Below are 72,089 nucleotides of genomic sequence, written 5' to 3' on the forward strand. Positions count from 1 at the left end.
CTCATGACAGGGTTTGGTAACAACAAGAAGCCATTTGTCATGTGTGACGGACGGCCGGGTCATGCCCCTTCGATGTGTATTCAGGGGAAGCAGCCCTGGACGGTACAGTACCTCCCCCTGGATGCTAGATGGCCACCCCCCTGGGTTGGAGCGGTGCCTCAGTCTCTCGCAGGGCTTCATGGGAAATGGAGTTCTTCACAGTCCTACTGGGGTCTGGGGTGGCTGCCAGGGGGCGCGACATGGTCCATGAGCCCAGCTGGACTAATCTTTAGCCCCACCCAGTAGTGCAACTGGAAACAGGTGATCAAGCACCTGGAGCACTTCCGGGTGGGCCAGAAAAGGAACCAGCAGCCACCACTCAATGGCCAGAGTCAGGTTGAAGGAGGACAAAGCTGTGGAGGAGTGGTGGTGAAAGTGAGAGGAGTGTTTTGACTTCAGTGTTGGAGTGCTTGGGACTGTGTTGTGACTGAAGGGATTACGGGGAAGACGTCCCCTCCAGCTGAAGAAAAATGAAACTCTTTTTATTTTATATGCGCCTCCAGTGTGAATCTGTGTCGGGTCGGGCACAATATAGCACCTTTCTTACACATGATTTGAGTTCCTTTTATATTTTTTTTAGTTTTGTTATGTACCTTTTCTGGTGGTTTGCTTTTTGCTGTAAGGGTTTTAACATGTGCTGAATCTGATTCGGCTCCTTAAAATTTGTTTGAAATGTGTTTAAAGCCATTGTGGACTTTGCTTGTGTATAGTTGCTAGCTACATTACCATGTAGGGCAACCAGAGGTTACAATCCCTGAAATCACAGAACTAATGGTTTAAAGATCAGGGGCTGTGCACTTAATGATTATCCATGATTGGATACACTTTTCATGTGGTGTGCTTTGCTTTATGTTAATTTTAATCAAATACAGACTTCTCACTTTAGTATTCTTGACTACACTTTTTGGTTTCTTTGGTAAAAGTCATTACTGATTTTTAATTATGAACTTTTGCTCCTTGCTTAAAAATGTTTCTACCTTTTCAGCTAAAGGCATAACACTAGCCAAGTTTCCATCCAGTTTTTTGCAACGTTTTGTTATCGAAAAACAGAATATATGTAAAAAAAAATGTGCGAAATTTGCTGTCTCCAGCCTGTTTCCATCCAACTGGCTTTTTATCGATAAAATGGTGTGCGTGATGACGTCACCCCCCCAAAACGAACTGTCGCATAAATTTTGTTGTATCGCTAAAAAAAATCTGCCCTTGAGCCGCTTCCATACATAATTTTGTGTATGTCGCAAATTATCTACCTTTCGTTTTCCACGTTACATCCCTCCACTAAACAAAGAAATGGAGAGATTATTCAGAGAGTTTTTTGAAATTTGCCAGCTTACTGTTATTTCAATTTCACAAATAATTGGAATTATACATAATATCTGAAGACGACGGCAGAATGAAGCAGTTGCTTGTCTGATAGCCCTAGAGCTCGAAGAAAGTACCCTAGTGCGACGAAACCCACGATATGGGAGAGACGACGGAATAAGACCTTCTGGGAGGAGGTGGTGGAGAGACACTTCACAGAAAATCTCTGGCTGCAACATTTTAGAATGACACGGACAACATTTGAGATATTGTGTGGATTCATCAGTCCTGATGTTGCGCCCATCACAGGTTGCCACCGACCACCAGTTCCAACCCAAAAGCAGATTGCCATCGCCCTAAACAAGCTGGCAACCTGCGCCGAGTATAGAGTAGTTGGAGAAACTTTCAGGGTTAGTAAAACAACCGTCCATCGATGTGTTTATGCTGTGTGCACCGCTATTAAAGAAAATTAATGCGGCGTTATATCAGACTTCCGACTGTAGCGGAGGCCAATGAAATTGCATACCGCAATTCCTTGGTGCATCTTGTGCCACAGATTTACAGTGCGCTGGATGGCACGAATGTGCCTATTCTTTCCCCGACGGAAGGCTACCTCGATTACATTAATCGCAAAGGGTGGCCATCTATTGTTCTCCAGGCCCTTGTTAATGCCAGGTGCATAATACGAGACATTTGCGTTGGCACTCCTGGAAGTGCCCATGATGCAGCTATGTTTGCAGCATCGGATCTGTACAGGTGAGCCTACGTTTCAACATCCCTTCTCTGTGCAATAACAACTGAATTAGTACTGTAACCTGCTTCCCTTAAGGTTTTTAAATAAAACTGAAATTTGAATTTATACAAAATAACGACATTTAATAAAAAAAAACTAAAGTTAATATTAATGAGAGAATTTCTCATATATGCTAAAACTTCTGCCATTTAATAATAAGAAAAAAATGTTTAGATAATGAAACACACGGTTTATTAAATATTTTGAATGGCACAGTAAATTACTTTGCGGTTTTTGTATTATTTAGACATCCTGAGAGACACCCCCAGGCTACAGTTGATGTGGAGGGAGTTCAGGTACCCCTTTTAGTAGCAGGAGACCCAGCCTATCTGCTACTGTATTGGCTCATCAAAGGTTATCCTGGTCCCAATTTGTCTCAAGAACAAGAAGCATTCAACTCTCACTTGAATGGATCCAGAGTTAAGGTGGAGCACACTTTCGGACGTCTGAAAGGAAGATGGCGCATCCTAGCCAAACGATTTGACATTCACCACTCTTTCTACTGTTGTGGCAGCGTGTTGTGTACTCCACAACATCTGTGAGATGGAGAAGCCACCTAGTGAAGACTAACGTAATGAAGGCGAGAGACAACCAAGCCGCTTGCAATGCGATGAAACTTGGAAAGGCAGTAGGCTGTCATGGGAAAAGTTTAAAAGGCATTTGGACCATAAAACCAAATTGTTACTTTTATTTCAAATCACAAACTACAACATGCTGTTACTGATTTTATTTGTAACAAAATTTGTACATCTGCTTTATAAAGATTTAACACATTGAAGCTTAATTTACATCTTGTAGAATGTACCAGACTATTTGTTGTAAACCTTTGTTTTAAAGTAGAAAAGAATAGATTAATTTGAAAATAGAAAACATTTGTTTTGGGATATTAAACAACATAAAACAGTTGCAATGTCACATGTGTCATTAATAACATTTTACTTTTACTGAATACAAGAAAAAAAAGCAGCCTCTATATATATATATATATATATATACATATATATATATATATATAGTGTCGCAGTAGGGGGCAGTAGTGCTCCCTTGAACCCTCAGGTACCACGCCAAACACCTGGTAAAATTGCCACAATGATTATATTTATTATAATAATGTGCACTAAGCACCCTCCACTCCACACTATTCATAAACCACAATAACAATAATAAATCAATAATAATCACAATCCTCCACTCCCAGACGCGTTGCCCTCCTACCACCCAGCTCAGCTCGCCGTCTGGGTGCTCCCTCAGTCCTTTTATATTCCCTGACCCGGAAGTGTTCCCAGTCCCAGTCCATGTGATCTTGTATCACTTCGGGTCAGGTAAAAGTACTTTCTTCATCCCGAAGTCCGTCGCTCTTCCTATGATGAACTTCCGGGTCATAGTGTACAAATAAGTCTTTGGTCCTCCCTGCAGCTCCCTCTTGCGGCCCCTGTGGTATCCAGCAGGGCTGTGGATAAAAACTACATAGTCCATGACTCCCTGCTAGTCTTAGGGGCACCTCCATACTGCAGGGAGGGCTCCATCTGGTGGCTTGGGGGACTTGGCTGGGATAAACTGCCGGGCACAGTCCACAATACTTCCCCCCCAGCGAAAAATTATAATTTTGAGCGTCCTGCTCCGCGAGGGATGTCTTCCTCCAGGAGGATCCGAAGGTCGGGTCCTGGCAATGTTGTCTAGCCTCCCTGGAGAACCTTGGGGAGCGTTATAGCGGGCATCCCTCTGATCCCTTGTCCTCCAAGGACAGCATCGCCACACATGACCCCTCCGACGACAGTTATAGCAGATCCGCTGTCCTCCTGGTCGCCCTCCTCCGTGATACTGGAAGCACCTTGGTACTCCTGGCTCACTCCATCTCTCCGCTGGGACGGGATTATCAGCCGCTCTTACATTTTCCAACTTGTCAGGAGAGCCCCGTTTTATTTTAGGGATCTCCTTTTTATTCTTGGGCTTATCTGCAGTTTGAGTCTCTCTATGGGAAAGAGAGACCCCTTTCACTGCTTTCTCGCCCTTTAATTTATTTATCGCTGGAGGTGGCGTCTTTAGCACCGCAGCGTCGCGAGAGACAGCACTTTTCAGCTGCTCCGTTCCGATCGGTGCTTCCTCCCCTCCTTCTGTCACTGACATTACACCGCACATAAGACCGGCTGGGAGCTGGAGACTTATGCGGCCGGGCGCCACGTCATACGCATGCCCCGGACCGTTTACTCCTTTCTCCAACCCTTCGGTCATAGTGGCACAATCTTTTGTCGGGCACACAGTGCTTTGACACGCGCTACTTTTATTTGCGGTGCCGGTTCGCACTGTGTCCCTTTATGCTCTACGATACGGGAGGGACTTACCTGAGCTCCCGCATCGATCATCTCTGGAGCTTCTCGCGCAGCCTGCACGAATCCCATCAGAGCCTCCAGCGGTGCTGCTGCCGTCGCTCCCAATTCCTCCACTTGTTTCTTAACATCTGCCAATGTCTGTAAGAAAACATATACGGGCTCGAGCAATTTCTCGAGATCCCGCAGTCCCACAATGTCATTTATTTCGGCCAAAGGCAAGTTACTCTCATTATTCCTCTTACCTTTCGGCCGGGAGCCAATCGGCACGTCCGCTCCTGGCACGTGCTCGGCTGGGTCTTGCAAAGGCTCTTGGGAATTGGAGTTTCTTTTAGAGGGCCGGGGTGCCACTACTGGCCGACTGCGATCGGCCTTTTCTATTTTATCGGCGGATTGTTCAGTCACATCCCGTCCCTCTTTACTTTCCTGAATAGCTGGCGCTGCTTCGCCTGCCTCCCCTTCCCCTTCAGGGAGCTCGATTCCATCGCGAAATGCTGACCTCACCTCTGGACTGTTGCCGACCTTCTCCTTCCCATAATCCGTTTGGGGAAATCACGTGCCCCTTTTCGGCAAATGAAAGGTGATCCTCCTGGTCATATGATTGACTGTAGTCCTTTAGTTGCTCCCAGCCAGCTCCGGGATAGATCACATGACTTTTTTCGTCAAATAGGATCCCTTGTTGTCGACTCCTAGATGGGCTAGCCGCTTCGTAATCGCGGCCATCTTGCCTAGGTGGGAAGTATTTCTCCGACTCATCGTCAGAAACGAAAAGACAGGCCTCTGAAAAATAGGAATAAATCCCGGCGCAGCGGCGTTTCTTCGCACCTACCTCTGAACCTTGACTACGGTTTTTCAGTTCATATAGGTAGTCCTTTGTGTCTGATGTCCAGCAGCCATCCGCTGCCGTAACGCACGTACCCTTTCGGCTTCAATCATTGCCCGGTCTTCCTCGCTTCCCATCAGGTAGGTCCACGTACTCGCGGCATCATCTAGGAGCTGTTCTTTTGGGCGATCCTCATTCTTCCTCCCAGATTTTTTCCCCATGGCGTACGAGGTCTAGACAGGCTTTCTAATGCAGCGCTCTTTGTAGAGGGTAGCGTTTCTACCGTCGGACGTTCGAGCGGGACCTTCTTAGGGTCGTCTGCGTACACAAAATTTGTTTTTAATGCAGGTCCTCTGCCAACAAACGGCCAGAGTATCCTGCCGACTACGCCAGTGTCGCAGTAGGGGGCAGTAGTGCTCCCTTGAACCCTCAGGTACCACGCCAAACACCTGGTAAAATTGCCACAATGATTATATTTATTATAATAATGTGCACTAAGCACCCTCCACTCCACACTATTCATAAACCACAATAACAATAATAAATCAATAATAATCAGAATCCTCCACTCCCAGACGCGTTACCCTCCTACCACCCAGCTCAGCTCGCCGTCTGGGTGCTCCCTCAGTCCTTTTATATTCCCTGACCCGGAAGTGTTCCCAGTCCCCAGTCCATGTGATCTTGTATCACTTCCGGGTCAGGTAAAAAGTACTTTTCTTCATCCCGGAAGTCCGTCGCTCTTCCTATGATGAACTTCCGGGTCATAGTGTACAAATAAGTCTTTGGTCCTCCCTGCAGCTCCCTCTTGCGGCCCCTGTGGTATCCAGCAGGGCTGTGGATAAAAACTACATAGTCCATGACTCCCTGCTGGTCTTAGGGGCACCTCCATACTGCAGGGAGGGCTCCATCTGGCGGCTTGGGGGACTTGGCCGGGATAAACTGCGGGCACAGTCCACAATATATATATATATATATATATATATATATATATATACTGAAGATACTGGAGGAGCACAAACTAAAAACATTCTCTGCATGCTTTACTTAAATGAACAAGCCATGACCTTCACCTACAATATTGTGTTATTTTTAAATATGACATGAATATCCTACTCCAAGTTTAGGTATGTGGTGAATGACATATCAGGATATGTATTCAAAGAAGAATGTGTTGAAGTGCCTGCTTGACTGTAGGGCAGATGAGACGCTTGATGATTGGAGCACCTGGGTTGATTGTGCAAACTCTCGGGTTGCCTCAAACCAGCCATCACCTCAGATGCATGAGCATGCCTTTCTGCAGCATCAAAACAATGTACAGCTTGAGTGATGACAGTGGTAATTGACTGAATGACTTGTTGATCTCGCTCTGCTTGCTGCCGCTGCAGATTAAGGAAATCCTGAAAAATAGCTTTCACCTCAGTTAACTGCTTTTTTTTTGGACCATGTTGTTGACTTCGCCTCCACATTCTTGAGACATTTTGTGGTAGGTCAGAATCTTCTGCCGTTTCCTCAGACTGGTCCAGGGAGGGTGACTCTGTATTTGAATCATTTGTTGGTCCACCATCATCGGGGATAAGTGAATCATTTGGTGGATGATCTATAAAATCCAGAAACTTCAGTTAGTTTTCACAATTTAAAAACACTATAAACAACCTAATTTATTTTACTTTATTTTTTTTTTTTTTTACTTAAACGTCCATAGCTCCATAAAACATGTAATTCACATTCAGCACAATGTAAATACAACATATCAAATTGAATCATCAATGCTTTTTCCCCCAAACATTACCATAACTCAAATAGACAAAAATGACTGGAAAAGGGAAAAATTTGCTAATTAGGACTTACCTGTGGACATACTGGAGTCATCTTCATTTTCCTGCCCTTCAAAGAGATCACAGGACTCTGTTTAACACAAGTGAAAAGTAGCCCAGTTGATTTGTGAGTCTTTGAGTGAACTTTTTATTGTTAGATAGTGCTCGTACACATCTCAAAGTGTTTTTTAAAAAGAATGTTAAAAGGCAGTTATATATATATACATTAATCTCAATCTCAAACGTTTTAGAGCTCAAATATTTACATATCAGTCACATCAAATACAATAACATTAAATAGGACTCTCCGCGAATCTACATGAAACAAATTACAGAACTTACTAGAGGTGTTGATATTTATAGAAAACGAAGACACCATGGGTCTCTGGCCCAGTATGCGGTCCATTTCATTGAAAAATTTAAACTTCGTCTTCAATTTTCCCCGAAAACCACTACGTGAAAGGTCATGCTTCTCTGCCAGGTAACGCTGTTTCAGGACCTTCCATTTGCTGCGAAGAATATGCCATGGTTCGTGTAGCCATTTGTAGCCATTTTTATTTCCAGGGGCCTCATGTATAAATGGTGCGTACGCACAGAAATGTTGCGTAAGAACTTTTCCACGTTCAAATCGCGATGTATAAAACCTACACTTGGCGTAAAGCCACGCACTTTTCCACGGTACCTCATGCCTTGTCGCACGCAAGTTCTCCGCTCGGTTTTGCAAACTGGCGGCACCCAGCGTCAAAGCAATGGTACTGTTCTTGTGTGATTACTCATTATTTTCATGACGCGGCTTTATAAATACACAGAAACTAACCGCATATTGTTTATTAGTGTAATGCATCTGATTGTAATTAACTCGTAACAATATAATGGTCCAGGGAACAGCCATAGTATTCCAAATACCATAACTGCTTTAGCGTTGTTACTCTCACTTCTCCTTCTTCTTCTTCTTCTTTCAGCTCCTCCCTTTAGGAGTTGCCACAGCGGATCATCTTTTTCCTTATTACTCTCACTGCACGACTCGGAGTATTGATATCACTGTATCTGAGTGTGAATCACAGCAGCAGCTAATCGGAAAGAGAATTATCGGTATACAGCTTTAAGGACACGCTGTCTCAGCCACTGCAAAACGTTTTAAAGCCTTTCCTGTACAGACCTCGCGGTTCAGAAACAGTTTAATCCCAAGAACTTTAAATGCACTCAATCAATTGCTCCTTGTAGAACGGTTTGTACTTATAAGTACAATCACCCCACTGTAAACTTGCACTACAGTTATATCTCACAACCTGGGCCACTTTATAAAGCGCGTATTTACATATGATGACGATATCATTTTTAAGGTAAAATGCAGCAAAATATGTTTGTTTAATTATACACATAAAACTTTAACTTCATTTAAATAATCTATATTCTTCACTGGGGGTGTCGTGAAGAATAGAATAATTAAACATGTACTACGAAGATATTTCAATGTTCTTTAAACGTTTTGAAGAATCGGTAGCTAAGCTTACAGATGGCTTAACGTCTATTACAGAGCTGATTGTATGGCAATCGGTTACTTGGGGAAAGAAAAGCAAGGACTCTTGGGCGGCACCAATATATATTGAATATAAAACAGAAAGAGAAAATAACAACACAGCTAAAAACGCAGCGACAAATTTCGACAAAAGATAAATGCTTGTCATGAGCACGAGGCTCATGAAACACATGTTTAATAATGTGCTTTAGCTCCTATCATCATGAAAATGACATCACGTATACATCTCAGTATTTTAGTTATTCAGAGAGCTGTAATATCACAAATGTAATGTGTCCAGTTGGAGGAAGAGAGCCAGTTTAAGAAGCAAGTAGTGATTCACACACATAGATCACATACGAGTAGAAGATCAAATACAAAACAAAGCATTTAACGTGCTACTTTAATTACGATGTGATTTGAGAAACTGGTTGATTAAACGATTTTAAGATGAAGTTTATAATGTTCTACTAAATGACAAAATAAACTACGTGATTAAAGTGGAAATGTCGAGATTGAAGTTGACATTTCGTGCTTTTCCCCACCGTGTGCCTTTTTTCTCTGTACCCTAATAAACTTTCATATGACACTCAGACAGTGGGCTTACAACTCTTCTTTTCACGGCAACTTTGATATGTGACTTCTTTTTTATTTCTGGCACTGTGCGATTTTGTGAATGTGAGCTTTCAAGTTTCTCCAACACGCTATGTCACTCGATCAACTTCCTTTTGTTGATTATGCCACGGTTTATTTGAACAAATAGTATGTTTTTCCTTTGCCTCCACTTGGTATTTGCTGAAATTCTTATATTTTCCCAGTGCTTTTCCCATTGTCTTTTCACAGAAGGCTGCGCTTAAGGGCGATTTATATTGATTTGCATATTCAAATAGGCGTAATTCTGGGAGGATTGGGGCGTTACATAATGCGCGTGCACGAGTGTTAGTTTTCACGCTGATTGGGATTTATGTAACGGAAGAACGTGGAAGTTGGAGTACGCACAGATTCCTGCATCTGGATATTTCTGTGCGTAAACACATTTCGGCTTTTGTGCTTACGCCATGTTATAGTGCGAGTTCTACGCACGGCGTTATACATGAGGCCCCAGATCTTTAAATGTTGTAGCATTCCTTTGTCGTTTTCCATCAAAAATAATGGTGATGTCGTTTTCCTCAATTAAATTGAGGAAATAACGAGTCTCTTCATCAGACCAAGCAAACCGCTCCGCCATTCTTGTTTTGATTGCATTGTGATGAAAATGTATCATGTGACACATTTATTTGCGTTAAAGCCCTTTTTTCCGATAAAAAGTGTTTCCAGTGAAGTTTTTGCAACATCTGAAGTATCGATATGGAATTTATGTGCTAAAGTTAAACGGAAAAATATTATGTCGACATGAACAACATTTTATCGATAATTAGCATTTCCATCAGCTAAAATTTGAAGCGCTAAATATTTTTTCACAAAAACTCCTTGGATGGAAAACTGGTTACTGTTAATAACAACAGTAAGGGCATCACTGCTAAAAACTATTTCAAAATGACTGGACCTATGATCAGACAACATGCTGGAATGACATCCATAGCATAAAAATAATTTATGAAGTTACTTAAAATGTACAGAAAAATCAAAATTAAACCACAACTGAATGTTCTAAAACTCTTAAATTGAATTGCAACAATACACTACTTGTATTGAATATATTTTGTTTTCAAAAATTGTTAAGGCTAATACTATAATAGAATATATTTTAAGGTTTTATAAAACTGAATTAGCATTTTTATAACTGATTTTCCTTTAAATCATTGTCAACATGGACCCTGTCAACATTACAGGACGGTGTGATTAAAATGTAATTTCATGAAACTTTGTGAAATTACTCCTTTTAAAATTGTAAGAGGCTGCTTAAAGCACATCGGCTCATACATCTTTGTATTAAACATCATATGAACAGGTGATCTTAGTAAGAATTAAGAAACCAATTGTAACATTCTAGTAAATTTTGCAAATCTATAGAATCTGCCCAAAAATATTTTGATTACAACTCTTGAACTAATCACTGCTTTAGACAGAAGTACCATACTGCTGGATTATGTGAATTTTCCCTTGGGATTAATAAAGTATCTATCTATCTATCTATCTATCTATCTATCTATCTATCTATCTATCTATCTATCTATCTATCTATCTACTCACACACAAATGCACTTACAGTGGCCACCGTCCTCATGGCCACAATGTTTTGACTGTTGCTACAGAAAGATGTTTAATTTTAATTAAGTGTCTGACTTATTAGACTAGAGTTGTTAAATGCAGATAAGGACAAAACATGCTAAGATGAGAAATTAGTCATTAAGTTTGAAAAGTATTGCTAGATTCAGAATCAAAACTAGTGTCGAAGCTAGAACTTCCAAACAAGAGGAATACTTTTGTTTAATCCTTTTCTTGCTATTACAACAAATTTAGAATGGCATTTAATGCATGTGTGCTAGTGATGGGTCGTTCTTGAACGATTCGTTCATTTTGAACGACTCTTTAATGTGACTCGGGAAGAACGAGTCGTCTCGTGGGAGTGATTCGTTCAGTTGCGCATGCGCATTTGCGCAACTTCCTATAGTTTCTGTATTGGAATTGATTTACCTGTTTCGAGTCTTCGGGTTTTGTGAATCATTCGTTCATCACGTGACAGGCCCATAAGCTTAACCAACTCAGTCTGAGCTGGAAACAGAATTGATTAGTTCATCTCTTGAGTCTTCGGGTTCGAGTTGTTCGTTTATCACGTGACAGCCCCATAAGCTTAACCTATGCAGTCTGAGCCGGAAAGAGAATTGAACGAAATGACTCGAAAAATGATTCATTTATGTGGCTGAACGAGACTCAAAGGTCCGAGTCGGTAAAATGATCCGAACTTCCCATCACTAATGTGTGCACCTTTTAAAGCATGGTTGCCTTGATGTCACAGGTGATATGGCCACCATGTAGCATCATAGAGAGCTATAGGAACTAAAATGCGATACTCATGAAAATAAACTGAAACTAATGGCAGAGCCCGTGAAAAACCAAACATACAAAAATGTGATAAAATTTTGTCATAGAAAAGTAAAAATAGAAAATAAAATAATTAAAAAACAGCTTTATTTGTGCAATTCTGACACATAAATTCACTTTAATGATTAATTTATCCCTGGGGCACTGATCTTCTCTTGCGATCCTGAAGGGGCACAATTCCTAATTAGATGACAATCTTTACTGATAATGAAACCTGGTAATTAAAACTGTATTGCTTGTCAGTGCTTTCATTCATTCAAGACAAATTTTACTTACAATTTAGAGTCCCCTTTACTGAGAACATTATCCATATGTTTCATTGACCAGAATAGATTTGTCCTTTACTATCATCCTCTTTTCCCTTTCATTTATTTCTAAACATGTTATTAATAGAGATACTTCATGTTGCACATTCATAATTGTAAATAGGAACCAGGCTATCCGAAAAGCTGGTAGTTTCTTTGTTTGCATTTCATTATTAGCTGTGACTGTTTGAGAAAATCAGCAACAAATAAAGCTTAAATACAGCTGCTTGAAACTAAAATAGACAATTAAGGATTCTGAATTTTAACAAGTAAGTTAACTAAAATTAAGCCCATATAGCAGGGCTATTCAATTGTGACCCTGGAATACATGCCCAGAATCAACCTCAGAGTGGCCCAGCCCGTGGTTCCGCACATAGATAATAAATTAATATATATTATTCATAAATTGTTATTTAATGTAACTATATATATATATATATATATATATATATATATATATTAATATAAATATATAGTATATTAATATAAATATAAAGTATTTATTACGTCTATGGTCCCGCCAAAAACACACATTCCTACGTAAATTAGGTAGCCTGCAACACGCAAACAATGCAGAGCGTGCCGGTAGTAGCTTAGATTACTATCAATATGTCTTTCTCAACACTGAAACGTAAAATTGCCAATGAAAACCGTAAGTTTAACCCTGCCTGGACTGACAAATACTTGTTTATTTTACCGCCACATCCAAACGGCAAACTGATGTGTTTAATTTGTAATGAGTGCGTTGGAGTATTTAAAGATTACAATGTGCGGAGGCATCATGTTGAGAAACGCCACACTTTTCGCACCAATTTTCCAGAGGGATCTCAAGAGAGGGCTGCAAAAGTGCAGAGTTTGATTGCATCTTACAAACGGAGCAGTACTACCATGGTGCGGTCATTCACAGCCCAAGAGATAGCTACTGAAGCATCCCTTCGTGTTTCCTGGATACTGGCAAAAAAGAAAAGGCCATTCACAGACTCTGAAACCGTGAAGGACTGTATGCTGGCTGTCGTGGATGAGGTGATAAATGACGATAAAATTAAAATGAGCGTGGTATCTGCTATAAAAAACGTACCCCTGTCAGATACTTCAAACATTCGTAGGGTTGAAATTCTTGCTGCAGATGTGTATGAAACGCTGTTAGGAGACCTGAGGAAAGCTGATACTATGTCTATAGCAGTAGATGAGTCCACAGACAAAACTGATACTGCTCAGTTGTGCATATATGTCCGTTTTTTTGATGACAAATGCTTCCGAGAGGAGCTGCTCGGCCTACTGCCGTTAGAAGGACACACAACTGACGATATAGTCTTTGGGAAAATTTTCGCCTTTTTTAAAGACAGTGGTCTGGATATGAAACGTGTGTGCATGCTTGTGACAGATGGGGCTCCGTCCATGACAGGGAAAGTGAATGGTTTGGCAGCACGTTGGTCCGCTGTTGCACCTCAGTTGATTTCCTTACACTGCATTGTGCATCAGGCGGTGTTGTGCGCAAAACTAAGCGGGGTGCTCAAAACGACAATGGACAGCGTTATGGCTATAATTAATTTAATTCGCTCCACATCAAGCCTCCAACAACGCTTATTCCGCATGCTGCTGTCAGAAATGTCTGCTGAGCACCACGACCTTCTTTTGCACAATGATGTGAGATGGCTGTCCAAAGGCAAAGCACTGGAGCGTTTCTGCGGTCTCAGAGAAGAGATCATAACTTACCTCCGCGGCAGCAAGCAAAAAAAAGGCAGAAACGCACTTGAGTCGCATACTGGACGACAACTTCATGGCCGATGCCTGCTTTCTGAGAGAAATATTCAAACACCTGAACGATCTCGATTTGGGACTACAAGGCAGAGACAAAACTGTCATCGACCTTGTGGAACAGATGCGCGCATTCCAAGTTAAACTGGACCTTTTCGCAAATGATTTGAGCACAGGCCGAATGCTGCATTTTCCGACACTCCGCAAATGCAGCTCATCCCCCGCACAAATCACGGATGTGATGACCGGTTTCATTGCGATGTTGAAAAATAACTTTGCTGGTCGATTGGATGGACTTGATCTGCCCACAGAGTTGGGACTTATCCGCCAGAGCTAAGAAACTGGTCCCTTCCATTGACGAGGGGAAATTCACACTCAAACTTGTTGACATGCATTCATCTGTAACCATGGCACAGGAGCTTTCCACTAAGGGGCCTGCAATGTTTTGGAATGATGTCAACGCACATCAGTTCCCTGACATTAAGAAAGTAGCGATCGTCATGCTCATTATGTTTGGATCAACATATACATGTGAGTCAAGTTTTTCACACATGAACTCCATAAAAAGCAACTCTCGTTGCTCCCTGACTGACCATACTCTCCACCAATGCCTTCTAATTGCATTGACAACTTACGAGCCTAAAGTCACTGCTCTCGTTCAAAACAAAAAATGTCACTTCTCCCACTAAGTCAGCAAGGTAACTGTAGCCTACAACACATCAATATAATGTGGGATGCGTAACAGAGGCATGCCTAATTACACATGGTGATTTAAAATATGTTCCCTCAGTGTTGTTATAGTTGTGAATACTGTGCACTTTTTATTTTATGCACTTTGAGATGTTCCTGGGTCAAATGTGTGCAAGTTGTTTATTTTATTTTTAAGGAAACAATGTTATTTCTAATAGCCTACTACTGTGCACTATTTTGTTTTATGCACTTTGTAATCAGATAGGTCAGATATGTAGCCTAGGTCAGTTTTTTTTCTTTTGTAAGTGGAAAAAATAGGGGCTACCTCCAGATTCTGTTAATTCAGCTCTTTTTGTATGCACCTTTTGCTCTGCAAAATGACCAAAGTTTAAAGAGAAACAACAAATAAACCTTATGTTTTTCAATAAATTTGTTTGTGTTGGTTTTAAAATTTGTCATTACGAGCTGCTTTGCCGCTAAAATGATTGGCCCAGCTAACCTTCTTGGTTTGACAATCTGGCCCAACTGAATTTGTAATTGAATAGCCCTGCCATATAGGTTTAGTACCAAATAAATGGTTTCTAATGTAAGAATTTGTTGAGGTGAAAACTTCTAGGCCCTAGAACTGTGTTTGAGGATCCCTGCTTTACAATGTAATTAAGATTTGTCTTGCATGAATGACAGCATTAACAAACTCTATAGTTAAATAACAAGTCATATTATCAGCAAGGACTGTCTTGTAATTAGGAAACTGGTTAGAATAAAAACCTGCAGCCACTGCAGAATGTCCAGGACCATGTGTGAATATCCCTGAGATAGTGGATTTAGTTGATGCCTATTAGACCCCACTAGGAAATGTGGTATTACAAGTACATGAAGCTGTCCAGATTAGAAAAGTCGTGAAGTGCATTCAGTAGGTCTTCTTTGAGCTTCCTTTGATTTGCCAATGTTGTTATCAAATTCAATGAAAGTATGAAATTCCTTATTTTCAAAAATGTGTTTTTGGAGAGCTGAGGGATTGGATTGGAGAGCTGAGAGTCACGTGTGCTTTGTAAACGCTAGAGTCTGTTGAGAGTTGTTGGTTTGTTCTGTGGTGTGAGATTTACATTAAAAAATACATTTTGCTCTTAAAACTTGGGTTTTGGTTGCCTCTAAGGAACCGTGTGGAATTTTAAAGCTTTTTCCCTTTAGAAGGGTTTTTTGCTTTTTTCGCCTGCACAAGAGCAAAAGTAGCTGGGTGTTTGGAAGTGCGCTTGGAAAAGTTATTTGTACTTGTACTTGTTCTTTTTCTTGTTATCTGTATTTGAATTAGCATCGAGGCGGCAGGGTAGAAAGCAGCAGTAACTGATATCGGCATTTGTAAATAAATATCCGTGTTGTCGTAACAGCGATTCCTTAGTTTAAAGGAAAAGAAAAAAATGTCGCGGCTGACTTCAAAGCAGTAAAAGGTGGAAACTCAGTAGTGCGCAGGTAAGCGGCCTGCGTTAAGACACCGATCAGGCACAAGGAGCAGTAGGAGCAAATAAGGTAGTAAAGTTTTATTTATTTGTTTATTTTAGATTAAACAGTCCTTAGCGTCCAGAGGCAGAACAGTTAAGTGGGCGACAGCGTATTGGTTCATTAATACGGGGGAATACAAACAGTGCGAGTGAAGAGCTTATAAGTAAGAAGAGCGCAAAGCTAGAAGAGACAGAGAAAAGTAAAGTTAACCTCATAGAAAGGCAAACAGCAGGCAGCTGAGAGGGAGAACAGTACAGGAGCTTAAGGGGAAAAGGTGTAAAATATCTGTAGCAGATCTTAGTGTTACCATTTAAGTTAAGGAGCAGCTGAAAGAAGAAGAAATTTAATTTTAAGAAAAAAAATATATAGTTAAGGCAGCTTAGTAATCCCAAATCAAATTTTAATAATGAGGCCAGTGCAATGCAAGTCCTGTTGGATGTTGGACTTTTAGATGATGGTTTGGAAGAGCCAGTTGTCTATGAGGGCTACATCTGCAAGAGATGCCAGCTGATCCAGCACCTCGAGCTCAGGGTCGCTGAACTGGAGGAGGAGTTGGCTGACCTGCGTTGTAATAGAGAATTGGCGGACTTGGCCCAGGTGTCCTTTAGAGATAGTGTGCACCCCTAAGGTGGCGGGAGGAGATTCCAGACCAGACAGGTAGGAATAGGTGGGTCACGGTCACAAGGCGTAAGGTAAAGGGTGCACACTGTCCGGGGGCATCAACCCCAGAATTAGAAGTGTCTAACCGTTATCATGTCCTGGCGGAGCTGGACGGTGACTCTGATAATTCTGAGGTGGTAGGCAGGGTTGAGGAGCCCCAACCAGTTAGAGGTAGTGATAGTTGGGGACTCAATCATTAGGGGATTGAAGCGCAGGTGTGCTCCAGAGAGAGAGTCTCGCACGTGTGTTGCCTTCCGGGAGCACAGGTGGGAGACCTCCTGGAAGGGTGGATAGGCTCTTGGCCAGAGCGGGTGGATCCAGTTGTCATTGTCCACGTTGGAACAAATGACATACATAAGGGTAGTCTGTCAGTTCTGCGATCCAAATTCAAAGAGTTAGGTACCAAGCTGAGGAGCAGAACTGACAAGGTAGTCTTCTCCGAAGTTCTGCCTGTGCCACGCCAGTCCAGGTAAGATTGAGGAGATTAGAAGGCTTAACGTGGCTCAAATCTTGGTGCAGGGTAGAAGGGTATAGGTTTATGGGGCATTGGGACTCCTTTTGGAACAGATGGGACCTGTTCGCCGTGACGGATTACATCTGAACCGGAGGGGCACCAATGTATTGGGGAGGCGTATGTGTAGGCTAGTCGAGGATTGTTTAAACTAGGGAATGGGGGGGGCAGGGAGTTTAGGACAGGCCAGATTTAGATCTATACATGGAAGAACAAACAATGGTGTAGAAATAAAAATGCATAGTAATGTAAATTTTAAGCAAACACGTAAAGATAGAAGGATTAACACATTAAAAATAGCTTGCCTTAATGCTAGAAGTATCAAAAATAAGGTAAGTGAGTTGGAGTTGTATGTAGCAGAGCACAATTATGATATTATAGCAATAACGGAAACCTGGCTAAATAACAAAGATGGGGATGAGTGTAACATAGAGGGATACACATTTTTAGGAAGGATAGACAGAACAGAAAAGGAGGTGGGGTTGCTGTTTATGCCAAACAGGAATTAAATGTAAGTCATCTTCAGTTGGATGATGAGCCCCATCTTAGTGAGGACATGTGGCTTCGCCTGGAAAATATTAGGGAAAAAGGTCTCATTTTAGGAGTGTGTTATAGACCACCCAATTCAGACAGTAATTTCAACACACATCTTTTAGTAATATCAAAAGGCAAGTTTACAGGGGATATTATAGTCATGGGGGACTTTAATTATCCAAATATTAACTGGGATAACCTTACAGATGGAGGAGCACAAGAGCAGGAGTTTTTAGAAGTAATCAGCGACTGTTTTTAACACAGCATGTTAAAGCACCAACAAGGGGTGAAGCCTATCTGGATTTAGTATTCTGTAATAATCAGGATAGAATTGAGGGTGTAGAGGTGATTGAACCACTAGGGTCAAGTGACCATAATGTAATACAATTCTCAGTATTTTGTAAGAGTACAGATGCAAAGACTAAAATTGTTAAGTTGAACTTTAGTAGGGCTAATTTTGAGCAGATGCGACAAAGTCTAAGTAGGATAGACTGGGATAAGCTTTTAAATGTGGAGACAGTCGAGGAGCAGTGGAACAGGTTTAAAATGTTTTACATGTAATGCAGGACAGATACATACCTAAATTTGGAAGTAATAGGAAACTAAAAAACTCCACGATGGATTAATAAAGATTTAAAAAGAAGTTGCAAAGGAAAAACTGCTGTATAAGGCATATAAGACTAATGACTGCAAAGAGAACGTAGCGTATGAGAACATGAGGGCAACCATTAAGAAGGATATCAGAGAGGCTAAAAGACAGTTGGAGAGGAATATAGCAGATAAGGCGAAAGAAGACCCCAAGAGATTCTTTCAGTATTTTAGTAGTAAAAGAACAGTTAAGGAGGAGGTCAAGTTCATCAGGAATAGTAAAGGGAATTAAAAGATACAGACAATGAAATAGCAGATGCCCTAAACTTACATTTTTCTGAGGTGTTTACAAGTGAGCAAGTGGATAACCTGCCAGAGGTAAACAACTACTAAGGAGGTACTGAGGGATTTGGAAATTGTAGAGGGAGAAGTGCTGCTCAGATTAAATAAGATGAAATCAAACAAATCACCAGGCCCAGATAATATTTATCCTCGTGTTCTTAAGGAGGCTAGTGAGTACATATATAAACCCTTGACACATATTTTTAGGAAGTCACTGTGCACTGGAGAGATTCCAAAGGACTGGAAAATGGCAAATATCATCCCATTATATAAAAAGGGTGACAGGGCAGATCCAAGCAACTATAGGCCAGTAAGCTTAACAAGCATCACAGGAAAATTAATGGAAGGAATTATTAAGGATAAGATTGAGCAACACATGACAAGGACAGGAGTTATTCTGAACAGTCAGCATGGGTTCAGAAGAGGGAGGTCGTGTTTTACTAACATGTTGGAATTCTATGAGGAGGCAACAAAAGGATACGATCAAAGTGGAGCTTATGATATTATTTATCTGGACTTTCAGAAAGCATTTGATAAGGTGCCACATGAGAGGTTGGGCATCAAGTTAAAAGAAGTGGGAATTCAGGGTGATGTTTTTAGATGGGTGCAGAATTGGCTCAGACACAGGAAGCAGAGGGTGATGGTGCGAGGAACCTCATCAGAACTGGCGATGTTAAGAGTGGTGTTCCACAGGGGTCAGTGCTAAGGCGGCTGCTATTTTTAATATATATAAATGATTTAGATAGGAATATAAGTAACAAGCTGGTTAAGTTTGCAGATGATACCAAGATAGGTGGATTAGCAGATAATTTGGAATCCGTTATATCATTACAGAAGGACTTGGATAGCATACAGGCTTGGGCAGATTTGTGGCAGATGAAATTTAATGTCAGTAAATGTAAAGTATTACACATAGGAAGTAAAAATATTAGGTTTGAATACACAATGGGCGGTCAGAAAATCGAGAGTACACCTTATGAGAAGGATTTAGGAGTCATAGTGGACTCTAAGCTATCAACTTCCAAACAGTGTTCAGAAGCCATTAAGAAGGCTAACAGAATGTTAGGTTATATAGCACGATCTGTGGAGTACAAGTCCAAGGAGGTTATGCTCAACCTTTATAATGCACTGGTGAGGCCTCATCTTGAGTACTGTGTGCAGTTTTGGTCTCCAGGCTACAAAAAGGACATAGCAGCACTAGAAAAGGTCCAGAGAAGAGCGACTAGGTACAGGGGTTGAATTATGAAGAAAGATTAAAAGAGCTGAGCCTTTACAGTTTAAGCAAAAGAAGATTAAGAGGTGACATGATTGAAGTGTTTAAAATTATGAAGGGAATTAGTACAGTGGATCGAGACTTTTATTTTAAAATGAGTTCATCAAGAACACAGGGACACAGTTGGAAACTTGTTAAGGGTAAATTTCGCACAAACATTAGGAAGTTTTTCTTTACACAAAGAATGATAGACACTTGGAATAAGCTACCAAGTAGTGTGGTAGACAGTAAGACGTTAGGGACTTTCAAAACTCAACTTGATGTTTTCTTGGAGGAAAAAAGTGGATAGGACTGGCGAGCTTTGTTGGGCTGAATGGCCTGTTCTCGTCTAGATTGTTCTAATGTTCTAATTAATTAATAAATACCGGAATATTTTAATTGCCTCCTTTCAGTGAGTGATGCATTTAGCAAATATACCCATCTTTGAAAAACAATAGAACATGGAATTGAACATTGCTGAAGTATTGAAGCATTACCCTTAATTTAAGTATAAAACCTTAAACTTAAAATTGTACTTATTAGCTGACTCTGTAAAATCAGGCACAGCATAACACAGACACACTGGCCTTTGAGACAGCAGAGCTTCATAGACAAGTATATTGAGAAAGGGGAATTCAGCAGATCCTGTAAACCTGCTTGTCCAACATGTAAAAGACTTTGTTAGAATCATGCTGTTGTGGCATCATATAATATTGCCACCATGGCATTGGGCGATGGTAAAGTATGTAAAAGATAAGATTGTGTAATGAGAAGTTAGGCACATTGGCATTGCACCACAATTCTGTCCAGTGTCTCAATTCTGCATGCACAATTATAAATAAATCCTTGATTCTGTGAGTCAAATTATTAAGCCTGTTTTGTTTATCTTCCACACAGTGTTCTTGGGAGCTCATCCGGGATTCCAAGGAGTTCCCTCCAGAGACAGTTTCCATCCAAGTGGCCACACTGAAGGTAAGTTTTTTCTTTGTAAATACATTATTGGTATTCAACTCAGGGATGGACCTCCACTGCAATCAAGGTATTCTAAATGCTTCAGTTTATTTTTTCTCAGAGAATGGGTAACATACAAACCTCTGAAGTTTGTCTTCCTGTGCATGACTCCCCAGCAGAGGAAAGGAGTAGGAAATATGGCCCAGGGATCGATGCCATGCATAATATGTAGAAGATAAGATGAATAAGTTGCTCGTGACAAAAAACTAAGAGTGATAATGACAGTTTAGAGGATCATGTCATCCAACATCCTAATATAATGTATATCCAGATTAAAGAAAATTTTGCCTGCAGAGCCACCTTCTTATTTTGATCCCCGTTCATACCTAAAGTTGTGAAAAGGAAAATGGAAAAGGAAAAAAAAAGAGGAGAGCTAGAGTCACTCCTAAACTGGGGAAGCTCCCAGTTTTAAAAAAAACGGGGATTATGCCCTTGGCTTGGGTTCATGTCCCGGACTGCAAGCATACAGAGGTCAAGGATGGGGGTTTGAGGCCCCTTAGACCAGACACTAATTCCCTTCATAATTCTAAACACTTCAATCATGTCACCTATTAATCTTCTTTTGCTGAAGCTGAAAAGGTTCAGCTCTTTTAATCTTTCTTCATAATTCATCCCCTGTAGCCCTGGAATCAGCCTAGTCGCTCTTCTCTGGACTTTTTTTCTAGCACTGCTATATCCTTTTTGTAGCCTGGAGACCAAAACTGAACACAGTACTCCAGATGAGGCCGCACCAGTGCATTATAAAGCTTGAGCATAACCTCCTTGGACTTGTACTCCACACATCAGGATGTTATATAACATAGCATTCTAATAGCCTTCTTAATGGCTTCTGAACATGTCTGGAGTCGATAGCTTAAAGTCCAGTATACATCCTAAATCCTTCTCATAAGGTATACTTTAGATTTTCAGACCTCACATTTTTATTTCCTGTATGTAATACTTTACATTACATTAAATTTCATCTGCCACAAATCTGCTCAAGCCTGTATGCTGTACAAGTCTCTCTATAATGATTCAATGAATTCCAGATTATTTGCCATTCCACCTTGCTTGGTATCATCTGAAAATTTAACCAGCTTGTTACTTATATTCCCATCCAAATCATTTACATATATTAAAGATAGCAATGGCCCTAACACTGACCTGACTAGCCTGTGGACCACCACTCTTAACATCAGCCAATTCTGATTTGGTTCCTCACACCATCATCCTCTGCTTCCTGCGTTTGAGCCAGTTTTGCAACCATCTACACACTACACCCTGAACTCCACTTCTTTAAGTTTGATGCCCAACCTCTCATGTGGCACCTTATCAAATGCTTTCTGAAAGTCCAGATAAATAATATCAAATGCTTCACTTTAATCATACCCTTTTGTTGCTTTGTCATAGAATTCCAGCTTGTTGGTATAAAGCATGACCTCCCTCTTGAACCCATGCTGACTTTTCAGTAAAAGTCCTTTTCTTGCCATGTGTGGCCATTAAACATTCCCGAAGCTTTGTTAAAATTCTAAATCCTAAAGTAGAAATATTTGTATATTAATTTAATTAGTAGTACAAAATAGTGTAAAGAAGTATAACTGGGATATGTATAAAGAAATTGTTTTAGTTTTCAGATTACATGCTAAGAGATAATAATAGATATAGTTCAAGATAAGTTCTGCTGATCCAAATAACATTTGAAATAATTGCACTGAGAGACTTACAAGTATATACAAAAAGTGTAAAATATACAACAAAACAAGAAGCCTGCTGCATCCCAATAGTATGTGTGTAATCATTTAAGGAACTTTAAGTATGAAAATATAAAATATGTTTTATATGAATTACCTTTTACCTTTAGTCATAGTGAAGTATCTCTCTTTTGTAAATGATCTAAAACCCGAGAATGATCTATAAAAAAAAAGTGTGCACATGCCTGAACAATACTCTGCAACTGGAAAAATAGGAACAGAGAATGTGTGGCCTAATTGTTTTAACTTATTTTGATTTCTTTTCTAAAATTAATAAGGAATTTACCAGTCCAGATTGAATTTCTTCCTTGACTTCTGCTTACAATGCTGACTGAGAGAAGGTCTCTGGAGGACACTGGTGTTACATGCCATTCATTATCTCCTGGCTTTTTGTCAGCATGAACTGACCATTCCTTACCTTCAAAGGGTACAATGACAATGAATGTAGAGACAAATACATTACTCTAAATTTTTACAGAACCTCCAAAGAACATGACTCTTTAACTAATAACCTCCACACGTCTGGCTTCTCTTTTCTTTCGGGTTTTGCTTCCAACATTGGACATATTTATCTTATCTGTAGGAGAATTATAACACGTGGCTCTGTTATATTATAGTTGTTATATTAATGTGACCCATTTCAGGTTTTCCCTGCCTGATTGCCTCAAATACAAAAAAATAATAAAAATAATATAGCAAAATTGACACTGGTATCAAAAAGGGGAGAATGATTGATTTTCTGTTATAGTAAATTAATTCTCAGTTGCACGGTTACTTTCATAGCAGCAACGGTAATGTGCCAATAGTTTCAATATTATACAAAAGTATAAAATTATAGAGGATATAAAGGAAACATGCACAATTCACTTTAAACCATTAGTATTATTGTAATAAGGAGTACCCCCAACAAAACATATGTTAATAAGAGAACCAGTACAACATCTTCTCCTCCTTTATGATATCCATAAATAACTTTTAGGATTTGCAGATGAAGTATTGTAATACTAATATTGAGCAAAACCTTATATGTGCAGACAAAAGCTGTACTTCCTAGTCCATCACAGATAACAGCACTGCTCACTGTAAAGGTTCTATCGCCAGAACAGGGATCATGCCGTGGATCAGGCAGTTGGCCAATTGACTACTAAACCCCCATTTACTTCAACGGCCTTCAGTTCCAGCATCAAGTCGTAGTTGCCTGGAAGAGAGGGAAGAAAGTAGATGGACCTTTCTGAAATTATCAAGCTGAGGGAGAAGCCATCTTGTCTGTGCATCAAGAAGGCCTTCAGAGAAAGTCATAAGGGTGTGTCTTAACAGCAGGATGAGGCATGCTCTGAGGCCTACTTTAACATCATAGCAATACTATTAAGCTGAAACATTTTTAAATAATCAGTTTATTATCATAAAGTACTTAACATAATGGGAGGGGATCTAGTTTTTAGTGAGAGCCTTATTCCTGGAATATTTAATAGATCACCCTGCAAATTCAGGGAGAGATACAACCAAAAACATTTTTGTAGTAAGTTTATTTTAGTATTATAGGGACTGATTCATTTTCCTGGTGTATACGGAACATTTACTATATGACAGTGTCACCAGTACTCTCAGTCCACCTGAGAATAACCGTAAAAACTAGGTGATTCTCTCAATATTCTGCTGCTTTTATATGTCCCATCTATGTCTGATAACACTCTAATACCCATCACTATGCAACAACACCGGACCTTTTAGCTTGTTTTAGTCAAGAATGTACCTCTGAATCTGTTTTTGTAAAGACTACTTCATCTAACTTCTTTGTTTTTGCAGAGGAGCACCTATCTCTTGAAAACACTCGGCACTAAATTTTGTGACTTCCCACACCAACTTGAATGTGTACCAACATATCTTAATAACTCTCTGATATGGTTAGGGACTTATAGCAAAAGTGCATTTTTGATTTGATGTAGAACCGTCATCATTTACCTCTGTTATAGCGCGTCTATGTGAAAACAGCAGTGTCAAATGCACTAGTTGGGATTGTGAATGCGGCAGAGAATAAAACTGAATAAAAAAAAAAGCTAACCTTTACAAGTATCATAAATTACACCGGCTGTTACAGACTGGAATCAAATGTATGTTTTTATTCTAAAATAGTAAGAATACGAGCAGTTCACTTCTCAAAACGGACTCGTCCGGGATCGAACCCGTGAAGCTTTGATTACTAGTCAACAGTTAATACCATTGCGCCACCGAAGCTGTCGTAGCAAATGCGTGTCAATGTCGCACCCTAACGCGGGTTCTTTTTCTGCAGTTATATTTTCAATAAAAGAGCATTTGTTCTGTTATATTTGTACCTTTTGTGAAAGTGTTTTTTGATATTTGGAATTTAGGCTTCACACATTATACACTTCATGTCTACATTTTGTCAATTATTACTAAAACATAAAAAACGTTTCTGTTTTAACGATTTGTTTACATAGATCATTGTAGACACGGAACACACATGAAATGCAAGTGTTCCAAATAACAATATAGTATTTATAAAAGGTGTCATTTTGCTTGACTTCTCACTCTATACAACTCTAAGCAACTGACATGCAGGTAAACAGACTTGAGCTGAGAAAACTGTGTGGGGTGGGGGGATGTGATAGCAGACTGCTTGCTGCTTATCCACACATTTACAGGACAAAAGACGCTGACAGAGAGGTGTGAAGTGTTTTAAGGTCGGAAGGATCTACAAGTTTTTTCGTAGGCTCTGGTAATTCTAGTGTTAATTCATGCTTATCAGTAGCATTCACTCGGAGATGGTTGGGAGCATGCGCTGTACATCCAAGGTCAGTGTGGTTTAAGGTTCCTTCTTCCTGTAGGCAACTGCTGCTGAACATGGACTGTGGATTAACCAGATGGCCCAAACCCTGATTGCTATGTGTACGATACTCTTCAGAATAGGATGGCTCTGAACATGACACTTTCAAGCAAACGAGGAATGTGTGGTACAGTTGGAAGCCAGTGTTTCACATATGTACCCAACAATTCATCTTATATTATGTCTGTTGTGAACCATATCTTTTCTGTAACAAACAAACTGCATAAACCGTTCCTTTCTGTGGATTCTGATAGCCACTGTCTGACCGACTGGATGATGCGAATACCTGAATGGGTAAAGAAAGTTTTTCATGTTCATTTTAGGAATGTTATTCTCATTATATTGTTCTGTCTAGTCAAGTTTATAATCATCCTTTGCATTCATTGCACTTCTTCAGTTACCCTTGGGGCACACATGCTAATTCTTACAGACTCTGATTTTTTGTTTTCTTTTTGTAATATAGCATATGGTTCATCCAATATGGATGAAAAGGGGGGAGTGTTGAAGTACTAAAGCAATAACTTTAATTTTAGTATCTATACTAATAAAAGGCAAAGCCCTCACTGACTCACTCACTCACTGACTCATCACTAATTCTCCAACTTCCCGTGTGGGTGGAAGGCTGAAATTTGGCAGGTTCATTACTTACAGCTTCCTTACAAAAGTTGGGCAGGTTTTATATCGAAATTCTACGCGTAATGGTCATAACTGGAAGCGGTTTTTCTCCATTTACTGTAATGGAGATGAGCTTGAACGCCGTGGGGCAGAGTTTCGTGTGACATCATCACGCCTCCCACGTAATCACGCAGTACATAGAAAACCAGGAAGACCTCCAAAAAGCGCTGAAGAAAACATGCATTATATAATTGAGAAGGCAGCGAAACAATAAGAAGCGAGCGAAAGTGACATATACAACCATGTTCATGAGTTCTGCTACTGAAACAAAGCACGATGTAAACCTACACTTTAAATTAAGTTCATAGACAGGCTGCGCTGGCGTTTGTAATTTAGTGCCTGCCCATATAAGGCCGTCCGTCAGCGGCAATCCAATAGCAAACTCCCACTAAATATTCACGGGTGAAGGACTGTGCTTATGCAGAGGAAGATGAGATGGTCAGGGTGGTGTTTGACACAAACTCAGCGAAACTGCGAGAGAAAGTTTTAAGTGCCAGGACTAAGGTAACATTAAATACAGCCATGGACATAGCACCAGATGGCACCAGCACAGCTGGGAACCTTCGATGCATGTACACCGAGCGGCTCTGAACTGACGCAGTGCACAGATAAAAGGCAACAGTTCCAAAGAGCGCTGAACAAAAACCAAATTACACAATTGAAAAGGCAGCAAAAATATGAAGCGCCTGATAAGCATATTCATAAATCCAGCTACTGCGGAAACAAAGCACACGTGGAAAAAGTCAATGTCCCGCTAAAGGAAGACAGTGTAAAAAAAAAAAAACGTGCATGCAGTGTGTCAGGTCTCAGATAAAGAAGAAGACGAGCTGTTTATTGATGCAGTAAGAAACGAATCGATGAAAGAAACCTGTCATCTTTACAACGATTGACAAACACGGAATGTAACTTGAACACAACACATCCTACAAATACGAGCCTGATTGAAAGAAATAATGATAATCAAATCCTTGATGACAGCAACACTCAGTAACACTCACAAAACAAATACTGTATATTGACAGTCATGTTACGTTATTTTTAAAATGTTCCCTTTTCTTTTCTAGCTTTTTAACACACTACTTCTCGCTGATACGCTGGTATATATATATGTATATATATATCCCGATCTACATACTCGAATAATGGATACTTTATTCGCCATCAATGATTGTTTTGGTAAAGCCATACTCAGTGTATTCATTAGATGAACGGTAAAAAGTAAGAGCGAGGGGAGGACTTATTGAGGCATGCAGGCTGTAGTCTTGCGTCAACTCTATCTGAATTGCGCGATCACATTTCAAAAATATATCTTTTCAAGTTCTATTTAGTCCATATTTGTCAAACTCAAGGGCCACGGGCCACATCCGCCCGGCGTAATTATATCCGGCCCGAGATCATTTTATATACTGTATTATTGTTATTAATGGCCCAGGTATATGAAGCGCTGGTAACACAATAAACTACAGATCCCATAATGCAGCACTTCAGCTGCCTTGCGAACACTTAACGCGTTAATCAAGTCTAGCTTATGATGCTGCAAGTTATTGTGAAGCTAGCTCACACGATGCTGGAGAGAAAAGTTCATTCTGAAAATAGAGCCTTTAAAAACCGATGGGAGGCTGAGTATATGTTTACTGAACCCGTGTGTCTCATTTGTGGAGCTAATGTGGCTGTAATTACAGAATTTAATCTAAGACGGCACTATGACACAAAACATCAGGGTAACCTGAATGCAATGCAGAAGATACAGAAAGCAGAATAATTAAATAAGAATCTGACACTTCAGCGGACGTTTTACCCGTGCACAATCACAAAGTGATTTCAAGTGAAGCTGCTTTTATGGGAGACACAAATGCACCAGTGCACCTTGCCCCACTTTCCCTGTTGCCAAGTAATGTTAAACCAAGTCGTCACTACGGTGTTCCCAAACACGCGCTTTGCTAATAAACTGAGCGCACTGAGTTTGCACGGCGCTTTGGTGACTTTGAAGAACAAAAAAAGTCCGTCTACATGCGGCTCGAACCTTGTGCATGTTTGGTAGCACATATCTGTGTGAGAAGCTCTTCTCAGTGATAAAGACTAACAAAACAGCACACAGGAGTCGCCTCACTGATGAGCACCTGCAATCCATCCTGAGAATCTCCACAACACAGAACCTCACACCAAACATAAACGAATTTGTTGCCAAAAAAAGATGCCAGGCGTCCAGCTCTAAAATGACATATGAGCAAAGACAACTGAATGATTTGATTTGTTATTGCTGAAAGGAACACATTTTATTTATATTTCCAGGTTTTGTTATGCAGCATGTTCATATTTGAATTTGTATAATTTTGACAGGATATATTTTTATGGAGAGCAAAATCTTTTGGGATATTTAAAATCTAAGTTTATTTTTATATAAAATTACATAAGAGTAAAGAAATTTGAATGTTTGTTCTTTTAATGTTTACTTTATTTCTAACTTGTATAATTTAGACAGGATATATTTTTATGGAGAGCAAAATATTATAAGTTGTTTAAGGTTTGAGTTGATTTATTCAGGAATAATATTCCTGTCTGTTTTACCATTCCTACCAAAGATATTTCTGTCGACTAAATAAAAATTCCTTCTATTTAAAATTTAAATAGAACTTGAACAAATACGATAGTTCATAATATCCACGCAGACTTGTACGTAAGAGCGGGAGTTATCCATTTTAACAAGCAGCGTATTGCACTGATACGAAATAGCTGTGTGTGTATATATGTAGATATGTATGTATATGTATATATATATGTTTATATATGTGTGTGTGTATGTATATATATATATATATATATGTATTTGTGTGTATATATGTGTGTGTATGTATATATGTATGTGTGTATGTATATGTATGTGTATATATGTAGATATATATATGTATGTATATATGTGTATATGTATAGATATGTATATATATATATGTTTATGTGTGTGTGTGTAAATATATATATATATGACAACAACACTCATCACTCACAACAGTGACAAAACAATTACATTGACAATCATGTTACGTTATTTTCAAAATGTTTCCTTTTCTTTTCATTGCTTCTTTAACACACTACTTCTCCGCTGCGAAGCGCGGGTATTTTGCTAGTATATCTTAAAACTGTTAATTCATTATAAATTGTACTCATCAGTTGACTCTGTAAAAGCACATACAGCATAGTACAGGCACACTGACCTTTGAGATGGCAGAGCTGTACAGACAATACATTTGAGAAAGAGGAATTCAGTAGATCCTGCAAACCTGCTTGTCCAACATGTAATGGACTTTGGTAGAATCGTGCCACTACAGTGTCACATGATAGTGCCACTATGGCATCGGGTAATTAATGGTAAAGCATATAAAAGATAACATGAGAAGTTAGGCATGTTGGCATTACACCACAAATCTGTCCAGTGTCTCAATCCTTCACGCACAATTATAAGTAATTCCTTGATTCTGTTAGACTAATTATTAAGCCTTTTGTTTTTCTTCCACAGCATAATTACTAATAGATATCCAAATAACCATTATATGCTCATTCTACTACTGAAACATTAAGTCTGTTTTACAGATTTATTTTTACAATCTGGTGGCAACCCAGTCAGTGAGTTATCATCCCCTGTCAGAAATAAAGACTGGACATACAGTTAGGTCTATAAGTATTTTAACAGTGACACAATTTTCATAATTTTGGCTCTGTACACCACCCCAATGGGCTTGAAATAAAGCAGTCATTATGTGACTGAAGTGTAGACTTTCAGCTTTAATTCAAGGGGTTTAAACATATATTACAGGAGCTGTTTAGAAAAGACAGACATTTTTGTACATGTCAAAGTATTAGTTTTATTAACTATTAAGCAAGTAAAAGGTCTGGAGTGGTCAAATCAACCATTAGGTACATTCTTAAAAAGAAGGAACACATTGGTTAACTCAGAAACACCAGATGGTCTGGAAAACCACAGAAGACAAGTGTGCTGGATGATTGCAGAATTCTGTCCTTGGTGAAGAAGAACCCTTTCATAACATTTAGCCAAGCTAAGAACACTCCCAGGAAAGTAATCATTGTCAAAGTGTACATTCAAGAGAAGACGTCACAAAAGTAAAGACAGAGGGTTTACCACAAGGTGCAAACCACTGGTAATCCTTAAGCATAGGAAAGATAGATTAGATTTTGCCAGAAAACATTTTTTAAAAGCCTGTCAATTTCTGGAGCAATTTTCTTTGGACAAAGGAAACTAAGATCAATATATACCAGAATGTTGGAAACAGAAGAGCACAGAGAACAGAAGAAACGGCTCATGATCAGATGAATACTGAATGGTGGAGGCAGTTTGATGGCATGATTATGCATAACTGCAAATGTAAATCAGGCACTAGCGTTTACTGATGATATGACTGCTGGCGGAAGGAGCAGGATGAATTCTGGGGAAGTGTATAAGGCTATACTATCTGCTCAGATTAACCAGATGCTGCAAAAATTATAGGATAATGCTTCATAGTACAGATGGACTTCTTCTTTTGGCTGCTCCTGTTAGGGTCTGCCACAGTGGATCATCTGTTTCCATATTTTCCTGTCCTCTGCATCTTGCTCTGTCACACCCACCACCTGCATGTCCTCTCTCACCACATCCATAAACCTCCTCTTAGGTCTTCCTGTTTTCCTCTTGCTTGGCAGCTCAATCCTTAGGATTCTTCTCCCATTATACTCAGCATCTCTTCTTTTGCACATGTCCAAACCAATGCAATCTCGCCTCGCTGGCTTTGTATCCAAACTGTCCAATGTTAGCTGACCCTCTAATGTACTCATTTCTAATCCTGTCCATACTTGTCACTCCCAATGCATATCTTAACATCTTTAACTCAGCCACCCTCCGCTTTGTTTCCTGTCTTTTTCTTAGTGCCACTATCTCCAAACCATATAACAAAACTGGTCTGTACTACCATCTTGTAGACCTTCCGTTTCATTCTTGCTGTTACCCATCTGTCACAAATCACTCCTGACCTCTTCTCTTCCCACTCCACCATGCACTTTCTTCTTCACCTCTCTTACACACTATACTGTTGATGCCAAGTATTTAAACTCACCCACCTTTGCAAACTCTACACCCTGCTTCCTCACCATTCCTCTGATATTTGCAGACAACAGATGAATAATGAGCCAAAACATACGGTGAAAGCAAATCAAGCAATTTTCATGGCAAAGAAGTGGAATTTTCTTCAATGGCCAAGTCCATCAACTGACATCAGTTCAATTGGACATACATTTCACTTGCTGAAGACAAAACTGATGACAGAAAGTCCAACGACCAAGCAGTAACTGAAGACAGCTGCAGTAAAGCCCTGGCAAAGTATCAATGGGGTGGAAACCCAGCACTTGGAGATGGCCATGGGTTCCAGACTTAAGGCAGTCATTGACTGTATGGGATTTTCAACCAAATATTGAAAATGATCATTATATTTACAATTATGTTAGTTTGTCTAGATCAGTGATGGCGAACCATTTAGAAACCAAGTGCCCAAACTGCAATCCAAAACCCACTTATTTATCGCAAAGTGCCAACATGGCAATTTAACCTGAATACCACCTAAAACTGAACACCAGCATAACCAAGGAGCTGGTGGTGGATTTTAGGAGGCCCAGGCCCCTCATGGACCCCGTGATCATCAGAGGTGAGTGTGTGCAGAGGGTACAGACCTATAAATACCTGGGAGTGCAGCTGGATGATAAATTGGACTGAACTGCCAATACTGGTGCTCTGTCTGTCTATCTACTGAGCTTTTAGTTTAGAAAAGCCACTCATACATTAACATCTTTTGTCTTAAAAGAAAAACATAATAGCGGAGCTTTCAATGATACAAACAACTTTTTGTTGAAAGGTAAAAGTTTGCATTCGGTATGCTTTTGAACAATTAATGTGCTTTTTGCTGTTGTATGCATGCTGATAATTTGTCTAACCTTGGCTCATACTTTGTAAGCTTGAGAGCAACACATGCAGCACTCAGGTCATCTGTTAGTCTGCTTCTGGTGTCAGATTTGATTTAATTCAAAGCTGAAAACAGCTGCGCACAAGCATAAGATGTTCCAAACAAAGTAAGGAAAGCAATCTCAAGTGCCTTCATTGACTTAAGATTATTTGGCAGAGAATTCCACACTTTAAGGATTTCATTTTCATAACTAACTGTGCTGTCCTTTGTCATCCCTTCGATCCTCTCAAGTGTTTCACGCAGGTCTTCCCTATTAAGCTCCGCCCCAAAGCTTCCATTATATATTACGGGGTCATGGATCAGGTGTGGCGATTAGCAACTCCCGGCAATAATTACAGATGCGGACGACTCCTCACCTGTGCGCTTAAGCGAGGACTGCCCGCATCACAAAGCTCCCGGAAACAGCTCCGGCCACTCTACCATAACCCTTTGCGCGAGTCGGCAATTATCTGTTAAAACTGGCCTTTTCAATTTTGAGCTGTGGATTCGCTATACCACATCCCCTCCAACCCCACCACGGGAATCACAGACTCAAAAGGCTGCAGTCCGTGCCGCACCCTCAAGCAGCATGTGTGCCGCCCGCCTTACCCCAGACAGGAGAGGAAGGACGCGCTCCCATTGGGCTGCTGGGCAGAGGGGCGGGTGATGTGAGAAAAGTCCTCCGGCGCGCGTGAAGAGGGGGAGCGGTGAGCAGCCCGGCCCCGCATTCCTCTGGCTTTATAGTAACGAATTCTGTGCTCGGGCGACGGCGCGCGTACCCACTGAGAGGGCTCTGAGTGCCCCCTTTGGCACACGTGCCATAGGTTCGCCACCACTGGTCTAGATACTTTTAAGCACCTAAAAATAGTAGGACCATGTACAGTAAAAAATATCCATCCTTTTTAAACAGCTCATGCAATATTTTTGTTAAACCCCTTGAATTAAAGCTGAAAGTCTATACTTCAATCACATCTTGATTGCTTCTGACTGTACATGTAGATTACAGAGACCTCATGATAAATGCCAAATCTGCATATAGCTTAATCTTCTATTCAACAACAGGGCAACTTGAAAACTACATATGTGCAGTGTATTACTTTTTTATTGTTTACACTAACAAGAAAGTTTAATTTTTATTTCATAAAGTAAATGTTCTAAAGTTCAAATGAGTCAACTTTTGTGACTTAAACTATGCAGTTTATTTATTGAACAGATCTATCATGTACAATCCATTAGACAGGTTAATTTTCCTGACTGTTACACTGGTATATGTGATGACTTTCCCACAATAGTTTATCTCAAAGCTCTTCTAGAGAAGTATCACTTGAAATATATTTATGGGAAATCAAATCACCATGTTCCTCCTTCTTCCATGGAACCCTAATGTACAGTAATTAAAGGTGCAAAAAATAATTATTTCAGAAAGAAAAGTTAAATATACATATTATGTTTTATAAATACAAAATGACCAAGATATTCTTTTTCTACAGTTCCTGTATTTCTTCAGCACTTGCTTAGTGACTTAGTGTATGTACAATATACATGAAAGCATCTGCGATCTACAGCATACATGAGAATAATCAGGTAAGTGCCAGGTCCTTTCCCTAGCAACCAACAGTCACTAAAATGTGAAAAGCTAATTCTGAAACTGCTTATATTTGAATAATAAAAACAAGAACATCCAAACTTCATTTGTATAGAGTAGAACAGAAAAAAGAAATCACTTAATTTTTGGCGGAATAAAAAGGTAAATCTGCAGTTTGCAAGTCAATTATTTTTCTTTTGCACTAACACTACTTCCATCTGATATTGTCACAAAAAATAACTGTTCAGTGATTTCATCTGTAATCTACTGTATATTATGCATATACAACACTGGCATGTGCTGAAAATTATAACGAAACTGCTGTAATTAAATTCATATAATAACCCATATAGTACACTGAGGTAACACATTCGGGTCCAATGTCTGGACTTGAACCCAATCAGAAATCTCTGGAGAGACCTGAAAACAGCTGTCCACCTATGGTCTCTAGAGCTTGAGAGGATCTACAGAGAGGAATGGCAGAAAACTCCCAAATACAACTGTGGAATGCCTTTTGGGTTATACCCAAGAATACTCCAGGCTGGATTCACTGCCAAAGGTTTTTCAATGAAGTTCTGAATGAAGAATCTACTTCTGTCAAAGTGATAGTTTAGCTTTTTTTATTTTTAGGTAATCCAGAAAAATTCCTAAAATCCTGTTTTCACTTTTGTCATTCTGAGGTATTCAGTGTTTTTTGATGAGGGGAAAAACTAATTTAAACAAATTTATCTTAAGGTTGTAGCTTAACAAAATATGTAAAAAGTGAAGAAGGTCTGAATACTTTCTGAAGGCACTGTGTAAGATCCCAAAGAACAAAGATCGGTACTACAATATATAAAAAGACCTTGCCCTGAAAAAAATAGTTGGTTTACCTGCAATTTTAATTTTAAAATAGTACCAGTAACATTAGAGCTTTTCTATCACACTTTAACAATTGAAATCGTTTTAGCCAGTTATTCTGAAAATCTACCACTTATTTTTTGCAAATATTGATTTATTTGATTAGTATGTTCATTTACCCAGGTATTGTATTTTAAAGTGGACTTAATTTTAATGCGTGATTACACTTCAAAGATTTTTCAAAACCAAAAAGAAACCGCTACTCCCATTGTTTTGAAAACTAAATCTTAGGTGTACTATGGAAATGAAATATATTGGAAAGAATAGTATTCACTTGGATTATAAATTGCATTGGTATTTTTTTTTTACAAAAAATGAAGTACAACAATTTTAAAGTAGGCCAACAAATAAAAAAACAGCCAAACACTCATTTGAATAATAATTGATAAGTTGGTAGATGCAAAAGACAAGAAAACTAATTAACCTGGCACTGCTACACTTAACACATTTAACATTATTTCTAACATATGTGCCTTCATGTTCACAAATCAAAGAATCATGTTCCCCAAATAACACAATTATTTTTACTTTTAGTAGACAATGCATCAGAGTAAGAAAGAGCTAACAGATCTCTCAGGTTCATATTGATGTTTTAGAAGATGAATCTGCCCCTCTAACTGCCTTATATCTCTGGTTTCAAGGATATAGTAAATTCATAGGATACCCAACCATGTATTAACATCTGGTGGTATGGTGCTGCAGTACCCAGGGCTACTGTCTCAGGGATCCTGCACCCTTGCTTTGAATTCTGTTCCTGATTGTGATCTGTATGGAGTGTGCATGTTCTCTGTGTCTGGCTGTGGTTTGCCTAATCTGTGGCTAAGAGGTTATTAGGTGAGCTGGCATTTATTTCCAAATTGAATCTGTGTGTATGAATGCATGAGTGAGCACTTTGACCCACAAGCGTTTCTTGCTTTGAACCCAATACTTGTCGGGATGGGCTTCAGTCCTTTCTGATTCTTAATTTGATGATATATAGATATTGTTTTCTACTTTTTAGAAGGATTTCATTAATCTTCACTTTGATATTGAGATTATTTTTTCACATAAAATATCAGTACAGGTGTGTATAATTTTTAAATCCACTGCATATGTCTGTGGCTAGAGGCTTTACATATACGATGCCTGGAGTTTGTACTAAGTTGTGTCCATTCTTTTAAAGAATATTGAGAATCCCTATTTTCTTGTGTAACATTAAAGCTGTGCTGTGTCTTTTCAAAGGCAGCAGAATAATTGCCTACCCATCCATAAATGTGTTGATAAGACTACCAATTGAAAATATGTCAAAACAGAGGTGAATAAATGAGAATTCCAGGTAGCATCTTCATTAGCAGCATTAAGATAAAGACACAGTTTTCAATTTAGTTTTTCATTAAAAACCCAGAGGGAGTCCCAGTGTGAAAACTACACTCTGTGGGGTACCTTGTTTCAGTATTAAATCAACAGTCATTTTCATTTAATGTTCTGACTTTTAAAATACGTATTTCAACAAAGCACAGAATCATGTAGGAAGGGACAAATAAGTCTGAACAAGACTGTCAATTACAATTAACAGATCCATGCCATCTGTTCATTTTACATTTTGTGCAATGTACTCCAGTAATACAGGCAGAATGTATATATATATGTATATATATATATATATATAGTCATTTGCAAGCACGCAGGAGCTGATCAGTCAGTGCCGTACATTTGTTGAGCAGCCAGCTCATGACCACTGCCAGCCCCTTGTAAGCAAGGGGGTGGAACACACCCCTAGAAGACACATACACTCCTCAAAAAGCCCTCTCTTAAAAGCGCTGATAGACTACCTTCACACTGCTCCCTTACTTGCTGAGCTTACCTGCAGCTGCTCTGTCGCGTGATATACTTCTCACACGACGCTACGCATACTTAAAAGACTGAACAGCACCTGCCCTTTTTGGCTGATTGCTTTGTTTCTCTCTCCTCCCTCAGACATCCTGTGCTCCTGTTGGGGGGTCCCGCTCCCGTTGTGCTTCCATTGTGCTTCCATATGATGTTTGTCTATTCTTTGAGAACTAATTGCATACTGAGCTCATTTTACTTCTGAAAGAGACATGTTTGTTTGAAGTGTTTGAATAAAGTTCATGTCTCTAAAATCTCCTGTTTCTGTGCAATTCTGTGACCCAAGCATGACACCCTACACCACTGCAGCCTCACTGTCCCTAAGATTGAGCCACTGCACTAGACTAGCCTGCAAGCATCAGCGCTTACCTCTGTGTGCTTGCGTGCAACCAGTTCAAGTGCAGTTGGCTCGGTGATTTACTGTTACGGTTCATTAGCAGTGTGTAAAATGATCAGTGTTGCAATAATTGTGATTCTCTTTGCATGAACAAAAATGTGTTCCATTAAAATTTTACTTTTTCTTTGTGAATTGTGAAATTTACTTAGAAAGTGCAGCAAAAAAGTATTTGGCGTCCAGGGATGCATTAACCCCCAAGTAGGTGGCAGTTTAAGGGTTAAAGCCCCAAGATGCTGCCAGAACGCCCTGCACCTTCTAAGGCTTCTGACAATGAAAACGCACTTGCGTGAATTACAGTACATATAGCGGTAATTTCGGTATTTTACATTCTAGCACTGTGGGTCACATATCAGTACAGTACAGTATATGGGTTTACCTGTATATTCTTTTTTTTTAGGTAGTGTATTTAATTTAATTTCAAACTCACCTTAAGTGTTGGGGGCATATTTAGGGTTTAAACTATAAAAATAGGCATTTTTTTAACCACATCCAAAATATGCAGTTTTTCACAATTCGCGGGTACTCTTAGAACGTAACTCCCGCGAAGTTTGGGGGTGTACTGTATACAATATTTTTCTGTACTTTTATGTGTCAGTCACTGAGAACAGGGGTGGAAGTTATGGCATTAAGCAGTGACTGAGTGTGTCAGGCAAACGCTATAGGCTAATATATCCAGCAAAATGAGAGTTGATGACTTAATGGACATACAGAATTCAGCTGAAGACACAGAGAGCTTGAGAACGTGTTTTCCAAATATTTTTAAAACATTAGTCTAGTGATCAAGGAATAAAAAATATTGTGTGAATGAAATTACAGAAGTAAGCAATTGGCACTACCCTATCACAACGAAAACTTTAGAAATGTAAGAAAGGTAAGCCAAAGTCTAGCCAAAACTAGTAATAATTAATATAATTAATGTGCATTGTGTACAACATAATGATGTCTTTTATGTAATGGACAGTATTTGAATTATTCCCACCTTTAATCCTTTATGTATGTTTCTATTTGTGTTACTTATTTTAATTTTATTTCTATTGTCATTCCATCTCAGGACAAGAGAGGGTGTTTTTTCTTACTGCTTCTCCCTCCACAGTAGTGATAGGCACGCTCTGGAAGACACCAGACCTCAATTCCACTCCAGACCCAGAAGTCCCGTCCCTTATAGAAGTAGTCATATTTTATGCCAGTTGCCCACAAGAAGTTGCTGTTTGTTTTCAGAGAGGAACTCAAGAAAGATGGAACTTCTACTCAGAAGCAATGTAACAAATTTAAGCTATGGCTGAAGCCAAAAACTTTTATTTTCTCTTTTACTTTTGTTGTACCATTAAACAGGGTTACCAGGGTGCTACCCCAATCCTTCACATGATCTCTGTCTATCATTATTCTGTTTACCTATGTTATCTTGTTTTTTTCTGTTTCTTTTCCTATTCCTTATTTATTACTTTACTTTTGGAATTTTTTACCATGTTAAAAACATTATTATTAGCACTTTTATTACCTTTTTCTTATTGTTATTAATATCTGCTAAATTTACTTTCTACAATGTTCTGTCATTCTCATGCTACACATCATTATAATTAACAACAGTATTTAATGTTATTACAGTATTGTTATAATAGTCTATTTTACTTTCTTTTTGATTCTGTCTATCCTGTATTCTTTTAAATACAGGAGATATCATTTGAATGTTAATGACCGCAGCGTACTTGGACCTTCATCCTTTTGCACAGATATCGGGAGCACCACACACCCCTTTCCAGCGACCCCATGACCCCCATACTCTCCCAATCTGTCTACTGATTCATAGGAAGAATCATAAGATACATGAATGTCACGGCCAAGGTAAGTAAACCTCTCAACAAGGTCGACAATCTCTCCGCAAACAGACACACTGCTGATGGCTGTGCCCAAGAGGTCATTAAAGGCCTGGATCTTGGATCTCGCAAGCCCAGACACTCAGACTCCTCACTCAGTTTCTTGAGTGCCCAGATCAGAGCCTCCATTAACTCTGCGATCACAGAATCATCAGTAAAGTCAAAATTCGTGAATCTTTCTTCACCAACAGATGCCCCACAGCCGCTGGACCCCACAACCTTGCCCAACACCCAGTCCATACAAGCATTGAACAGAGTAGGAGCAAGAACACACCCCTGACGAACCCCAGAATCAACTGGGAAAAACGCAGAGTTCCTGCCTCCACTCTGCACAGCACTCACAGTGTACAGGCCGGCCATGATATCCAGCAACCTCAAGGGGATCCTGCGAACCCTCAAGATACCCCACAGGGCAAATTGATTAACTGAGTCATACACTTCATGAAAATCGACAAAGGCTGCAAAGAAACTCTGCCGATATTTGCGTTTGTGCTCCATGAGAACCTTCAGTGCCAGGATGCGGTTGATGGTAGTCTTCTTAGGCGTAAAACCAGACTGTTCCGATCGCTGGTAGGTGAGCAAGTGATCACTGATCCTATTGATAATGACCCTAGCAAGGACCTTACCCGGCACCTAGAGCCGTGTTATCCCCCTGTAATTGCTGCAGTCCAGGAGATCACCCTTCCCTTTCCAGACAGGGATGATGAGTCCTGTTTTCCAGTCAGTTGGGATGATGCCAGTCTCCCAAATGGAAGTAAAGATTGCTTGCAATGCCAGGAGGACAGCCTTACCACCAGCCTGGAGAAGTTCACCCCGGATACCACAGATTCCTGCAGTTTCAAAGTAAAAAAAAAAATTACAAGATTTTTTGAAAAATGATCTCTGAACTATAAAACCTATGTAAAATTGAACAGTCATTAAATTATGCATGCTGGAACATCTCAATCATGAACTCAAGAGTAAAAATGTGCAATCATATCTTAGGCCTATGAAATCATTATGCTTGCAAAAGGTTTATTTAAATAATAAGGTTCAATCTAGGTTGAGCAGAGGTTGAGTTGGCCAGGTTTTTACCTCAAATTATGTTAAGAAGACCAGAGAAATGGGAATTTTGATTCATAAAGCAATCCATATCTAAGCTACTGAGACAATACAAGACTCTGAAGAGTGTTCCATTACGGTGGTGGGGAAAATGAGTGATCTAAATAATTCTGTCTAATATACTGTATATGCTCTCAATCAGGATTATAAAGGAATTTAAAGTCAATGTTCTCTTTTTAATTCTCAACATGAGTTCTCTTAAGGTTATTATTTTAAGAAGTTTAATTGAATATTAAAACCAGCATTACATAGGTCAAAGGCAACTGCCTTGACACTTTTGATGAGACAAAAAGATGTACGTCTGGAAATAAGGTGTAATTCTGCAAGGAAACCAAACTTTTATCCAAAGTGATTAAGAAAAAAATAATTTAGATGAGATCTTGCAATAAATAATGGTCAAAGTCTTAAATAGCATTAATCAGTTAAACCTGATGGAACAACATTTTGTAACAGAAAACCTGTAGTGATATGTTATACTATACTGATTAATTGTTCTGTTACTCAGTTATAAGAATCCTAATTCACACTTTCTAAATTAACATGAAAATGATACCTTATTTTACTTAAAATTAGAAAAAAATCTGATTTGCAAGGAACACCACAAAGCTGTGTTTTTATTAATACTTTTGACCTGTCAGTGTACTGTATATGAGGGACTACTATGACTCTAATAGGGGTTGTTTAAGATTACTTTGATGTGAAAAAATGTATGACATTTTAATATGCAAAAAAACACTTCCACAATGGGAAAGAGTTAGGAACCGTCCCCATATAAAGTCCGATGGACAAAAGAAAATGATTAAGCAAAAATAGAAGGTCAAAACCATTTACACAGCAGTTGCCAATGTGTATACAAAAGATGGGTTTTTTATACATTGATAAAACAGCGGACGAAAATGAGTTGGCAGGAGATGACGTCGAAACTGGCAGAAGGATACAACGTCATCAAAAAGATCCAGAAGTGATGTGGTGGAGCAAGTAACGTCTTCTTCTGGTGACCGGAAGTACCGTCATTAGATGGAGTTGGAAGTGACGTCATCAGAGGGTACCAGAAGTGATGTTTGGCGGGCCATCTTGGGAACCTGGAAGTATGGTAGGTGCGTTATTTTTCTTCTTTGGGTCTGATGAAAAAGAGAGAGAGGCATTAGTACCATAGATCAACCCCTTGTCTCGCGCTATTTCACTCACCTCCGGGATTGTTGACTGCCTACCAAAGGCACGTGTGTGACAACATATAGTATTGATTGATCTATGTGTCATTCATAATGAGTTGTATAATATTAGTAAAACTTGACTTGACTTGGGAAGGAAATTAAAACTGAATGAGTAGGAAACTTAAACTTCTCCACTTCAAATTAAAATAAAATTTCTGGTGATCAAGAAACATTTTTTACTTTTTTAAGTATTCCATTTTAAGTTTATGGAATTATGGAGCAAACTAGTCAAAATACAGGCAAGGATTCATTTTCAGAGCATGTTCTTAGAGAAAAGCATAATTGCATTTTTATATATGCGAATGGTTGATGAATAATTTAGTGTACTGTACTGAACAAAAAAAAAAACAAAAAAACTTTTTTTGGCACTGGGGAGTGAGACTTCATTCCAAGAGGTTCACAGGTTTGAACTACAGCTTAGTTTATTTTATATTTAACATTTTTCTGTTCTTACAATATCTTTATTATTGAATTCAAATATTGTATTCTGTTTGTCTATAATAGGAAGCATATACAAATCATTTGCCAAACCTGCTATTTCTGAAGACTGTTTTGAAAGCATCAGATGTTCACAAAGTTAGGACTAATGAATTTGTCAAGTGTCTTCCTTAATAGAACATTTTTGTAAGATAGGCTTGGATAAAATTTTGGATTTTTTAATTCTTATGATGGAATATTTATTTAATCTCAAACTATTAAGGTGCACAACTACTTGATTTTATGCAGGAAGATCATAATAAGGCATGTGTGACAACAAAGAACTTTAAGCATAAAACTAAGAAGGCTAAATTTGTTATAGTGTTAAAACAGAGCAAAGTCTGTCTTTGAAAAATTTGATATCATCTTAGGGAGGCCATAACAGCTATTCTTGAGAAAAAACAATCCAATAGTAATCAATAAGAGTGCTGATTTAAACTGAGGTTTAGATGCCTTAAAATTCGAAAGCAGGAAGTTACTAATAAGGAACATACATGTTTTCAATAATGTCAAGGGAAATAAGAGTCCAGTGGCAACTGAACACTACTTCATGTTTGTGCAGGTTGCCAAGTCTCTAGGAGAATGTAAAAATAAAAAGGAATAGCTTTTTATTGCTGATGCTACATTACATTACATTTCCTAAAACACAAGACATAAGAAATATACTATATATATTTGTAAAGATTCAGGCAAGAGTCAGGGCAGCAAACAACATACAAAAGGATGCAATGCCCATCTGGACTAAACAGCACAGAAACCATAAAAGTAGCATTCAGTATGGTCTGAACAAATAAAATAAGAGTTCTGACCTGATTTTTTCCTGGTGCTAAAACAGTATGTCTTTGACACCGAGAAACAAACAAGACATGTTTTATTAAAATGTGTCATTGTTCTTTACATTCTAAAATTTCCAAGAATGAATAAAATAACAGTAGGAGCAGTGCTTTTAGTTTCAGGACCTTAAAGCTATGAAATAATCTGCCAGCTTATATAAAAGATGCCCCTTCAGACTCACTACTTTAGTCTAGCATACCCTGAGTAGAACTCTGTGTAGCTACATATATTGCATATCTATTTGTTAATTATTTCTGTAAAAATATAAGTAATATAATAATTATGCACCGTCACTAATCCTACTCTGTTTTGTTTCTCTTCTTGGTATATTGCTTTGGTACACTGTACCAACTGCTCTACATCTGAGCTGTTTTCTTAACCATGGAAAGACATGAGATAATAGGAGCATTGGAATCAATGGATGTAAAGATTCCTTCATCAGAAAAGAAGGCCCAGCACAGACTTATTTCTAGAAGGGGGTGTACATCCCAATAACCACCTTGAGCTTGGAAAGGAGCCATATAAATTAGTGTAATATTATTATTATTATTACTATTATTATTATTAATTGGCCTAGGTCTCCAGAACTCTGATTGTGTCTGACTTTGTCTGTTATAACTGACCATGGACACTTCAGCAGTTATGTTTCTCCAGGAATGCTGTTGACTGAAGTTTTTGTTTTCTTCTCCACAGCTAACTGGCCATTGTACAACAAGTATGTTAATGGACAAATATTGCTGGACTCCATTTATGTTAATCCATTTCAAACCATTTTGCTTCATGTTTTTTTAAATAAATTTGTGCCTTTATGTGTACTCATTATGTAGTTAGTCATTTGTATCTACCTGTGAACTTGTCACAATGCTCCAAGCCTTCATTCAAAAAAAACAAACCGAACTGAATTGAATTCTTATGTTATCTTAAAAAACTAAGTGTTTCCACGGGGAGTGATCAAAATTATATTAAATAAAGGCATGCTGCTACATTTACTAGATCATTTTTAGCTTACCAGTATGAATTTTCTTCTTCTTTGTCCTAGTGTTTGTCCCGCAAAGATGCAAGGTCCGCATGTTTGCTTGCCTTTCTCTGCTTGACTCAATCAAAGGCATCCTCGGGGGTGACGTTGAAGTGCTGTATGCCTTTTCTTAACCTGTTCATCTATCGTTTCTTTGGCCGGCTGCATGGTCATCTTCCATCCAAACTGTGATGCAAGGCTGCCGAATTTTTGTCGCTTCTGAGCACACAGCTATAACATCGTAGGTGTGCCTCTCACATCTTGTCAATGATCGATGCCACTCCTATCCTTTTCCACATGATTTTGTTTGTGACATGCTCCAAATGCATCACTCCTATTATCCATTGGAACATCCACATTTCCATGATGTACAGTATTTGTTCGTGTTTCTCAGGCCAGCATTCAACTCCACAAAGTGCTGTCAGCACTCAGTATGAATCCTGGTTACCTGAACTGGGTGGATCTGTTCAGGTCTAGGTCATCGATAGTGATGTGCCATCCATTTGTGAGTTACATTCCATGTATACCATGTTCTTAATGTTTAACAGCATTCCATTTTTGTCAAGTCACATTTTCCACTGTTGCACTTTCCAAACCAGATCTTGGCATGTTTCTTTTGAGAAGATGATGTCGGTGCACATGAGAGTCCAAGGGTTTGTGCATTGGATATCAGCAGTGACTGTGTCTATACTCAGGATAAACAGGAGAGGCGACAGGGCTGATCCTTGGTGGATACTGACTTGGATTAGAAAGGATGGCGAGATTCCAGCAGGGCATCACTCAATGCTTGTGATGTCTTGGTATAGGAGTTGGAACGAGCACATGTAGGCTTCCAGGAAGCCGTGGGATTGAAACGTGTGCCAAAAAAGATTGTGTGACACCAAGTCGAAGGCCTTTTCCAGGGTGAGGAACACCAGGAGCCTCATATATAATGCTGTGCATAGAATTCAAACTAAAACATGGTGTATGGACAAAAGTGTTTCCAGTGTTGTGCGTATACACAAAAAAATCCAGATGCAGAAATCTGTGTGTATGCCAAGTTCCACGCACTTCCCCTTTACACATCCCAATGAATGTAAAACTTAATGCACGTGCAAATGCCTACAGCCCCACCCCGACTCATCCTGGAATTTCACATATTTTAATATGGAAAACACCATCCTATACAGTTGTCATGGCACGACTCAGTGACGAATGAGAAATACTGTACCTGATCAGTCAGCAAGTTCATGTTAAAAAGCCCCTGTGGCTAAAAACCCGAGAGTGGACAGAACTTGCAAAGGAGTAGGTAAAGCACAATTCCTCAAAGTCTGCCTTTGTAAATCCAGTGCCAGTTCAGCACACAGCTCCAAGAGGATAGCTCTTGAAAATCAAAATCAACTTAGAAGCCAATCATCATCATCTATAAATATGCGCTCTCTTCTGATTCTTCCAATTGCGATGTCTTCTAACAACACTAAAGCAGACATGGTAGGTGGAATTCTGTACACCATTATATTGTTACATATTAATTACATTCAAGTGAATTAAATTTGTAAATGATCTGCAATTAATTTTGGTGTATTTTATAAAACCCACATCACACGTGAATATAAAAAAGTAAAGCAGATCACAGAAACAGTGGCACTGCTTTGACAGTGGGTGCCGCCAGTTTACAAAACCATGCAGAAATTTACGTACACAAGGGGGATGCTGCTGTGAAAATATGTATGCAAACGACATATGCAACATTTGCGAACATACGCACCGTTTATACATTAGGCCCCAGGTGGATGAACTTATTCTTTTCCCAGTGTCTCTCCATGAGCAATCGGGCAGCATAGATGGTGTCCAATGACCCAGATCCACTAATGAAGCCGCACTGGTTCAGGGTGATATCGGCATTAGCACGGAAACGAATGCTGTTGATTTACTCAAATGTGTTCATCACGTGGCACAACAGCCGGATCGGTCTTGAGGCAGTTCTGCCATGATTGTGGATATTTCTCTAATCTTTTACTGTGCTTGTGCTTTTTAAAGAACTCCATTTTTTACTTATTTTTACAGGTTTACAAATCTCATGACCCTTTTTTGATTTTGGTTTAACAGTATGGCTTAGACACATGGTAAGACTGACTTCCTTTTTTCCACCCTCACTTTGTTGCTTGATGATGTCTTTATCTTTGCTAGAGCAATACACTAATATTCATAGGCTACACATATGTTCATATGCTGTATTTCTCTGAAGAAAAGACTTGCAGGAAATTAAGGATAGTCCAGCATCAGTTGGGGAATTGGTGAAATCAATAGGAGTAGTAAATATTGACAAAGGAAATCCAGTAAAAAAAAAAAAATAAATCACAAGAAAAATGGTTAATGTGTAGTGGAGAAATGGGAATCTCTGGTGTCTGTGGCAAACAAAATTTACATAAAGTGTCCTCTGCTTTGTAGGATGAAGAGAAGCACATGGACAATTTGGGGATGCAAACATTTTGAACATGAGCAGCAAACAATTTGTATGGGTGTGCTGGGCAAGAAAACATACCTGGCATGATAGATTTCTGCATTTCAGGGGTTGGGAAACAGGAAAGGAAACATAATATGATTGGAAAATGACTGAGTCACTGCAATGTGTTTCTGGGGATGTGCACATTAAATAAATAGATGGTTATAATTGAGTTCTTGGGTCTGTGGTGACTTGAAAGGTGCCCATAGTATTTTGGGTGGCTCTCTTTTAAGCTGGGTGAGAAGAAGTTGGTGGTGGTTGTCTGAGAGAGTTGGATGTGAAGTATGTGGAAAAATGTTTTCTTTTGTTGCATGGTGGACATATCCTGTGTCCATATTGACATGGTCAGGCTTGTCAATGGGTACATATTAGAGATTTAAATTGATTCAGTAATTTGTTATTCAGAAGCAGGTCATTCTGATTGCTTGGGGAGGCTCAGATCTGTCAGAGCTTTATTTCAAGTATTGTTTTTCATTATGTTTCCACTAAATAGGCTCTCATTTAAAGTATATTCTTACAGAGGTCTTACAACTGATCTGTGATTTTGGAAACCACTAAAGATCTAATTGGCATAAGAGTGTAACAAATCTCTGGTCTTCAGCCCTGAAATCCATAGATGCCCAGAGTAGACCAGTTGGGATTTAGAATGCTTTTATCACTATATAGTACTAAATTTTAGTTGGTTTGGAGTATAGTATGGCCTAGGACCAAATATTTCAGACAAACATGTAACGTCAAGACCTTGAGTAGATGTGTCTCTAGGGGGAGTTTGAAGTGGGCGTCCTCCTAACACACCAGACATCCAGGGGCTCTGTGCTGGCAAAAAAAATCTGCAATTTCTACTCACACATGCAAGAAAATATAAACATGTTTAAACATTTTTAATTAAAAAAGTCTTATTTTTTCTCATATTTTTTTATTCACCTTCCCATCCTTCTGCAACATTTGTTTCAAGCAGGGCCTGCTTACTCCTTAAGACAGCCCTGGGCCATTTATGCATTTGGTTATGTAAAGTGTGAATTCATGCTAGTGTTGAAATGATACGGAAACAAAAAGTGAGGTTTTGTGTGAAAGTAAAATGGCAAAACACTGACGGTTAAAGGGGCTAGGAACTCTGAAAATCATGTAGTTGTTTCTACGTGCTTCAAATCCTTCACAGTGTTTTTATTTTGAGCTAAGATTCACAAATGCAGAAATCATTTGAAATATTTAAAAAATACAAAATAATGTAAATACTTTGTGTTAATGATAGAATAAACTGATCAAGTGGACTACAGCCTTGGAAACGGATACAATAATGTCAAATAACAACCTGGCTGTAGAGACAATCTAACAATCACAGGACAAAAACAATTCATACACACAACATCCTTTGGAAACGAGTAAACTGCACTTATGGAAATGCAATGGAAGCAATGTGGTTTACTATAAATATCAGAAAACTTCCACTAAGAAAACATGCAAAAATAATAAAAACAAACAGTACATTTGGAGGTGTGAGGTGGGAGTAAATATTTCAAATCTGCTTCAAAGTCTGAACCACATTTTCAGCTCTTAGTTATTCCTCTCAACAGACAATCAGCAAGAATAACACTTGTAGTGTTAATGAAAACAAGTACAGCATGTACAATATTTTAAAAACATTCAGGACAAAGAAAGTGCAAAAAAAAAAAAAAGAACCCACATCTTTTTACATTATGACACTTTTGTTTCATCTAAAATGTGTACTGGAAATGACTTAGCAGGGGGGATTGCAAAACTACAAAACAGGTAATTGCTAGATGCATTTAAAATCACAGACACACCACTTTGTTTTTAAACATTTTCATCCAAATTGGTCCCATTTACTTCAAACACATAGTGAGCATCTTGGTTGGCAACCATACAATTAAAATATTTCCTACCATTTTTTACAGTCTGAGCAATTAGTCCTTAAATTCATTTCACATTATCCTACATGTAGAAGAAAATTTTGAAGCTCTAGTGGCTTCCTTTCCTACATCAACTGTACATGATTTATTACCAGAAGTTAAATGTAACTAATCATCTCACTCTGACATCTGTAATGGTTTTAAGTGGAAACACCAGGACTAAAATTAGCAAATCTTTTTAAAACATAAGGCACATTTTAAAGTGAATTTAAAAAAAATTAGAAGCTAAAAGCACATTTGACTAAGAAAACATTAGTCAATAACCCTCTCATCTACACAAGTTGTCTTCCAAAACTGCTTTTCCTAGGGAGAGCTGTGGTGGCAGCAAGTCAAGTAGGTCCACCTAGACTTCCCTGTCCTCAGCTACACATTTCAGCTCTTCCTGGAGAAATTACAGGTGTTCCCAAGCCACTCAAGACATATAATCCAATCCAACATATTCTTGGTCTGCTGCGGGGTCTCTGCTTGCTGAGATGTGCCTGGAACAGTTATGGGTGGCCACCTCTGGGGGGCATCCTTACAACATGTCCAAATCACCTGAACTGGCTCTACTTGATCCAGAGAAGCAGAGACTCTACTCTGAGTTTCTCCTGAATCATGGAACTGACATCACACCTGACCCTCACCCTTCATTCTACAGACAGACTGTCCGCATGATGACCTCACTTTTGCCGTTTTTCTGCCGAACACCACCCATGGGCCTGGCTCCAGGTACATGTGCTTACCAGAATCTTATCCTCATATATATAAATACACACATAGGGATAACTTGGGATCAACATTTAGCATACACATTTTTGGGGATGCCTCCTGGACGCTTCCCTGGTGAGGTGTTCCAGGCACGTCAAACTGGGAGGAGGCCCCGGGGAAGACCCAGGACAAGCTGGAGGAAGTATGTCTCTTGGCTGGCCTGGGAATGCCTCGAGATTCCCCCGGAAGAGCTAGAAGAAGTGGCCGGGGAGAGGGAAGTCTGGGTATCTCTGCTCAAACTGCTGCCCCGCTACCCGATCTCAGATAAGTGGAAGATGATGGATGGATTGATGGATTTTTGGGGATGCAGGGGTAAAAAACTCCACAAAAGTAACATCTGAGCAGAGGATTGAAGCCCAGGATGCTGGATCAGTAAGGCAGCAGTACTATACAGTCTTCAGCTGGACATTCCCTCACATAGTATGATAAACGCAGTTTACTCTTGGCAATTGGGTTGATACAGGCATCAAATTATACATAACAATAACTCAGCCAAATAATAATTATAAATGAGAGGAAACATCATTTAAGATAGGCAGTGTGATGCAAATGTGGCAACATAAAAGCATCTAAATTACTTCATTCAATTCAATCATTTTTACACATGCCTGCCATTGACAAGCTGAGAGGGCTGGACACAAATATAGCAAAACATTCTCAACTTAGCCTATTCAATCCAGGGTTGTAGGGCAAAATACCTTCAAATAAACTAACAACGTACAACGTGGAGAAAGCCAGATTCCAGTCGGCTACATACTAAAAGCCTGACAGTTGTGCTAAGGTCACTGGCTTGTCACTGATTTGTGATTTTGACATGTGTGATCTGCATTGTGTGTCGACATTTCAGCAGCATTACAGGTTGCAGATCTGCAATGATCTCTCAGATAGAGCATACTAATGTGTTGGCCATACTCTGGTGTGATTACTTGAGGGCAATCACATTTTGGAAGGTCACCTTTAGTGACAGTCTGCTGAAGCCTTCCCTGCAGTTTGGACATATTAGAGTGGACTAATACGTAGTGTCTGGGCAATGAATGTCTCCAAGACTTTTGGTGACATTCAAGACATTATGGAATATACAGTAAACTGTCTATGTGTGGCCTTTGTTGTACTGTCATCTGTGGCCTTCAATTACGGTCCTTTTAATGGTGGTGGAATCAGGCATTTTTCTATCTGGACTTCATTGGGTAAAGGGACTAATTGTTAATGGAATATTTTAAAAAAGCATCAATTTCATATTTAATTTTGTTCCAAGTGACTCTGACATTTCAAGGATTCTTGCTCCCCTCCTGTCCACTTTTACACTTCCCATCTTTGAAGGAGACTCTCTGCTTCTTCTTTCTCCTTTACTCCTACTTGTGTGTCTCACACTTACACTTCCTTTTTTGAGGTGTCACATTGATTTTAAAATCTTGTTATTTGTTTTTAAAGCCTTGCATGGTCTCGCTCCAAAATATATCTGTGACCACCTTCACCCCTATGTCCCACCAAGAGCACTGAGGTCATCTGGACAACTGCTCCTTGTAGTTCCAAGATCTCGGCTGAAGTCAAGGGGAGATCAAGCTTTATCAGTTGTTGCTCCCTCACTTTGGAATGACTTGCCTCTTCACATCAGATCTTCATTCTCTATCGAGGTTTTTAAAAGTCATCTTAAGATCTACTTGTTTTCTCCTCTCTTTCACTGTGTATAATTGGATTGTGGTGGATGTTATAATTGGTTGTTTTATTAAGCTGCTTTTGCATGATTGTTTGTATGGTGTTTATTTTAATGTTTTTTTGTACAGAACTTTGGCACAACCTCTGTTGTTTTAAATGTGCTTTTATAAATAAATTAATCTAAAGAAACAAAAAATCAAAAACTATTAATTCATTTACTAAGCTTGCTTAATTTAGCCTCTGGAAGCATAAGCCCTTTAGATGTGGGGTCAAAAAATCGAATGGAGATTAAAAAACCCATGCATGTACAGCATAATTTGTACTTTATGCACCTGAACTATACTATCTGTCACTGTAGTGTGCAGCTCCATAATACTAGCAGGTTACCTGACAGTTTTATTTTCATTTTTTCAGTGTGCTGGAATAGTGAATGTTTCTTTTTGTCCATTTTTGTGTGCCTTTTTATTTAGAGCTGTTGTTGTTAGCTGAAAGTGCACATTGTGAGGTTTATACAGGCTGAAACAAATTTCTTTATTGTGACTATCAAGTCAACACTATAGATTGGCAGCATTTCTGAAAATGACTTGTATTAGAAAGCACTACCAAGAAGTTCTAACTGTAACAAACTATAACAAACTGTTATATTGGGAAATTCTGATCATCCTCCTCCACCCCTCTTCATGAAAAATGTAACTGCCAAGATGCCAAAATGTTACACATAGACTCAAGGGGCATATCTGCTGTTGTTCATTTAGTTCTTGAAATCTCAATGTTGATTGGCTCTCCCTTTCTTAAAATTGTGGCAGCGCCAGATTTGTATCAGAAACATACATTGAAATTTGATGTTTATACTGAACAACTTTATTTATATAAGAAGCTCAGTCCAGATTTTGGTTCCAGTCTTGTGTCCAGTGCTGAGATATGCTTCAAATTTCTAAAATTGCATTAAGCAGCGGATGACAATAAATGAAAAAACAGTTTCCAATTATTGTCATTATCAGTTTTATTTTACTTCATACTATATGGTCTTCCCTTTTAGTTTGACCACTTCTTTTGCAAAATGGTTCTGTGTTATGTACCTCAAAAATCTTTTTTTTTTTCAATTTGCTCTTACAAATTAATGATTGCCACTGAAGCTTACCATTACTTACAATTTATTTCATTTCTTTGCCTTATGTGTTACTGTTTAGTAAGTGACCATGCACACAGTTTGGGGTTTCTGCTGCCATTACTTTTTGCATTTTGTGTAATGTGTGCATTATTTGGTGACGATCTGGAGATATTTATGCTTTTTTTTTCTTTAGCTCATATTTCAAATTGAACAATTCCTCATTCTCAGAGAAGATAATTTAAATACAGGACAGTCTCCAATCATCTCCTCACTGTTTTGTTAATTAAACTCTTTTGTTGGACACCTTTTCTTAAGACCATGTGAAATAGCACAAGTTTTCCAGTTATTTCCAGTTGTAGACTTCATTTACACAATTTTAGTGAGATGAAGATAGTTGCGGAGCACTACCATGAAGTCGGTCACATTGTATGACATGTCAGCAACTCCATCCAAGAAAAAATCAAACAGGCTTGATTTTGTTTTAAATTGTAGTGGCAGGTTGTCTGTATTTAAGAACTGAAAACCAAGTCATGCGTGTTCTGTTCATATAATGCAGGTATGAAGAATAAGGAACGAGGGTGTTATAGAACTGTTTGTATATCTGATGTTTCATGTTTTATATAAGTGCCAAGATTGCTTCTGAACACGTCATACCTGTTTATACTTTTACTCCATCACACAACACATTATTGGCTGTTAGAAAAAGAGGTGAGCAAAGAGGTGTGAAACTGTGCTGGAAAGTCATCATGGAGTCATCTCATTTGAAACTGTGCAACCTGACATGGTCCCGCGTCTACGTCAGCAACTGCAGTCATCAAATCAGAGATCCCTTTCAACTAGAAGTCGGCTTCAGTCACATTTTGCTTAAATGTTCATACTGTGACAATATTTTGCTTTTTACACCCTGTTCATATAGTGGCTTTTAATGTACTGAAGGTTTCATGTAGAAATATTTCTTGAACTTATTCTTCATTTTATACAAGAAAGATCTCCACTTATGAAATGCTCATTCGCACACCATATACCAGTTAAATCAATTACAGTAATTCAAGCAGTAGCCAAGAGTCCAACTTATATATATGACTGGATAATAATCAATTAATTATTTGAGTTTTTTAAAATAGCAAGAAAACAGGTATATATTTTTATATTTATAAAAGGTATTAGCATTTCTAATTGGCATTCTTCTTGACATGACCGGTTAATATTTAAAAATTATCATCAAATTCTTATTACTTTTGACCCCGATCTTTCAATATTGATCACAGTGCACTCTTTGGGTTTAAACAAGCTCTTTTGTAAATTTTCAAAATATGAAATTTAGATTCCAAATATAATACTCATATTCATTTACAGTATTTGGATGTATTTATTTAAATCAGATCCTTTCTTTGAGTTATTTATAATCACCACATTTTAGTGACTCTCCTAAAAAGCACTAAGAACCAGACTGTTTCCTAACAAAAAAAAATCACCACTTGATTTGTGGTCGCAGCAATACTTGTCTTTTATGATATGGGACTGAGCCTTTATCGCAACACTGAGATTGACGTATAAATATGAATTAGAATTGAACCTGATGTAACTGCTAAACCGCAAACCAAGAGTTTTGAAAGAGATGTGTAAAAGCTATAATGTTAAAAAGTGCTGAGGTTTAAAGTGGCTTCACTATCACATTAAATCTTTCCTCAGTAAAGGATAAATGTGATCCTTTAGAAAATAACTCAGAATTGCACAGTCCCCTTAGTGTTCCACATTGATCCATATCACACATAATGAACAAAAATGTAACACTAAATTCCCTGTAGTTTTAAAAATAATAAGTTTCTTTGCAGTTAAAATATTTTCATTTTCCCTGGTGCTTATAGCGATAGTTACCATGGAATAAAAATTGTGAAGCCTCAAGACTATGTCCCACAGAGACACAGGTCCTAAAGCCGTCCTCAGTTGGTGTTTCTCCTTGGAGTTCTTTGCCCAGCTTCTGACAAAATCCTCTGCAGTGATACCACATAATGCACCATTTATGATTACCCCCCTCTGCAGGGAACTTTTTTTTTATCACATTACCTGCTTTAGAAGGACAAGTGCTATGAAGGCTCTAATTGAAGCTATATGGCAAGCTCCATAAAATATACAATCAATCATACATCTTTCTTTTAGTGATTTTTTTTCCTTCTCCCTCTTACCCTTTTATTGTTTTTTTTACTGGTTTTGGATATTAAATCAATTAATCCTCTGCTAAGAAGAAAGTGCCCTTTTCACTTCAGCTGGCACTGATTATGTGTTCCAAATTATCATTTAATAGTTTCTTGGTTTGTCATTTTTAATTATTAAGTCGTTTAATTTTCTACAGACCACTGAAGATCATTACAGTACAATGAATACAAAATGAAACTTCAGCAATCTTCGAACTTAAAAATCTCTATTGTAATCTTTTTAGTGCATTATAATTTTATTTACTTTGCAAAAGATTTTTCAATGATGCATGCAGTTAATGCACTAAATAAATTAAAGATTGATTGACTGAAATCAGCTTCATTGTATTACAAATGCATTGTTTGTCAAATCTGCACATGTATCATGTAGGTAAGGTAAAGAGATGACTCCATAAATATATCTGTTGTAAATCTATAAGTGACAATAAGCCAAATCTGAAACAGATTCCCGTTACAGTTCAACAAGTGCATTTTTGCATGACGTTCTGATGCAAGGAGGAAACAAAGACTAAACCAGCATATTATTCTTCAGCTTACTATTACTAAGACTGTTCAGTTTTTCTTTGTTCTATGTATTGCTCTTCATCAAAAAAAAGTTACAAAATGCTGATTACTGAATTTTGGATGTAAACAAAAAGGATATGACGCAAAAAAACAAAGTCATGTCTAATGTTTTTTGCTTTGCAAAAAACTTTAAGCTGCCAAGATTGTCAGTTCTGCACCTTCCTAATACACTGGGTTAGGAATGTAAGGCAGCACAGCTAACCAAAGGATCATCCCTCTTTCCTACAAGTCAATGCAATTTTCTCTTTGTAATGCTTTCATAAACCAAAGCAATGCAGCATTATTTCAGATGTTTGAGTTGTCTTTCATAAGAACATCTGACGATGCAGTAGAGAGCAGCAGTATATGTTAAGCATGCAACACTGAAGTGAAAAAAGAAAGCGAGAACACCAATGGTGGGGTTGAAGAATGTAACAGCCACAAAAATGGGACAAAACAAAAGAATTGCCTGGGAAGATGAACATGTCTTTGGGCATTTTTATCATCTTTGATTCTTTGCTGCAGTCTTCGCCTTCCTGTTGTTTGCCTCACAGTAGACTACAGATGTCCTCTGTTCACCGTTCATCATTCTCTTTGTATAAATCATTTGCTGTTTGTTCTCTCCTTTTTTGTCTCCTCCTCCAACATGAGCCTCCTGCACACTTTCTACAACTCAAGAGCAGGCCCTGAGGGATCGTCAGTACATGCCACACATCTGGAAAGCCCACTTCAGCTGATGCAGGTCACTTTTGTATGCCTGTATGGCTCCTTGTAGCATGTTCAGTAAGCCTCACTACCTCTGCCCAGGTTGTCATTAATACAAATGTGCCATTATGACAATGTACAGAGATTGAGACAACTCACTGTAACAACAATGATAAAACCCTACCAACTGAGGCAAGAAGATTGTTTTGTTGGATGATTTGCCATCTTTTATGTTCTTTCTTTCTCACTGCCTTACAGCTGTTTATCACATAAAACCCAATAGTTACACTTGGTAAATGTAATTAAACTGCTTTTTTTACACACTAATTAATTTTTCTTTTTGTACTGTTTACACATAATTAACAGCATCTCTCCTTTGGCAGTAGAATCATTTTCGGATGTTTAAAATGTCTGATCATTTGATATGGGTAGCTTACTCGCATTAACTGAGTCTTTTGTTTTAAATAAAACACTAGGAAGTCAACTTTTCAACCCAGTGCTGTCAGCCTATAGAGCTTATACACTCAGGATTCCAAAAACACCTTTCAAAATGTACTGCACATCTGTATCTCCATTATAAACCTTTCCCTTTACTGTCATTTATGACTAAATACCAATGCATTCTATAATTCAGTCCTTCTGTCTCCAGTCATACATCTGTTTTCTGTACCCTCAGCACAGTGTTGCTGGCAGCATTAGTTTCAAGCAGTCTTTTAAGATTTTAATCCATTGCTGGGCACACACATTCACTCACATCAGCCAATTTAGCATTGCTTATGAACCTAACCTAAATGTCTTTAGGATTTTGGAGGAAATGAGAGCACCCAAAAATCATTTTCAAGCAAAGAAAAAGTGCAAACTTCACACAGAGAGACAAATACCTCCTGTTACCCTGGTGGTAAAGTAAATAGACATGCAGACCACAGAAGCAGGCACTAAACTTGGTTTAATATTGTAATGCTAATAGTCATATATGTCAAAGCAAAGCAAATCAAGATATGGCAATCCACCATAAAACCTGGCATGGTAGATGTTCAGTTTCCCAGACGGTTCTGTTCTTGCGTTGGTGTTCATCACCTGAACCTCTTCAGTATTGCATATTTACCTCAGACACGTTGCTAGTAGATTACTGATTAGTTTATCAACTGACGTTATAAAGCTAATCTGAGTGTGATGTTGTTACCCCTCCTAGACTGGCTCATAAATCCTGCAAGTCCTCAAAGGCAACATTTTTATTATTATTATTATTATTATTATTATTTAGGCACTAGGAAAACTAAACTAAGTTCTCCTGCCAGTTATGCTTCTTACATCAGAAGTGAGATGGCTATAAAGAGGCATGCTTGGGTAACTACACTCAAATTGGTAATTTTGCTGTATTTAGTAACCAAATAGCACTTTACATACCATTTCTAAAAATAATAATAGGCCTTACAGTGCCACAGACTCATTGATGCTTTATACTAGGGATCTCAAACTCCAGTCCTGGAGGGCTGCAGTGGCTACAGGTTTTCATTCTAACCCTTTTCTTAATTAGTGACCTGTTTTTGCTGCTGATTAACTTCTTTTGAATTAATTTTAATTGATTTGTTTTTTAAAATTCGTTCCCAGGAATTTCTTCATCGTTCCTCTGAATTGCTTCATTTCTTTTCTTAAAGAGAAATGAAATGTGAAGTGAGTAAGCCAACAGAAGACCAACTAAGTCAGGTCCTCAAACTCCAACCAATTTCACTTCAACCAGTTGCTTAATTAGGTGCAGAGTCTTTTTAATTAAACCCGTTCTTTAACTTCATGGCTTGTTGCTGCTCTCATTGTGCAGATTGTTGATTTTTTTATTTTTATTTTCTAAGGGCACTGTTAAAATGTTTTTGTTAAAATGTGGACCTGAGCAAATCAACATTCCAGAGACCTCCAGCCTTTTATTTTCAGATACTGTATGATGGCCACAGTTTGCAGGTCATGTTTTGGGTCATTTTGTATCTTGTTGTTTTGCTGCTAATTAAGAATAAAGAAACAATTATTGGGTCTGAGTCTTCAAGAGCAAGTCAATTAAAATTGATTCAAAAGATGCTAATTAGCAGCAAAAACAGGTCACTAATTAAGAAAAGGGTTAGAATGAAAACCTGCAGCCACTTTGGCCCTGAAGGACTGGAGTTTGAGATCACTGCTTTATACTTAAAATAATCACTGAAATATTCAGGCAGTTCTTATTTGAGTACAACAGCATTAACAAATTAGTTACATTTTGCTTGTAACACAGCAAGCTGTTTTAGCATAGGACATGAGTAAAAGTGTATTTGTAAAAGTCCTTATTCAAAGTTTATATCACTTTTAAATGTTAAAAGAATAAAGGGTTAGGAAAGTGAGGCAACACGACTTCCTAATGGATCATCCTCCTTTCCTACAAACTAATGAATAGTAGGAACTAATGAATAGTCTCTTCATAATGCTTTCATAAACCAATGCTTGCAGCATTGTTTCTGATGTTTGAGATCTTTGACGTGGACATCTGTAGATGCAGTAGAGTACAGCAATATCTATAATCTGACTTCAGCGGGTAGACACATCTGTTAATTCTATATTGTCAGGATCCACTACCTTCCTTTCGAATGATAAAATTTATAAAAGTAATTAAATATGCAAGGACTGGAATGTCCATAGTCAATGTAAGTGAAACATCAAACATTGAAACATCTGCTTACTCTCATACATTCAGGTTGCATTATTAGAAATGTATTATAATGCAATTGAAGCAATCAAAAGGTCTGATAGGACTGAAGTGGAACCAAGGATACACAGAATACAGAAGGTCAAAGTCCTGCCAAGGCCTGTGCTAAAAGAAAGGAAACCACCATGGTTTTCAAATTACATTTTATAAATCTGACCAGGTAGGATACAATCTGTAGATATGCAGTCTACCCCAGAAGGGCTGTTCCTAAGGGTACTAAAAAGACAAATATGTATCCAAGAAGAAAGATGGCAATATTCTTACATAAAGCTAGAAGTAACCATCTTACTCTAATGATGTATGACTACCTAAGTGAAAGAAACAAAGAGTTTGGAGGAGAGGGTCAAGAGAGACTGAGAACGGCAGATGCCAACCTGGCTCAATCATTGCAGCACATGAACTCAAGGAGGCAGGTAGCCTGGGTGCTGCTCAACAGACTTGTCACTTTAAAGGGCTGAAGATTATAGATTCATAAGAGTGCTGCTAAAAGGAGTTTTAGTGTGGTATTCCTGTAGCCAGAGTGATTAATATTGTAGTCACCAAAGAGAGGTGAAAAATTCAGTAGTAACCTTCAAACTGGCATAAGAAGGGGAATTCCAGTTTGTGATATTTCGCATTTTAGCCCTTGTATGTCTTTGCTGTGTTTCATATCTGGTTTTATTTGCATTCAGACTCTTTTGTTTGATTTCCATAGTTTAACTTAATCAGAATCTTGCTCATTTCATAAATGGATAGATTATATATTTCCCTATTAACTGTCAATCTACCAATGGAGATAAAAAAGATCATGCTTTATTCTTTTTTCTGTCATCAGGGAATACCAGCAGCAGATACAGCACTAAAATACTGTATATGGAGTAGACCTGATAGAGACAGCAAGAAAAATCAAAACCCTCAGCAGGAATTAGCTCCATTTCTCAGTGTGGATTGGCAGAAATCACCAGAGAACAAAACTACTAGTATCTAGGTGGCATCCTGCTGCCTGTTCAGGAGAGTAAGATGCCCAGATGTTTCCATGTAGGCTTGATGATTTAGGGCTGCAGTTATCTCAGGTGCCACCAAAGAACATTATGTTATGGCTGCTTCAGGACTTCGGTGTGAAGGATTGGTCTGCAATGAGTTGAATCTGGAAATGAGCTGCAATTGAAACCTGGGTGAGGTTTAAAAGACCCCTCTTGCTAAGATAGTATTAAATGTAGAATCTGGTGGTGAGCTAGAAGACGCTACACTTGTACTTTAAAAAATTTGTTTAAACTTAACACCCCTTAAATTATTACATGGCTTGGAAAGATAAACTCTAAACTCGTATTTAAAATCATACACAAATATACAGCACAAACACAAATCTTACGAAAGTAAGGAACATGTTAAATGCTTAGCAAAACCAAGGAACAGGAAAACAAAAATTCAGCCCATCTCCTGAAGTGACTCTTCAAGTCTGATCTTTACTAAATGGTACAGTGTAAACTTAAACACATGGCAAATTCACAGAACTTTTTCTGTTAATGCTGCAAGTCTGCAGGTCCTGTCATTGTACCCCAACAATCTATGTTTAAGTTGATTTTCCCAATTCTCAAAATGCACTTATTCCATTAGGTGGTCATAATATTAATCCTTTCATTTACCTACTTTATATTCCATTACCAAATTACATTACCTTTTGTTATTATAGAACTCCATTAATGTGTGCATACTCATAAAGGTTTTAATTTCACTTTCTATAGATGTGGAGACTCTGAATGCTGTAGACAGTTTGAATTGCTAGCATGTTAATATTCCCAGTTATGCACTTTTCCTCCTTTTGAAGGTAAAGGGCAAGGATTTGTATAAAACCTAAACTTCTGGAGTTAGTATTATTGTATTATTATTATTATTATCATTCAACGATAGTAATTTTATTATTAAAAATATTCTTTGTCTAAATTAGTCAAGCTACTCACTAATCAACAATTTCTCTTAAGGTTAAAGGCACGTGAAGGATGGTTCATGAGCTTTCAAGTTACATATGCCACCTCCTCACTAAATACTGAGTACCTCTTGTGGCCTACAAAGACAGACACAGACACAAGTTTTGCCACACAGCACATGTTTATTATTCTTCCTTTATCTTCTCTCTCTCATCAACTCCACTCTTCCTCCAGCAAGCTTTGTCCACCTCCTCCCAACTCCAGCTACTCTCTGGCTGCTGGAGTAGTGGCAGCTGGCTCCTTTTATTGGGCACCCAGAAGTGCTCCAGATGTCCATTGATCTTCTTCTGGCAGCAGTTCCAGGTGTGGTGGAACTGCTGTATCAAAGGGTTCAGCCGTTCCTGCAACGCCCCCTGGCGGCGCCCATGGAAACCCAACAGGGCTGCTACCAACTCCAACTCCCAATTAGCCCTGTGGGAATCCGAGACACCACTGCAAACCCAGGGGGGCTGCCATTTGTCGCTCCGAGGGAGGTAATACCCCAAATATGCTCTTTCCCCTAGTCCTAGAGGGTAAGGGGCCTGGCCATCCGCCACACTGTATAGACTGACACAGTGGATTATTCAAGACAAGTGAAACAAATATTCTGCTCTGTGATTGAATCTCTTCTGTCTTGAATAAACAAATTACTAAGTTTGAAATAAAAGATTATTTAGTCCATGTGGGCAACCATGGGAGTATGATTTAATCATTCTTAACTTATTAAAAAGAGCTAGACAGCCTGTCAGAACAATATGACTGTATAATTTGACATTACTCAAAGAACAAAGAATGGTTCTCCTACTTTATGCAGATGACTTTTTTCCTTACGTTTATGACTTTAAATTTTTTCATTGTTTACCTGAAACAGTTTTGTATTGAGGCTTTTTTTTGTACCTCTGAGTTTATGTATCCACCTGTTTTCTCTTTCTTATTTGATTTTGGGAGATTAATGACTTATGGAAAGCATTATAATTTTAAATGACAGAATGTCAAAATAGGTATGAATAATGGGATCTTTCCTGTTATATTGGAGAATACGAATCCAGTATATTTTGGATCTTTTTTTCTGGTGCAGAAATGTAAACGATTTACCTAAATTAAAATACGAATGCACAGTACAGCACATTCCTTTATATACAAGAGTAAAACTGGAGGATTCTGGGTTTGTCTGTACACTTGTTTGCATAGTTTTTCTAAAAATTTCCATGAAGCGGAATGAGCTTCTTCTAATCCTAGCAATTACTCTGTATATACTGACCTTAAAAATCATTCCCTTCACATGGCATATGACTTTAAAATTTCCAAATCAATTTGGCTTTAATCTTCATTTCTAAAAACTTTCTTGTGCTGTCCACTTTTCATTCACTGCTCTGTTGTATTTGGGTTACTCATCTGTCATTCAATTCTAATGATATTTATCTTCTTGTATTTTACCAAAAATCACTGTCAACTTTAAGCAGTTTTGTAAAGCACTCAATATACATTCATATTTTGCAAGTTACTTCAGGTAGCTATCAAATAAAAAGTAAAGCTAGCAATAAAAAAAAAATAAAGAGTAATGTTCCAAGATATGGAATCAGGTCTTCACCTTGTTTCTGCACAAGGTTTACCATCATAATCTCCTAACAGTAACAAGATCCAAAGGATTACACCAAGGACATGGTAACTGAAAGTCTGTTAGGAGCCTTTTAACCTTGAAAAAAACTATTATGTTTACAGGTAAGCAAGGAATTAAAAAAATGTCCAATGCTTTTATAATTATCACAACTGCTCATTAACAAAACTATAAAGATTTTGAATTATTAATATTGTGCTTTTACCAAATAATCAGGGATTACATTTTTCAGAACATATAATAACACAGGTGCTCCAATTCAGACTTTAACAATATGCCTTGACAGCCTATTATTGATACATTTTGCTCATTAACAAAGGAGATGAATACCTACATAAAAATATTAAAAACAAGCAATTTGTAAAGAAAATATATTTTAGTTTGTTATTAGGTTAATTGTCTTAAGTTTATTTTTACATACATGTGATAAAATTTAACCTACAAAAATATTGTTAAAAATCCACAAGCAAAAATCATTTGATTTCACAAAGTATTTTTACTTTTTTTAACTGGGTAGAGCATGAATATCTAAAGTTGCATACACATAGTTGAATACATAACTAACATAATTTAACTAGTTATGTGGATAAAAATATTCTACATGCCCATCTAAACTGTTATGGCAAACAATTCTGAAAGACACTTTTAACGCTTCTTCTCCAAAACTTTTCCTTTGGTAGTGTTCCAGTGCATGAAACTACTGTATATTCATCCGTTTTCCTCAACTGTGTCGTTTTACTGGAAATAGTTACATACTTTTACAGCTTTAGTAATTTTTGGGTTATCATTGCCACAAATAGCTACTTTTTTAGGCTACCCAGTACAACATATACTACAGAACGATCATAAAAATAATGAGCAAACTCAAACAAGCATCGGTTCCTATTTAGTCTCAATTAGGGAATCCAATCCTGGGCTCCCGTTTACCACAGTTTTTCGGCTTGAGAGCTACTTTTAAAATAACCAGATCGAAATGATCTGCTTACATTAAAAAGTATATATATTTGCCTCTAACACTGACGTCCGAGGTTCGATTCCTGAGAGTGGGTGGACAATGGAGTTTTCATCCACAGCCCTGCTGGATACCACAGGGGCTGCAAGAGGGAGCTGCAGGGAGGAGCAAAGAGTCATATGTGCCCTATTACCTGGAAGTGCGTCATAGGCAGAGCGACGGCAGAAGTGACGGGGTAAAAAAAAGGACTTTTGATCTGACCTGGAAGTGATAGAAGATCACATGGACTGGGGATTAGAACACTTCCGGGTCAGGGACTATAAAAGGATTGTGGGAGCTCCCAGACGGCGAGCTTAGCTGGGTGGAAGGGTGGCAATGTGTCTGGGAGTGTAGAGGATTGGTTTATTGTATTTGTGTTTAATTTAATGAGTATAGTGGAGAGGAGGGTGCTTGGTGCACTGTTCGTGAAGAATAAAATCAATTATTGGATTTTTACCTTGTGTCTGGAGTCTTGGACAGGGGTTCAAGGGAGCGATAGTGCCCCCTATCTGTCACAATATATACACACTGAGTATACTTTATACAGAAAATATATGTTGTCGTACCTTGCATAACTGAATAACCTTTATGGCACAATAACAATTCAATACATTTATGGTCACTACAGTATTTGGATTTAATAATCTTCATGTGGGAAAAGGCTGACTTGCATAAATAAGTAGAGCCGAATAATGCAGCCAAGGAGCTTTTGAATCCAGCTGAGTGAAAAATGACGGCTGTCCGATTAACTGCTATTTTAGTTCCCTCTCTTTTCTTTTTCTCACATCGCTTTTTAGAAGGAAGTCAATTTCGTAGTTTTTATGAACAGTTTGAAAGTGCCTTTCCACATTTTTCTTCTTTGAAATAGCAATGATAGATTGACAGATCAGACAAACGCACTTCGAACATTATGAGAAAAAAAAATCCTCTTCTAATTACACATAAATCCCATACCCTCCCCAAACAATTTTTTTAAAATCCCTTCTTTAGTCGATATAAATTGGAAGGCTAACTAGATCACAGCTGGAGTTTTGCAGTAGCTTGCGGGTTTGATCGTGCGTGCGGGATGACGAGTGTCTTAGAAGAAAGGAGATCTCAGACTGGCCTGTATGTCAATCAAGTGGCAAATCCCATAGAGAGTATATTTGATAGACTAACGTTTAAAAAAAAATTTTCTTTGAATGCAACGTGATCTACCTGCACTACCTTTGCAATCTACCGGTCGATTGCGATCGACGCATTGGGCACTCCTGAACTAGATACATGTACTTATATGACAGCATGAACTGCTTGTAGATAAGATTAGTCTTTTATTGGTGTCAACATACTGCAGTAGTTTTATTAAAAATAAGTATCGGTCATTCTAAAACCGTTCACATGTGAGATGCCCGTGCACTGTGTCATCCCGGGAAGCCCGGGATACCCGGGAATGACATGCGGGATTCCCGAATTCCCAGGAATGGATAAACCCATCCAGGGATGGATTCCCTAGTCTCAATGTTGTTGAATTAGTCTGTGGAAGATTGGTAATCTAAGAAACTTGGATCTTCCCTTCACTGATGCTGAATTCTAGTGATTTAAAATAGGCTTAAAACCCTTGAATCTCCAGAAGGGAGGCAAAAGGATCATGTTCAGCTGTAGCTCATGCATCCACCTCCTTCACATCACAATTGATATAGGCAGTTATGGGATGTAGCCAACGGTTTGAAGTGTCCCACTATGATCTGTGAGATTTATTCCATAGTGCCTTACATAGTACCTTATTTCACTCAAAACGAGTAACCAATGGCATAAATTGAAATAGCTGAAAACATTAAAACTTGCAAACTAGCTGATAGATAGATAGATAGATAGATAGATAGATAGATAGATAGATAGATAGATAGATAGATAGATAGATAGATAGATAGATACTTTATTAATCCCAAGGGGAAATTCAAATACTCCAGCAGCAGCATACTGATAAAAAACAATATTAAATTAAAGAGTGATAACAATGCAGGTAAAACAGACAATAACTTTGTATAATGTTAACGTTTACCCCCCCAGGTGTAACTGAAGAGTCACATAGTGTGGGGGAGGAATGATCTCCTCAGTCTGTCAATGGAGCAGGACAGTGACAGCAGTCTGTCGCTGAAGCTGCTCCTCTGTCTGGAGATAATCCTGTTTAGTGGATGCAGTGGATTCTCCAAAATTGACAGGAGCCTGCTCAGCACCCGTCGCTCCATCACAGATGTCAAACTGTCCAGCTATATGCCTACAATAGAGCCTGCCTTTCTCACCAGTTTGTCCAGGCGTGAGGCGTTCTTCTTCTTTATGCTGCCTCCCCAGCACACCACTGTGTAGAAGAGGGTACTTGCCACAACTGTCTGATAGAACATCTGCAGCATCTTATTGTAGATGTTGAAGGACGCCAGCCTTCTAAGGAAGTATAGTCGGCCCTGTCCTCTCTTGCACAGAGCATCAGTATTGGCAGTCCAGTCCAATTTTTCATTCAGCTGCACTCTCAGGTATTTATAGGTCTGCATCCTCTGCACACAGTCACCTCTGATAATCACAGGATCCAAGAGGGGCCTGGGTCTCCTAAAGTGCACCACCAGCTCCTTGGTTTTGCTGGTGTTCAGGTGTAAGTGGTTTGAATCACACCATTTAACAAAGTCCTTGATTAGGTTCCTATACTCCTCATCCTGCCCACTCCTGATGCAGCCCACGATAACAGTGTCGCCAGCGAACTTTTGCATGTGGCAGGACTCCGAGTTGTATTGGAAGAGAACATTACTGCCATGCAAACAAACTGACAGAGAGAAGGGACAGCTTAGATGTGAAGAGACGAGTGGAGACAACACAGTCAGGCTAATAAAAAGTGCTGGTGTGCTCAATGTTTGGTAATGGTCTGTCTGCTATTTAGACCTTCCAAGTGTTAGTGAAAAGTGAATCCCATGTTTAGAAATTGCAAGTTCTTATTTTGGAACCAAAGACAGTGTGAATTGTATACACCTCTGGCAACTGCAATGAACATTACAGCTCAGCTATGGACAGCTGGAAGACATTACTCTTCCCCAAATCTAGGAAATATATCTCTCACACTTTCTCAAAGTGGCCACTGCTGAATACACTCTTTGTCAGGAGCTTTCCTTTGAAATTGTATTATTGTGGTATATATATGTATTGTTATACACGTGTGATTGGGAAAGAGCTAAAGGGCCTGAATAACAGTAATTCCACATCAGTCCAGGGGGCGGTGAGGTGCACTGACTTTCTTTCTCAATGATTTGCAGACCATCCACGGGAAATCCTGCAAGGTTCTGGCGCATCTGATGACATCACCTCCAGTTCCTGTACATCTGATGACATCACTTCCGATTCCAGAACCTTTGATGACACCACTTGCGGTTCTGATGCTCCCGATGATGTAATTTCCGGTTCTGGTCCCTTTGATGTCACATCTGGTCTCGGCATATAAAGCCGCCATCTTTGTTATCCAGCATCAGTTCTATTTTGGACTCTGGCTTATGAACATCTCACAAATATTTATCCATTTGCAGCCAGGGCATATTAAATGGGTGGCTGCCCTAAACCTTTTTTGATGTCTTTTTGTCATTCTTGTGACAGTATATACACACACAGTCATGGCCAAAATTATTGGTACCCCTGGAATTTTCCCAGAAAATGCACCATTTCTCCCAGAAAATTGTTGCAATTACAAATGTTTTTGTATACACATGTTTATTTCCTTTATGTGCATTGGAACAACACATAAAAACAGAGAAAAAAAGTCATATCTGACATCATGTCACACAGAACTGCAAAAATGGGCCAGACAAAATTATTGGCACCTTTTCAATATTGTGAGTAAATCATTTTATTTCAGGCATATGATGCTCGTTTGAATTCACCTGTGGCAAGAAACAGGTGGTGGCAATATAGCAATCACACCTGAAGCCAGTTAAAATGGAGAAAAGTTGACTCAACCTTTCTGTTGTGTGTCTGAGTGTGCCACACTAAGCAAGGAAAAAAGAAAGAAGAGCAAAGAATTGTCTGAGAACTTGAGAACAAAAATTGTGGAAAAATATCAACAATCTCAAAGCTACAAGTCCATCTCCAGAGATCTTCATGATCCTTTGTCCACTATGCACCACATAATCAAGAAGTTCACAACAACATGGCACACATGGCGCTGTAACTAATCTCCCTGGACGTGGACGAAAGAGAAAAATTGATAAAAGACTGCAACGAAGGATAGTTCGAATGGTGGATTAATAGCCCCAATCAACTTCAAAACATATTCAAGCTGTTCTGCAGACTCAGGGTGCAACAGTGTCAGCTCGAACTATCCGTCGACATCTGAAAGAAATGAAAAGCTATGGCAGGAGAGCCAGGAGGACCCCACTGCTGACACAGAAACATAAAAAAGCCAGACTGAAGTTTGCCAAAATGTACTTGAGGAAGCCAAAATCCTTGTGGGCAAACGTCTTGTGGACAGATGAGACCAAGGTAGAGCTTTTTGGTAAAGCTTATCATTCTACTCTTTACAGAAAACAGAATGAGGCCTACGAAGAAAAGAACACAGTACCTACAGTCAAACATGGTGGAGGTTCTAAGATGTTTTGCGGCCTCTGGCACTGGATGATTTGACTGTGTGCAAGGCATCATGAAATCTGAAGACCACCAAAAGATATTGGGGCGCAATGTAGGGCCCAGTGGCAGAAAGCTGGGTCTGCATCAGAGGTCATGGGTGTTCCAGCAGGACAATGACCCCAAACATACCTCTAAAAGCACCCAGAAATGGTTGAAGACTAAGCGCTGGAGAGTTCTGAAGTGGCCAGCAATGAGTCCGGATCTAAATCCGATTGAATACTGATGGAGAGATCTCAAAATTGCTGTTGGGAGAAGGCGCCCTTCAAATCTGAGAGACCTTGAGCAGTTTGTAAAGAAGAGTGGTCGGAATTTCCAGTTGAGAGGTGTAACAAGCTTGTTGATGGTTATAGGAAACGCTTGATTTCAGTTATTTTTTCCAAAGGGCGTGCAACCAAATATTAAGTTGAGGGTTTTTGTCCCGCCCGGTTTTTGAGTTTTGTGTGAAATTATGTCAGATTTGGCTTTTTTTTCACTGTTTTTTTGTGTTGTTCCAATGCACATAAAGGAAATAAACATGTGCATACCTAAACATTTGTAATTGCAACAAGTTTCTGGGAGAAATGGTGCATTTTCCGGGAAAATTCCAGAGGTGCTGATAATTTTGACCATGACTGTATATACATACACCTTTGGTTTTGCTGCAACCTCTAACAAACATATTCCCAGAAAACGAACGGCCCCTGGTGGATTCTTTGGTCACCTCATTCTTTCCCAAATGTGTATAAATATTATCTTGGCCCAGGCAGGTGTTCTGTGTAGCATTAGGAGAGTGAAACAATAATGAGGAGAAGGACAGATGAAAAGGGAAAAGAACAAAGTTTAGTCAAGGTAGAAGCCAAAGTCTAAGGTAAACAAAATTATTGAAAGAAAATAAATAAACCAGGAGATGATTAGCAGAATAACAGGACAAGGTCAGACTGATCCAAAGTTCAGACCCGGAAAAACAAACAAGACCCAAGGTTAGAGAAATAAATCATAATTCGAGGATAGGAGTGTGGTCAAAACCAAAAAGAAAATTCCTAACAGTAGGACTGTTTGGATAAAAAGCTAACTATTGATAAGATTGCAAGACATATATTGTATCTACCAAAGGATACTGAATATATGGCACACTGCCATAAAAACTAATGTCAGAAATGAAATAAAATGTAAAAACCCCAAACAAGACAAAAACATAAATATGACAGTGGTTCAGTACTACACAACTCTCTCAACAAGTCGCAAACTCCTGACATGACCAACATAAAATCTTTTTCTACTAGACCCACAATTATGTGTTGTCTTCTCACCCTCTAAGCTCTATTCTTGCGCTTACACAGTTCAAGGGTAAAACAGCCCATAACTATAATGCACTTGCCATCTCCTCAACTTTGTTTTGACTTCACCCATAGTTAGTTGCTATTCTCCCTTTTCCGTTTTTCTCTAAGATATGTTTGCCCTTCCCCTTTTATTTAAAGACACTTCCTAAAGCCACAATGCACTTGCACCAGGACTATGGTCCCCCTTCCCCATGACTCTTAATTTTTTTCTCTAGGAAATGCCCCCGCTCAATTAGCAGAACAATGAAACAAGGCATGCAGGAGTACAGGTTTTGATACTTTATTCATTGATTATTGTCTTTAGTCGTACCATGTTTTTGTTCATTTTGATTAGTCAATCAAATGTACACATTAACTCTTGATATGCATTAAAGACACAAAATGTATTTTAAACCTGCTTTAATAAACTATTTGAACTACTTCACTAAATCTTTGTTTAATGTCCAACAGATCAGACTTAATTACTTTTTTATTCTGCAAAAATGCAATAACGCAAGCTTGGTAGAGTGAGTAAAATTACACTGTGATGTTAAAACTGTCAACATGTCATGTGATATGTACATGGTCTGCTTAAAATAAAAATGCAACAGATGCCCTGCAGCGAGGCCTCCTCATTAAGATTTTAATTTACATTTTAGTGTTCAGCATTAGCAGACTCTCTCATACACATATATACACTCACTGTATATAAACATTATGAATAGAGGGCAATGTAACATTTGATGGGGAAAAATCTAATGCTCAATGAAATGAGGCTAGATTCTGTTTTTGTAAGTTTACTAACAAACTCAATTATACAGCATAGTGCTACACACAATTACCTTTTCTAATGCTGGCTGAAATGTTCATGCTTCAGTCACAGATGCAGTGAATGCTCCTCCTTCAAGATGGTCATTTGCCATATATTTGAAAAAAATCTATACAGTAATCCCTCCTCGATCGCAGGGGTTGCGTTCCAGAACCCCCCGCGATAGATGAAAATCCGCGAAGTAGAAACCATATGTTTGTATGGTTATTTTTATATATTTTTAAGCCCTTATAAACTCCCACACTGTTAACATTATTAGAGCCCTCTAGACATGAAATAACACCCTTTAGTCAAAAGTTTAAACTGTGCTCCATGACAAGACAGAGATGACAGTTCTTTCTCACAATTAAAAGAATGCAAACATATCTTCCTCTTCAAAGAATGCGTGTCAGGAGCAGAGAATGTCAGAGAGAGAGAGCGAGAGAAAAGCAAACAATCAAAAAATCAATACATGCTTTTGGGCGTTTAAGTTTGCCGAAGCACCGCGATAAAGCGGCGTTTTTTAGAGGAGCGCCCGTATCCTCTAGGCAAACAGCCCCTCTGCTCACACCCCCTTCGTCAGGCGCAGAGAATGTCAGAGAGACTGAGAGAGACAGAGAAAAGCAAATAATCAAGCACCATGCGGGAAGCATATCGTATATAATTGAGGAGTTTTATTTAATGCGTAATACATGCTCTGATTGGGTAGCTTCTAAGCCATCTGCCAATTGCATCCCTTGTATGAAATCAACTGGGCAAACAAACTGAGGAAGCATGTACCATAAATTAAAAGACCCATTGTCCAGAAATCCACGAACCAGCGAAAAATCTGAGATATATATTTAGATATGCTTACATTTAAAATCCGCGATGGAGTAAAGCCGAAAGTCGAAGCGTGATATAGCGAGGGATCACTGTATACCTAACAAGATTAACAGTTTTTCTGAAATACTTGTCTATGCCTCTTTTAAATGATAAATATACATACATACACACACAAGCACACACACATATATATATATATTGTGGGATACGGCCCTGACACAGACAGGCGGACACCGTAGGTACAAAACCCAACACATGTTTATTAATTATATTTACAGTGAAACAGCACACAACCCAGTACTCCTGCACTATTCACCCACAAAGTCCAGGCCTTTATCAAATGCCTCTCTCTTCGGGTTCACCTCCACTTCTTTCCTCCGAGCTCTGTCCTTCTTCCACCTGACTCCAGCCATTGAGTGGAGGGAGGTGGCCCCTTTTATATCCACCCGGACATGCTCCAGGTGCCTCCCAACGAACTCCTGGACTCCCTGGTGTGGCGGAAGTGCCGGCTCTGCACCCGGAAGCACTCTGGGTGTCCCTGGTCTTCTTCCCCCCAGCACTTCTGGGTCCCCTCTGGCAGTGACCACGGGCCCCTATAGGGTTGAGTTTCCATGCTTCTTTCCCATGGTCTCCAAAGCCACCAGGGCGGTGGACCCCTTGTGATGTGGAGGAGGAACAATCCCTCCTCAAGTCCTTCTGGGTATCCCAGCTGGGTACCAACCCCAGCCGCTCGCCACAATATATATATTTGTCACACACGCGTGTTTAGGAGACAACTAATGGGCTTGAGTACATGTAATTCCACACTGGACCGGGGGTAGCGAAGTGCACTAATTCTCTCTCTCGATTCCTTACAGACCATTCTAGAGGTATCCTGCCCGGCTCTGTGGCAGCCAACGACGTCACTTCCGGTTCCGGTCCTGATGACACCACTTCCCTCACTGGCCTTTAAAGCCGAAAGCTTGTTTCTACTAAATGAGTTCTGTTTTGGACTCAATCATATGAACATGTCTGTTCTGTTGAATCAATTTTGCAGCTGGGAAAAATTATATGGGTGGCTGCCCCAAACCTTCTCAATGTCTTTTGGTCGTTCAGGATGATAGAATCTCAGAAGAAAATGGGGCCGGATCTGAATCATGACCAGGTGGGAGAGTACCAGGGCTGAGCTTCTGGGTGGGGGTTTCATCTTGGATTTCGGAAAGAACCAGTGCAAATTTCACTCTCTTTGTCTAGTTCCGGGCCACATAAAATAAACAGGGAGAGTGTTGATGGGACACACAGATGTGGGCTGATCTCTATGGGGGAAGCGACAGAGACTTCTTATGCTCTCTCAGAGGAGAGAGCTGTCCTCCCCACAGGGGCCAAGGCCCCAGAACAAAGTGGGGATTCCCCAGACCAGCTGGTGAGGTTATTATAGGCATGGAAGCTAGATCCAGAGCGATCTACCCAAGAGCAGGCTGATGCTCTGTGGGAAACGTTGGCGGGATGGTTAAACCCCACTGGGTGCACCACCTTCCAAATTGTAAAAAAAGGTAGCCTGTTTTATATTAATAAATAACCTTCCAGACCATTTCACCCAGCCGGTCTGGGGAGACTTTTCTAATATGAACAAGTTCATCAAGCTCAGCGAAACATCTAGGATGGCCTCAGAATTTGAGAGAGCAGAACGGTCCTGTAGTGGACACTATAGAGATTACATCCCTCCTAATCTGCCCCCTCGGTATAAACTGGAGTTTGCACCGGAGTCCCTGATTCCACGGGAAAGGCTCTCCCTTGAGAGCAAGGCAGAATGTAAGTGGAAAGAGGGGGATGGATTGTGTGTGCTTTCAAACCCTTTGTCAATGGCTCATACGGGAGAGGTAGTTGTAAATGGATATAAAGTGGAAGCCCTTTTTGATTCCGGCAGCAACATTTTCATTGTTGATCGCCGGTATGAACTGCTGTGACAGTGGATAAGAATAAAGACTAGTATAACATTGTGTACACGGGGATATCCGATTCTATAAATTTCCCCATTGTTTCATCAGTCAGGAAGCATCAGTTAAAAGAATTACAGTAGCGTTCCTCCCAAATCCACCTTTCGCGGTGGTTCTCGGGCAGGACTGGTCTGATAGTAAAAGAGGTGAAGTACTGACTCCTCCTAAACCTAATGTGGGCCTAGTAACAGACGGGAATCCTCCATCACAGGTTGTCTCCACACCGTGCACTTAGCTGGCAGAGAGAGATATGGGAGGCCAAGAGGAGGATGGGGAGCTTTCCTGGCTGTCACAGAACATTGCGTCATCAGTCTGTGTCTCGGTGGAGCGGGATGACTCCCCGCCCCTTGAGGTCAGACCTGACCCTTTCTCAGACTTAAGCTTCCAGTTTAGACAAACACCGGCCTTGTTTAAAAGGGAACAATGGAATGATGATTCCCTTAAATTTGCAAAGAATGCAGTTATACCAGTCAACGGCTAAGGCACCCATCAGCCCATGCCACAGGGGCCCCACTTTGTTATTAAAAATGATTTCTTATATCGGGTCAGTGAGCACG

Source organism: Polypterus senegalus, chromosome 11 (genome assembly GCF_016835505.1).
Source record: "Polypterus senegalus isolate Bchr_013 chromosome 11, ASM1683550v1, whole genome shotgun sequence".
In the NCBI taxonomy this organism is placed as follows: domain Eukaryota; kingdom Metazoa; phylum Chordata; class Cladistia; order Polypteriformes; family Polypteridae; genus Polypterus; species Polypterus senegalus.